General features: G+C 42.0%; 1 protein-coding gene and 2 long non-coding RNA genes across 3 annotated transcripts in view; all 3 read left to right on the top strand.

Moving 5' to 3' along the window:
• The first annotated feature begins 10,844 nt into the window (after nt 1–10,844).
• LOC120720145 lies at nt 10,845–32,575 on the top strand. The gene is made up of 3 exons (XR_005692816.1): nt 10,845–10,888; nt 11,219–11,221; nt 32,018–32,575. It is a non-coding gene; the product is annotated as an uncharacterized LOC120720145 (long non-coding RNA).
• A 13,314-nt stretch (nt 32,576–45,889) lies between these two features.
• sox18 (SRY-box transcription factor 18) lies at nt 45,890–50,604 on the top strand. Its single transcript, XM_040009759.1, has 2 exons — nt 45,890–46,262; nt 47,021–50,604. Exons 1-2 carry the CDS (start codon nt 45,890–45,892, stop codon nt 48,337–48,339), a joined length of 1,692 nt encoding a protein of 563 aa, XP_039865693.1. The 3' UTR covers nt 48,340–50,604.
• Nucleotides 50,605–71,896: 21,292 nt separating this feature from the next.
• Nucleotides 71,897–72,089, top strand: part of LOC120720144 — a 9,076-nt gene continuing 8,883 nt past the window's right edge. The window contains exon 1 of the long non-coding RNA XR_005692815.1: nt 71,897–71,912. This is a non-coding gene — a long non-coding RNA (uncharacterized LOC120720144). The remainder of the gene's footprint in view (nt 71,913–72,089) is intronic.

Below are 72,089 nucleotides of genomic sequence, written 5' to 3' on the forward strand. Positions count from 1 at the left end.
AGTGGCTGACCTGCTCTGCCACCTGAGCTACAGCCAAGAAGCGTGTGGAAAAACCAAGGCGCAAAATAACTGCCCATGAACTGAGAAAAGTCAAGCGTGCAGCTGCCAAGATGCCACTTGCCACCAGTTTGGCCATATTTCAGAGCTGCAACATCACTGGAGTGCCCAAAAGCACAAGGTGTGCAATACTCAGAGACATGGCCAAGGTAAGAAAGGCTGAAAGACGACCACCACTGAACAAGACACACAAGCCGAAATGTCAAGACTGGGCCAAGAAACATCTCAAGACTGATTTTTCTAAGGTTTTATGGACTGATGAAATGAGAGTGAGTCTTGATGGGCCAGACGGATTGGCCCGTGGCTGGATTGGTAATGGGCAGAGAGCTCCAGTCCGACTCAGACGCCAGCAAGGTGGAGGTGGAGTACTGGTTTGGGCTGGTATCATCAAAGATGAGCTTGTGGAACCTTTTCGGGTTGAGGATGGAGTCAAGCTCAACTCCCAGTCCTACTGCCAGTTTCTGGAAGACACCTTCTTCAAGCAGTGGTACAGGAAGAAGTCTGCATCCTTCAAGAAAAACATGATTTTCATGCAGGACAATGCTCCATCACACGCTTCCAAGTACTCCACAGCGTGGCTGGCAAGAAAGGGTATAAAAGAAGAAAAACTAATGACATGGTCACCTTGCTCACCTGATCTGAACCCCATTGAGAACCTGTGGTCCATCATCAAATGTGAGATTTACAAGGAGGGAAAACAGTACACCTCTCTGAACAGCGTCTGGGAGGCTGTGGTTGCTGCTGCACGCAATGTTGATGGTGAACAGATCAAAACACTGACAGAATCCATGGATGGCAGGCTTATTATGCACAGTAATAGTCACCTGCACCCCGAAAAATAGCTAAAACTAAAAACAAACTAAAAACTACTTCCACAAACATTCAGCTTTGATATTAATGAGTTTTTTGGGTTCATTGATAACATGGTTGTTGTTCAATAATAAAATTATTCCTCAAAAATGCAACTTGCTTAATAATTCTGCACTCCCTGTACTGTCTCGCCTGAAACAAAGTATAGGTTTTCATTATGTGAATAATTTTAAAATCTTAGCTCAAACGGCTGCAAAACCTGTTTGCCCAGCACGGGGATATTGAATTCTATAAGATAAAGCCATAAATATGTGTGTCTGAGCCTTCTATCAAAAACTACAGCTGTCTTCATGAAGTTGTACAAAAAGGCTTTATTTCGCCAAGACAGTGCGTTTCTGACGATTGCATGCATTTGAATGGGGAACTCGTCCGAAACAAAGTATAGGTTTTCATTATGTGAATAACTTGAAAATCTTAGCTCAAACAGCTGCAAAACCTGTTTGCCCAGCACGGGGATATTGAATTCTATAAGATAAAGCCATAAATATGTATTTCTGAGTCTTCTATCAAAAGTTACAGCTGTCTTCATGAAGACCATTAAAAACGCTTTATTTCACCACGTTGGTGCGTTTCTGACGATTACATGCATTTGAATGGAGTTCTCGCCCGACACAAAGTATTTTTCATTTTGTGAATAACTTGAAAATCTTAGCTCAAACAGCCATAAATATGTGTGTCTGAGCCTTCTATCAAAAACTACAGCTGTCTTCATGAAGTTGTACAAAAAGGCTTTCTTTCGCCAAGACAGTGCGTTTCTGACGATTACATGCATTTGAATGGGGAACTCGCCTGAAACTATGTGAATAACTTGAAAATCTTAGCTCAAACAGCTGCAAAACCTGTTTGCCCAGCACGGGGATATTGAGGTCTAAAAGATAAAGCCACAAATATGTATATCTGAATCTTCTATCAAAAGTTACAGCTATTTATATGAAGTTGTACAAAAAGGCTTTATTTCGTCAAGACAGTGCGTTTCTCACTATTACATGCATTTGAATGGCGAACTCGCCCAAAACAAAGTATGAGTTTTCATTATGTGAATAACTTGAAAATCTTAGCTCAAACAGCTGCAAAACCTGTTTGCCCAGCACGGGGATATTGAATTCTATAAGATAAAGCCATAAATATGTGAGCCTGCGTCGTCTATCAAAAACTACAGCTGTCTTCATGAAGTTGTACAAAAAGGCTTTATTTCGCCAAGACAGTGCGTTTCTGACGATTACATGCATTTGAATGGGGAACTCGCCTGAAACAAAGTATAGGTTTTCATTATGTGAATAACTTGAAAATCTTAACTCAAACAGCTGCAAAACCTGTTTGCCCAGCACGGGGATATTGAATTCTATAAGATAAAGCCATAAATATGTATTTCTGAGTCTTCTATCAAAAGTTACAGCTGTCTTCATGAAGTTGTACAAAAAGGCTTTATTTCGCCAAGACAGTGCGTTTCTGACGATTACATGCATTTGAATGGAGTTCTCGCCCGACACAAAGTATAGGTTTTCATTATGTGAATAACTTGAAAATCTTAGCTCACACAGCTGCAAAACCTGTTTGCCCAGCACGGGGATATTGAATTTTATAAGAAGAAGCCATAAACATGTGTGTCTGAGTCTTCTATCAAAAGTTACACCGATTTATATGAAGTTGTGCAAAAACGCTTTATTTCGCCAAGACAGTGCGTTTCTGACTATTACATGCATTTGAATGGAGTTCTCGCCCGACACAAAGTAGTTTTCATTTTGTGAATAACTTTAACATCTTAGCTCAAACAGCTGCAAAACCTGTTTGCCCAGCACGGGGAAATTGAATTTTATAAGAAGAAGCCATAAACATGTGTGTCTGAGTCTTCTATCAAAAGTTACACCGATTTATATGAAGTTGTACAAAAACGCTTTATTTCGCCAAGACAGTGCGTTTCTCGCTATTACATGCATTTGAATGGAGTTCTCGCCCGACACAAAGTATAGGTTTTCATTTTGTGAATAACTTGAAAATCTTAGCTCAAACAGCTGCAAAACCTGTTTGCCCAGCACGGGGAAATTGAATTTTATAAGAAGAAGCCATAAACATGTGTGTCTGAGTCTTCTATCAAAAGTTACACCGATTTATATGAAGTTGTGCAAAAACGCTTTATTTCGCCAAGACAGTGCGTTTCTGACTATTACATGCATTTGAATGGAGTTCTCGCCCGACACAAAGTAGTTTTCATTTTGTGAATAACTTTAACATCTTAGCTCAAACAGCTGCAAAACCTGTTTGCCCAGCACGGGGAAATTGAGTTCTAAAAGATAAAGCCATGAATACGTATATCTGAATCTTCTATCAAAAGTTACGGCTATTTATATGAAGTTGTACAAAAAGGCTTTATTTCGCCAAGACAGTGCGTTTCTGACTATTACATGCATTTGAATGGAGTTCTCGCCCGACACAAAGTAGTTTTCATTTTGTGAATAACTTTAACATCTTAGCTCAAACAGCTGCAAAACCTGTTTGCCCAGCACGGGGATATTGAATATTATAAGATAAAGCCATGAATACGTATATCTGAATCTTCTATCAAAAGTTACAGCTATTTATATGAAGTTGTACAAAAAGGCTTTCTTTCGCCAAGACAGTGCGTTTCTCGCTATTACATGCATTTGAATGGAGTTCTCGCCTGACACAAAGTATAGGTTTTCATTATGTGAATAACTTGAAAATCTTAGCTCAAACAGCTGCAAAACCTGTTTGCCCAGCACGGGGATATTGAATTTTATAAGAAGAAGCCATAAAGATGTGTGTCTGAGTCTTCTATCAAAAGTTACACCGATTTATATGAAGTTGTGCAAAAACGCTTTATTTCGCCAAGACAGTGCGTTTCTGACTATTACATGCATTTGAATGGAGTTCTCGCCCGACACAACGTATAGGTTTTCATTATGTGAATAACTTTAACATCTTAGCTCAAACAGCTGCAAAACCTGTTTGCCCAGCACGGGGATATTGAATATTATAAGATAAAGCCATGAATACGTATATCTGAATCTTCTATCAAAAGTTACACCGATTTATATGAAGTTGTGCAACAACGCTTTATTTCGCCAAGACAGTGCGTTTCTGACTATTACATGCATTTGAATGGAGTTCTCGCCCGACACAAAGTAGTTTTCATTTTGTGAATAACTTTAACATCTTAGCTCAAACAGCTGCAAAACCTGTTTGCCCAGCACGGGGAAATTGAATTTTATAAGAAGAAGCCATAAACATGTGTGTCTGAGTCTTCTATCAAAAGTTACACCGATTTATATGAAGTTGTGCAAAAACGCTTTATTTCGCCAAGACAGTGCGTTTCTGACTATTACATGCATTTGAATGGGGAACTCACCCGAAACAAAGGCCTGTGCTACTGGCTGATACCATCTTCATTTCACCAGGGCCTGCGTTGCTGGCTCATGCCATCCACATTTCAAGAGGGCTTGTGTTGATGGCTGATGCGATCCAAAACACAAAAGGGCCTGTGCTACTGGCTGAGGACATTCACATTTCACCAGGACCTGTGGTCATGGCTGACGCCATCCAAATTATACCAGGGCCAGTGCTCCCTGTGATGCCATCTTCACCACACCAGGGCCTGCGTTGCTGGCTGACGACATCCACAATACCCAAGGGCATGTGATACTGGCTGATGCCATCCACATTACACCAGGGCCTGTGCTACTGGCTGAGGCCAACTACATTTCACAAGGGCCTTCATTGCTGGCTCATGCCATCCACATAACAACAGGGCCTGTGCTACTGGCTGAGGCCAACCACATTTCACCAGGGCCTGTGCTAGTCATTGATGCCATTCCCATTATACCAGCGCAAGTGGTGCTGTCCAAAACCATCCACATTTCACCAGGGCCAGTGTTGTTGGATGAGGCCATCCACATTACACCACTGCCAGTGCTTCCATTGAGGCCATCATCAACACACCAGGGCCTGTGCTACTGGCTGATGCCATCCACATTACACCAGGGCCTGTGCTACTTGTTGTTACCATCCACATTTTACCAGGGCCATCCAACAGTGGTGTTGGCCGAGGACATTCACATTACACCAGGGCCTGTGGTGCTGGCCAATACCATCCACATTTCACCAGGGCCAGTGTTGTTGGATGAGGCCATCTACATTACACCAGGGCCTGTGATGCCGGCTTCTACCATCCACATTACACCAGGGACAGTGCTTCCTGTGAGGCCATCTTCACCCAACCTTGGCCTCTGCTGCTCGTTGATGCCATCCACATTACACCTGGGCCTTTGATGCCGGCTTCTACCAGTATCACAGGCCGGTAGAAGCCTGGTGTAATGTATCCTGGTGTAATGTGGATAAGTTACACCAGGGACAGTGCTTCCCTTGAGGCAATCTTCACGCCACCAGGGCCTCTCCTTCTCGTTGATGCCAACCACATTAAATCTGGGCGTGTGGTGCTGGATATCATGCACATTTCACCAGGGCCAGTGGTGTTGGCAAAGGCCATTCACACTACACCAGAGTGTGTGATGCTGACCAATACCATCCATATTTCACCAAGGACATTGTTGTTAGATGAGGCCATCAACATTACAACAGGGCCTTTTCTACTGGCTGAGGCCAACTACATTTGACCAGTGACTGTGCTACTCGTTGATTGCATCAACATCACACCAGGGCCAGTGGTGCTAGCCAATACCATCCATATTTCACCAAGGCCACTGTTGTTGGTTGAGGCCGTACATTTTACACCAGGGAGAGTGCTTCCTGTGAGGCGATCTTCACCACACAAGGTTCTTTGCTGTTCGCTGAGGCCATCCATATTACACCAGGGCCTTTCCTACTGGGTGAGGACATTTACATTTCACCAGGGCCAGTGGTGATGGCTGAGGTCAACTACATTTCACCAGGGCCTGTGTTGGTGGCTGATCCCATCCACAATATAAAAAAAGGCCTGTGCTACTGGCTGATGCCATCCACATTGCAACAGGGCCACTGCTCCCTGTGAGGCCATATTCACAACACCAGGGCCTATGCTGCTTGCTGATACCATCCTCGTTTCACTAGGGCCTGCGTTGCTGGCTCATGACATCCACATTACACCAGATCATGTGCTACTGGCTGATGCCATCCACATTACACCAGGGCCAGTGCTCCCTGTGAGGCCATATTCGCCACACCAGAGCCTGATTTGCTGGCTGAGGCCATCCTCATTTCACCAGGGCATGCGTTGATGGCTGATGCAATCCACAATACACAAGGACCTGTGCTACTGGCTAAGGCCATTCACATTACACCAGGGTGTGTGGTGCTGACCAATACCATCCATATTTCACCAGGGCCACTGTTGTTGGCTGAGGCCATCTACATTAACACCAGGGCCTGTGCTGTACGCTGAGGCCATCTACAGTACACCAGGGCCTGTGCTGCTGTCTTAGGCGATCTACATCTCACCATAGCCTGAACCTCTAATGATGGAGACCATCTACATCACACCAGGGCCTGAGCTTCTGTTGGTAGGGGCCATTTACAGCACACCAGCGCATGTGCTGTTGGCTGAGGTCATGTACAGTACACCAGGGCCTGTGCTGCTTTTGGTTGAAGCAATCTACAGAACACCAGGGCCTGTGCTGCTGGCTAATGCAGTCTACATTACACCAGTTCTGTCAGTGTGCCCCAGGGCAGCTGTGGCTACAACGTAGCTTGCCATTGCCAGTGTGTGAATGTGTGTGTGAATGGGTGAATGACTGAATGTAGTTTAAAGCGCTTTGGGGTCCTTAGGGACTGAGTAAAGCGCTATACAAATGCAGGTCAAAATGCAGGCCATCAGGGCCTGTGCTACTAGCTAAGGCAAACAACATTGCAACAGGGCCTGTGCTGCTGGCTGATAACCAGCATCCACACAATAAATAAAGTATAAAGAAGAAAGAGAAACAGGAACTCAATAGTGTGGATGCTTGATCAGCATCCACACGATTTGTCACATACATATTTGTCACATACACAGTCATACACTTACGCAACTGCTCGTGACCTAAAGAAAAAAAAAGCTATGAATAAGATAGGAAACAAATATGAAAATTAAAAAGGGTAAATTTAATTTTTGTATTTTATTTTATTTCTTTCTAGTTAAAGTTTCAAATGAAATAACTGTACAACAACAAATTAGAATGAAGGGTAAATTTAACTGGGAAAGAATAAGATAAACTAGAAAGCGAAAATTTCTGAAGAAATTTTAAGTGTGCCTATGCCGCCGCTAATCAGTATAGTTTTGCCATTCAAACGGCTACAGAGAGCAAAACTCAGCAGAGCAGCCATTCTCCACCATGAACTATGGTAAAACCAAACACCGCTCGCGCCTCACAGATGACAGCTTACAGTTTTGTGTAAAGATGAGGTGACTTCGTACAGCCCCGATTTGCAGACGCTGTGCGCAGAGGTTCATAAGCAGACCCAACAATGTTTGCATGAACACGCTTTGAAGCATTACGTTATGGACCACTTTTCACACATAGTTGCTGTACCCAAACAGCCGGCTGTAGCTTTTCATCTTACAGCCCGACACATACAAAAAAAAAAAAAAAAAAAAAAAGCAGAGAGAGCACAGACTTTACACCTGAGAGGCGTGATTGCAGATGCCGCTGAGGTGGGTCCACCTCCCCTGCAGCGGCACTGCAGACCACACCCTGCCACACACATCAAACACGTAAAATAAATATTTATGCACTTTTGCATTCACTTTTTGTTTTTTGTTATTTTTACACAGTGTTCTGAATGATTAACAATGGTCTACAGCCAATCTTGTGTATTATTATACAAACTTTGGTTGTAAGATTCAGATAACTATTTAATAAAAGCTAAATATTTTATATGAGAGTAAGAAAGAAAAGTATATCTTTGTGTCCCCCTCTCCCTGTTAATGCCCTACCTGGCCCCAGGTAGTTCAATTCAACCAGGCGTTCAATTTGTGGCTCGGACCGTGCAGTTTATTCAGATGCTGGGGCAAACACCACTCCAACTCTGGCAATATCCATTTTAAAATTAGTGCTTAGCATCTCTTGTTGCTTCTTTACAAGCTCACTTTGTCGGGCTCTGTTAAGCGCTTTCTCTAGCGTTAGTTCTGGATCCATTTGTAGCTGTTCTGACAATCGTTTGTCTTTCAGACCCACGACAAATCTGTCTCGCACCATTTCATCATGCAAAGTCCCGTATCCACAATGTTCTGCCAGACAATGCAGTGCAGTATGGAAGTTTTCAACTGACTCACCCGTCTCTTGTTGGCTGGTTAAACTTCGCTCGCTCAAATATGATGTTTCTTCCGGCTACGAAGTGAGCATCCCAACCCTCTCTTTTAAATTCGTCTCATAACTTCGCTCGATGAAATCCTCATCATGCTCTGTATATATTACCTCCCTCTGTCCTGTCCGGGTCTATCACCAGCATTGGTCCCACACTACTATCCATCATTAATAGTTCACCGAGGCAAGGCTGTGTCCCGTCCTATTTTAAACATGCTGAGGTAACTCCTCTGTTAAAAAAACAGAATCTTGACCCTAGCTCCACTAGTAATTATCGACCTATTTCAAAATTGCCATTTTTAAGTAAATTACTTGAAAAAATTGTTGAAAATCAGTTCAGGTCTCTATTATGTAAATTACACATTCTAGACCCTTTTCAGTCTGGCTTTCAAAAGCAGCACTCTACAGAGACCGCTCTCTTAAGGGTCTATAATGATCTACTAATGGCATCTGATGCAGGGAACTGTTCTGTGATCATTTTCCTTGATCTTAGCGCAGCCTTTGACACCATCAACCACAAAATCCTACTTAACAGGCTCAAGGTTTTGGCTGGTATATCTGGCTTTGCCCTAGACTGGTTTTCTTCCTACTTATCAGATAGGACCTTTTCTGTTAGGACTGACAGGTTCACCTCTGACATTGCTGCCTTGACCTGTGGGGTCCCACAGGGTTCAGTTTTAGGTCCATTATTATTTTCTTTTTATCTGCTTCCTTTAGCTGGTATCATTTAATCTTTTAGCGACCTGTCTTATCATTTTTATGCTGATGACATTCAGCTCCATATGTCCTTTAAGCCTCATCAGCTGGATAGGCTGTCCACCCTAGTCCAGTGCTTAACCGAGGTTTCTGATTGGCTTTCAAGCAACTACCTCGTTCTAAATACTAACAAGACCGAGACCATGATCATAGCTCCTCCTGAGCTACATTCTAAAATCAGTCAGGTTCTTGCCTCTTTCTGTCCATCTGTCAAGTCAAATATTCGAAATCTTGGAGTAATATTTGACTCTTCTCTGGGCCTTGACTCTCATGTAAAATCTTTGTCTCGTTCCTGTTTCCATCATTTAAGAAACATATCTGCGACATATGGTTTCTTCAGCTGAACTGGAAAAACGCATTCATACATTTGTGTGAGTTTCGGTGAGTTTCGGGTGAGTTCTCACCCGAAACTCTGGCTGATTGGGACCCACACCCAGTTTCACACCTTGGCTCAGGCGATTAGAGGATCATCAGGGGGTCCTTTTGTCCCTCTGTGGGGGGAAACTCCCACTAGGTTTATATCTGGGACTCTCCACCATTTAACCTTAGAACTGAAGAAGCTTCTCGGATGAGAGGTGAAACGTCTTCAAGTAACTTAAAGAAGTCCAGACGCTTTTCTTTGCAAGCTCCTTTGACTACGATGACCTGGATGACTGAGAACCTTCACAGACATACATATTTTATATTTTTTACATTATTTACATTTGATCTTTTACATTGTGTATAATGTCTATTGATTGTATTGTTTATTTTAATATTTGTGTACAGCGCTTTGTGACTGTTTGTCTGTGAAAAGCGCTTAATAAATAAAGTTTACTTACTTTTTACTTACTTACTATATCCCACAGGTTCACTTCCATTGTAGATGAGAAGGTTACTGCCCTGTGCTTTGGGTTGTTGTAAAGGTCCTGCCTGTTGTTTGCATTTATAGTACATCTGGAAAATATTCACAAGGCATCCCTTGTTACACATTTTGTCAGCCTTGTTCCAAATTGATTACATTTACTTTTCACTTTACAAGTCTAAGCACAATATCCATTAAAGACAAAGTGAAACATGTCTGAACAAATTTATTAAAACTGAAACCCCAAAATATAACATGTATATAATTATTCCCAGACTTTGCTGAATATGTTTTTGAAGCACCTTTGGCAGCCTCAAGTCGTTGTGAGTGTGATGCTACAAGCTTAGCACAGCTATCTTTGGGCACTTCTCTCCTTCTTCTTTGCAGAACCTCTCAAGCTCCATCAGGTTGGATGGAGTCACAAGGTGGGGACTCTATTGTCCCACCCTACTGTGCTACTGGCAGACTTACACACTCACACGAGCAACGACAGAATCCAAGTGGTGTTCTCTTATTGCACCTGCCAAACACAGAAGTCCAATAACATGTGTTTGGTCCAATAATTTGTTTTGAACAAACCACATTTGTCGAAGCAGAGTCTGTGGACAAGGGTGGTGATTCACCCACAGGGGCAGAACTTTGTGCCATCAGAAACTGAATCTGAATAAGTTAAATTCGAATTTCAATTGCTTGAATTGAATCTGAATTGCAACTTGAATAAATGCTTTTAAAAACTGAATATGAATTATCCTAATTTGAAATTCAGTTTATTGGTTTGAAAATGATCATCACTAAACTGAAATTGAATTTTATATTTTGAAAATGAATTCATTTGCTTTGAAACTGTATTTCAATGACAACTTGAATTCTAGTAGAATTCCTCTCAGAGCTCTGTATACTTGCCTACAGTAGGGAAACATGCAAAACGGTGTCCAAACCTCTGTATTTTAGCTTTATTTATGTCTTACACAGCATCCCAACTCTTTAGCTAACTTAATAACTTTAGCTAAAGTGAATAGTTAGTCTAATTCATTAGTGCAGCATTACTGGATCACCTCTTTTTGAAGTGATATTATATTAAAGCTTTATGAAGTCTGTCTGTACAGGACATTTTCATATGTTCTGTATGTCTCAATGCATGCTCAACCATACAGGTAAAGAAATCCCAAAAGGTTGATTCTGTTCATCTGTGCTGTTTATAAGGTTTCCAATCTTATAAACAGCACATTTGCATAATGACAGAAACTAGCACCCCTGAATGAACAATGGGCTGGGAGGTCTGTTTAAGATCATTAATATGCAAATTGTCATGACCAGTGATCAATGTCCATGAGTACCATTGACAGAGAGTTGGGGAATGGCTGCAATCACAGAATTGTAAGATCTCGTTTGAGAGATGGTTTTTCCCTCCTTGACTTCACGCTCAAACCAGCGTTCCTCCCTGTCCAGGATGTGTACATCCTCATCATCGAAAGTGTGAATAGACTGCAGAGTCCTGGCCCAAAGAAGTCACTTGGAGTCACTGAGTAACGAAAATGTCCAGATGAACGGAACCAAGTGTATGTGATGTGATCCCGTGTATCACTGGCTGCCCTTCATGTCCACAGTTTGCTTCAGTCTCCACTGTTGTTTTAAAAGAGATTTCATATATAAGAAAACTGTTTCTGTCTTCAAAACTTAAAACTTTTTTTGTGTGTAATTTTTTACTGCCACACTGTAACTGCTAATACACTCAGACGTACATGTCAAGTTCAGTCTTACGAGTTAGATGTTCTGAGTTAACACCAGAAAATCAGATAGCAGTGTCAAAACCATGCCAGCAATAGCACCTATAATTATACATGCCCTTAGCCTGTTGGCCTTTTCTGCCACGCTTTAATCACAGATCGTCTGTGCCGATTTAAATTAGGTTGTTTTTTTGTCTCAGAAATTACTAGAATGAACATCATCATTATCCCATTTCACCTCTAAATCACTTTCTCTCCCCCTGACCGCACTCAAAACAGCTGCAGCCTCTGGAAAGTGGTAAAACAGTACTTAGGTTTTAAATTAGTGGCTTTACTGAAGGAATGAGTTTGTGTTATTCTAACAAACAGCCAGGCCAGCACTTTCAGAGGGTCGACGATGTGGAGATGATCTTTTATTTTACAGTAAGTATATGAGAAACTAATGTTGTTCTGTGCATTGACTTAACATTAAATTGTAAAGTGCGAGCACCAGCTAGTGTTTCAGTTTCACTTGTTAAAGACAGATAAAGAAAGACAATGTTTTTGCAGAATGATTTTAAATGCTGGAGCTGTTTCATCCCTGTTAACAATTTTATTTAATTTCTTCCAGCTGAGCAGATCAGTGGGTTCAGCTTTGCAACAAGATGAAAATCAAACAAACTCAGTCTGCACATTAATGTCTGAGTGTTTTTAATTCTGTAACCCTGGCAAGAATTAAAATGTAGAACAAGATCAGTTTTGTAAAAGATTCTGTAAATTATTTTTTTTTTAAATCATCTTTTCCCACTTCTTGTCTAAATCACTTTCTCTGTGAAAAAAGCCACAGCAGAAAATGCTGGACTTTGACTTTTAATTGGAGGTTTGCATGTTTTCACAGCGCTCAGTGCCGTTCAGATCTGTCCATAAATGTGGACCTTGTATTTGGTTGAAGACAGCAACAATGTGTTTGTTGAATAATGATGACAGAAAAGCAACAGGAAAAATACCCCAAATAAATCAAATGTGTAGCGTTACCCCCTGTTACCCCAGGAGCTGAAAGTAGCTTCTTTCTGTTTGTTTCCTAAAGCAAAGCTTGAACATTTGTTTTCATGAAACCATGTTTGAGAGATGCAAAGCTCAATCATAACTTTTCTAACACATCTCCAACACTCTGTCACTGGTTTGTGGTCACCCCTTTTCTAATGATGTTTTCATCAAATCAAATCAAATCAAATCAAATCACTTTTATTGTCACATCACATGTGCAGGCACACTGGCACAGCACATGCGAGTGAAATTCTTGTGTGCGAGCCCCACAAGCAACAGAGATGTGCAAACACAACAACACAAACGAGCAAAATACAAGAATGGCCGACCTGAAACTAATAAATATATGTACAATATATAATAGTGTATGCATTTCTGGATGTGTATACTAAATATTTTCGTGTGTGTGTGTGTATACACATTTTTACAAATTAAATAGTAAAAAAAAACAAAAAAAAAAAACAATAATAATAATAATAAAATATATGAAATATACAGAGTTGAATATGTGCAAAACAAGTGGCATTTATATACAGTGTGGAGTGCATAATGTTGAAGTTCCAGTAGTGAAGCTGAGGTGTCTATGACGTGTTCAGCAGTCTGATGGCCTGGTGGAAGAAGCTGTCTCTCAGTCTGCTGGTACGGGACCGGATGCTGCAGAACCTCCTTCCTGATGGAAGCAGTCTGAACAGTTTATGGCTGGGGTGACTGGAGTCCTTGATGATCCTCCCCGCTTTCCTCAGGCACCGCTTCCTGTAGATGTCTTGGAGGGAGGGAAGCTCACCTCCAATTATCCGTTCAGAGCACCGCACTACTCGCTGGAGAGCTTTGCAGTTGTAGGCGGTGCTGTTGCCATATCAAGCTTGGGCTCCACTGACCATAACAAGGTTAAGTCTTTATACCTGCCCATAGCTGTCTAATCCAATATGTCAACTCTGAAAACAAAGCTGCTGGTTGTGCCCTGTGCCTTTTCTTGCACCCAAAATGGTTGTAACATTCATTTATGTGGAAAGACAGGAAGACTCTATCAGGACAAATGCATGTTTGGCTGCATGAAGCTGTGTGCAGAGTAACTAACTGTTTCGAGCCGGGCCATCAGTGATGCTATTTGAATGAAACAAAGAAGAAACTCACTGAGCTGTTGTTAATCCGATTCACTGGAGCCAAGTGAGAACAGTAAAGTTTTACGGTGAACTGAGTTTGCATCATTTTAGATCTAGTCATATTTTTACACAGAGGTAATCCTAGAGTGAAAATGACATTGTCTACCAAATCTCCAACCATTATGATAGATTATGAGTTTCTACTAGAAGAGTTTGTCATGATATCATTCTGTCTCATTGATCTGGCTTGCAGATCAGAAAAAAACACATTCTGTGACAGTGTTGGTGGCAGATCATTGTGTGAACTGTAAATTTGACCTGATCTGATGATTGCATTATTACTTAATAGGACCTGGGTCTTCGGACCCAGGGTTCTTGAGTAGTTTATAGACTTGTGTTTATGTGCTGCTCTGTCTTAGTCTGGCGGTCCCTGCTGGGTGTGTTTGTCTGGTGCTGCTGTCCCTCCTTTCCATGTTTGTGTGTATAGGTGTGTGTGAGTGTTCGAAGGACCAGTTTACAGGCACCTTTAGGCCTGGTGGGTGGTCACACCTGAAGCGGATGATGACACACACCTGCTGCTGATCAGCCTCGTCTGGAGGGAGCTACTTTAGAGAGTGGCTGAGCTCCCATAAAGGTGGGATTGTTGTGTGTCTTCCTGTTAGTTTCCCCGCAAGCCAGTAAGTGTGAGCCTGCCACAGCTGTGGAGTTTACTGACGACTGCGTCTGTGTTTTCTCACGAGGATTGCGGGAACAAGAGTGCAGTGAGCTTGAGGAGCGGAGTCACGGAGCACTGGAGCGGGAACGCACTGGGGAGTTGTTGTTGGATTATTAGTTACTGCACTGTAAATAAACGCACTCTCTACATCAAAGAGTCCTGCGTTTTGGGTTCTATTTCCCCTTACCCCACGGTCTGCCATCGCTGTCCATGGCATTAGTGGATTAATTTATGAGAAGAACCTTCCACATCCATCTGCCTTTTTTGTGACTGTAGCATCATGAGTGAAGAGTAAATGCGGCCTTTTGTTCTTTCGAAACAGCCCCTTCCCAGAGATCCAGTTAGCAAGACACACAGTGCTTAGCTCATTTTAAGTTAGCGGTTAAAAGTGATGGAGATGGTCTTGTTACAGTTCTTAGCATACAACAGGCATCCCATGGAGCAGGGTGCTACTTATTTTATCATCACAGATGCTCACTGTGCTTTAATTAATGATCATGGTAAACCACAAATGACTAGAAGCAACATTATAATTGTCACTTCACAAGTAAATCATTTCTCTTCTCCCTGAAAACAACTGCAACCCAAAGCAGTGGCTCACTAAGTGGACTGCGGTATGGTGGATAGTACTTAACTTGTAGATGAGTGGCTTTGCTGTAGGACTGAAGATGTTTTTCACTGCTTCATGAGACATATCCTGCAGATTCCTTAAAGCTGCTGTGGCTTCACAGTTGCAAGTGTAACACTCTGTGAATGGAGAAACAAGTGCAAATATCCAATTATTGCATGAAGAATGGGTCTTGAACTCTAAAGAGTGTGAGGTGTGCTAAAAGCTCAGTGCAGTGAACAGTGTTGTTTTTTACAGTTTTTCGTGGTTGAAAGAGTGAAGCTTCTGCTGCTTGCTAACCCTCACCGGAGCTATGGATAGAAACTAAAATATGTGAGTGCAGATACAATTAGCTGAAATTTGTGTCCTTCGATGGAGTTCATCTTAAGGGACAGTTTGAGAAGCAAACACAGAAGAAGGCGCATATTTGAGAATGTTTTTAAGGTACAGAGATGAACAAAAGACTAGGCCACAGGTATAGCCAATCACAACACCTGTGTCCAGTCAAATCTACACATTCAACTCTTTATTATTATCACTGTCTCAAAAAGTTTCCATTGTGTTCTTTATACAGTCATCTTACTGCCAGAAAACCACAACTCGTAATATACCTGTTACTGTAATATGCAGCCAAGAGAAGTGCTCTGTTATAATTGCATCAAACTCAGTTTAGATAGGAAAATGTGTCAGGCTCTGATTCTGCTTCAGTGTCATTCAACCATTGATAGGAAAGATTCAACAGAAAACTGTATACGTATGTAGAATAAATAGTAAAATCATTTAAAAAAAAGCAAAGTACTGAATAAAATAAAAATAATGAACCTTAACAACTAAATATATAATAGTCCACAATGTGTGGCAGCGAATAGCAGCAGCTTAGTGCTCCGTGCACACACACACACACACACACACACACACACACACACACACACACACACACACACACACACACACACACACACACACACACACACACACACAGTGAGACATGTTACAGAGGCGTAAGCTGTTTGATACTGAGAGTTAGCATGAACAGATCGGGCATTAAAATGTTAAGGCTGAGCTCCTATCAGCTGGACAAATTAGGGAATTGGAGGTTTGAACTCAAATCAATAAACGTGGAAACCAAGGGAAAGATCTGGCCTGATTGTTTCTTTTATATTTACATAGTTTGCTATCAAGATCAAAGTTGGTCTCGCTTAGCCATCCATTCCTTATCATTCTCAGGCCATCCCAATCCTTATCACCCCCTCCTCCCCATTACACTCGGCCTGTGTTTGAGTGTGTCACAGGCTGATAGCATTGACTTCAGGAATCACTCCATCTCATTCAGCAGTTCCCACAGGCTCACCACAAAAGAAAAAAAAAACATACACACTTTACACTGACCACAAAAGAAAAAAATAGACTTCACTCACACCACGAAAAGAAAAAAGCCAACTCTTTATCTTCCCTAGCTGAGCCAAACAATCCAAAGTTTGACTTGTTTCACCACCACCTCCCTTTAGTTTGTTTCTTGGGTACAGTGTAGTCCTGGTCTGCCTCTTTCTTTTGTTCAGAAACACATCTTTGATGGGCATATTTGATTGCTGCCGGAAGTGAACACAAGGCAGAAAAATGTGGGGAGTTTACAGAGAGCTGTTGTTAGCACAGTATAACAGAGAAAAATGGGAGAAAAACGATAAGTGGAAATGTACAGACTAAACAGGCCTAGAGTGTGTTGGTGAAACAAAGCTCGAATACGTGAAACATTGCACAGTCTCACTGCTTCTGTTTGCACAAGTACGTGTGAAAGCTATCACAGAGGATTTTCTACCAGCGCATTAAAAAGATTTAAAGGACTAAAAAGCTTGAAAGTGTGTGTCAAACATTCAAGATTTATTTCCAAGTTTGTTTGTGCTGATATAGTGAAAAAAAATCAAGGTTTAAAAAAAGTGTTACCAGTGGTTTTTTAATCTACTAAAAACTCCAAGAGCCAAATTCATTGTTAGCCTGCGACGACTGTTCACGCACTGAAAGCAAAATGTTGTAGGTAAATTAATTTTGGCTTAGGGTTAATGTTCTCTGCTTTTGCAGGGCCCACCATATGTGCTACAGAGGCATCAACCTGACAACAAAGCAGCTCAGTTTTAATTTGTTTGTTTAAAACTATTCTAAACTGAAGCAAACAACAAAGAAAAATCAAACCTAAGTTTAAAATGAATAGAAAAGAAACCCTACATGACGTGTGACCTATAGATGACATGAGAAAAGATTGGCCTTTAAAGTTATGCAATCGCTTTACCCTAAATAATTACCTAGATATCAATTTAGCCTGATACCACCATCAGCTAACTAGTGCTTTGCATCAGTTAAAGCTTCAGCTGCCCTTATCCCATGCAAATGTACCATTTTTAAAATTAGCTTTGTGCTCAGACTCAACATCAAGCAGAGATAGTTGTGCCTTTTGCTTTAGATGGAGTAGACTGTACTGCTTATTTGGAAAATAAAATTTATATAAATGGCCAAATTGACTGTTCATTACTTTGGATGAATGGAGGATATGATCTTTAATTTGTAAAGAATTACCACAGGAATGCCATTTACTTTGAAAATGTAAAAACAGGCTGATAGGTCAGTCTGAATAAATGAATGTGAGGGAAGCCAAAAACATGCAGCTCACAACAATGCAGAGTGGGGTTTCAAAGAATTCCAGTACTGACTCAAAGAATTCTGACTCGTAATTTTAAAGGTTCTTCTTTCTTAAAATAGTTCAGACTTGCTGGGTGTGCAGTGTCAGCAGGCTATGAAATATGACTCATAGTCAGATTGTTTACTGCAAGCTTGACAGCCTTCATATTTTACTAGATAGCCCACTTTTTAATAAAGACCAAGTGCCCTGTAATGTAAATGCAGTCTTTCATTTACACCACAGACACTATGGTATGTAGGTATTTTATTATCTTACAGTCAGTGGTTCATGTTTATAAGTTTAGACTGCTTCTTTCTGTTTGTGACAAACAGTGGTAAAAAAAGAAAATGAAATGAATGGGTCCTCCATTATTTTTATCTGATTATGTTGAATCATGCATCAGTATTTTATCTTTAGTCTTTGCAGTCATCTATTTTGGCTTGTAACATTGTATTGTAACATTGCATCTCTTTAATGCACTCTGAGATGTTAAGAAAAATGGTATCTGCAAGCTGTTTATTAACAATAAATTAGTTTTATCAGTTGAGTGTTTAGATGTTATTGTGTTTTTGACAATTGAGAGAGATTTTGAAATTATTCTAATTATAACAGGAGGCTAATGTAAACCAGTCTTTGTAAACAGGTAACAGCGTGCATATGAATCATGTGTATTTCGGGTCTCAGAACATCAGACACTCTCACCTGGGTGTCACCCTATAAACCTAGGATATATCACTGATGATGTGTCATAGCGCGTCCATCGGATCTTTCAACTTTTTAGTCTGGCTCTACCATTTACTCCCAATGAACAATCTACATGACAACCAAGAACAGTTTGGTGACCACTGGAAAGACAGATGACAGCAGGGAAAAAAATGGTTAGCAGCCGAACTGCATCTTTCGTGAGAAAAACAAAACAAAAAGCAAGCTACATAGGCTTCTGCAGGCTTCTGCATCAAGCAGAAGCCTGCAGAAGCCTAAGATGCAGCACACATGATTTGACTCTGGTCAGACGCAGGAGGTGTCCGGCCTGGTTTGATCCCCACAGACCCCAGCAACTCCAAGAATCAAAGTACTCTGAGTCATATGTCTACTTCTGGGTTCATTCCTGTGCCACTCATGACATGGGCCCAGCAGACTCACTCCAAGCCACGGTAAGATCGCAGGGAGTTTTATTGGGAACTCATGAGCAAGCATTACAATATTTGGATAAACAGTGCCAGGCAATTAGAGGCTCATAGAAAGAAATGTTCTCGGTAGTAAAAGACATTCACACTGTGCTCACCCCTGCCACTTCCCGTGTTCTGACGACCGGGACAGTGCCGGCTGATGCTGCTGAAGTGGTCGTTTCGTACCCAGCACTGGCACCGTCAGCAGCCATTTTTCTGGATGCCATTTTGCACACACAAGAGCTGTATCACGGGGAGTTAGGTGGCTGCAGTGGGTTTCTGATGCAGTGCTCCCAGGTGTTCTCTCGTTCCTCTCCACTCTTTCCCCAAAGACGTTGTTGTAGTGAGCTTATGGGGGGAAAAGCGCTGGCATGGGCCGAGACATTTTTTACTTTCTGACCCATTGAGTTTTGTCCCTATGATGTTTTCCTGGTGGAGCTGAAGAAAACCTTCACTCACCCAGTTTCTAAGGGCAGCACCGCGAAATGTTTTTTGAACCTCCAGCAGGGCAACAGAAGTGTGGCTGAGTTCGTGATCGAGTTTTGTACTGTGGCTGCTGAGACAGGCTGGCCTGAGTAGGCATTGCAAGGAGTATTTTTGCAAGCATTGAACGACAAAATGAAGAATCAGCTCACTTCCTGGGATGAGCCTCCCTCATTTGAGGAGTTAGTGTCACTAGCCTTGCATATCGATAATCGGTTAAGGGAAGCCAAGAAAGGCATCCGGCACCCTCGGTCAGGCCTCCTCATCCTCTAGACCCCGTGTCCTCCCTGTGAGGCTCAACTACCTTCCGACCTCTCATGCTCTCTAAGCATTTGTGGACTCCAGTTGTGAGCAAAATTTAATAGACATGGATCTAGCCCGACAGCTCTGTTTTCCTTTGGTGCCTCTCAAGCCTCCCATTCTTGCCTCTGCTCTCAATAACAAGGTTTTGGCCTATATCACTCACAAAACCGAACCCATGCAGCTAATCACATCCGGCAACCGTTGGGAAACAACTCTCTTCACGTTTCCATCCCCAGACACTGTGCTTATCCTTAGTTTTCCCTGGCTGGAAAAGCACAACCCAAACCTGGAGTGAACTACTGGCAAGGTACTTAACTGGAGTTTAATGTGTCATTCTCTCTGTTTGCACTCAGCTCTACCCTCAGTTTCCAGCTCCTCAAAGCCCTCATCAATGACGTGAAGAGATTTTTCTCAGTCAGATTTTGTTCGTTTGCCTATATGACATTCTCATTTTCTCAAACTTTGTCTGAGCATAAGGTCGATGTGCGCTGTGTCCTCCAACAGCTTCTAGAAAATTGCCTATATGTCAAAGCTGAAAATGTGAATTTCATGCCTCCACAGTCTCTTTCCTGGGTTTTGTGATTTCAGGGGGACAGGTGAAGACGGACCCAGCAGTGCTGGATTCGGGCAGTCGCTGAGTGGCCAGTTCAAGAAACATGGAAACATTACGTTTTCTAGGGTTTGCTAATTTCTACAGGCGGTAGAAACTACAGTAAGGTAGCCACTCCTCTCACCAAACTCACGTCTCCCAAATTACAATTTGTGTGATCCCCAGGAGCCAATGCAGCTTTTTCAAAACTGAAAACTTTGTTCAGAACTGCGCCAGTGTTGGTGCACCCCGATACCACACTGATTTTTGTGGTGGAGGTAGACACTTCCAACGCTGGGGCTCACAACACTCAGGACCAAACGGCATCTCCAACCCTGTTCTTTTTTCTCTTGATGTTTATCTCCATCCTGAGTGCAATTAGGTGCCATGTGTTAGAGGAAGCTGAACATCCGTTCGTCATGAGGACGGATCATAAGAACTTGGTTTACCTTCGTTCAGCTAAGAGGTTAAACTCTCATCAAGCACGCTGGTCTTTAATCAGTTCCCTTTCAATATTTTTTTATCGTCCTGGGTCTAGGAATGTCAAACCTGATGCTCTCTCACGACAGTTTTCTCTGGACTCCAGTTCCCTGACTCCGGCCTGTGTATTGCCAGCCAAGGGAGAGTGGAGGCTGGCTCGTTTTGGCTGCCGCTGCTCTCTCTATATACTTAATATACTTATTGCTTAGTATAGCTATGCAAAGGTTTATTTTATTCCCTGAACCTATATTGTCTGACAGGTAAAGTGTTTCTCTGCCTTACCTGTTTGGCTGGTATTCTTTTGGACATGTTTACTGTCCGCTGTTAACATCAGCTGTCAGCCACTGGTCTGTTTTCGGACAGCCAGATTCTGGACATTATAACATCATGACTGCTAAGGTCTTGTTCTTCCGGGCTCTTCTTGCTGGGTTTGTTCTGCAGTCCATACTCAGGCCTGTCTCCTCCACACTGAGGTACAGGGCATCAGAACTACTGTATCTACGCTTCCAGCAACCCCTCGGCCCTCGGACATCACCTGGCAGACGAAATTATAGGATCGACAGCAGGGACCCAATACCATCCCTGTGGTCATCTCACCACTGCAGTGCTAGGAATCCTGGTGGATGGACTGCTGCCCTTGCCAGGTTGGCTTGCAAACCTAGCAACGACTATCTTGTCTCCGTTGGATTGTTAAATATCCAATCCCTCTCCAGCAAGGGACCTCTTGTCTATGATCTTCTTAATGATCATAAACTTGACTTTCTATGTCTGACGGAGACCTGGCAGCATCCAAATGATTTCGCCGAACCCAATCTGACCACTCTGCCTGGATTTGTTTACACCTGCCAACCCCGTGTGTCAGGACGTGAGGGTGGCCTTGCGATCCTGTACAACAGCAAATATAAGTTATCCTCATATCTGCTCCTGCCTGCTCCTCATTTTAATCCATGATGTTACAAATTATTGGACCAATTCCCACAGTGCTAGTTGCTGTTTAGCGTCCACCTAAACCCAACCCTGACATTTTATCTGATTTTTCTAACTTTCTTGCTGAAATCCTACTCTTATCTCCAAACATACTACTGCTGGGCAATTTTAATATTCACATGGACAGCGCATCAAATTCAGCCACAAGAGATTTTATATCCTGTCTTGATAATTCTAGCTTACACCAATATATGGACGTCTCCACACACTCTAAAGGACATATTTTGGATCTTGTTTGCTGTGCTGGTGTCACCCCAAAGAACTGTGCTATATTGAATGTGCCTTTTTCAGACCATAAATTAGTTTTATTCCGCGTTAGTCTCCCACTGTACAAAAATAAATAAAACCGCTCAATTACTTTTAGAAATATTTGGGGAATTGATCTATCAGCTCTTTCCCATGGCATTAATAATTTACCTACCACTGATGCCTCAGCTTCCATAGAGGACCTGGTATCTCACTATAACAACAGACTTATCAACCTTGTTTCTTTCTCTCGCTCTGCCCCATGCTATTCATCTGCACGTCACCAACTTAAAGCTACTGGATGCTGCCTGGAACGTCTCTTTAGGAAAACAGGACTTACTATTCATAAGGACATGTATCTCAGTCATATGCAACATTATAAAGAAGCTTTAACATTTATCATGCTAAATCTGCTAACTACACTTCTATTATTGAGTCTGCTGAAGGAAACACATTTTGTTTTTACATTACACAATATTGTTGTTAACCTCCAGATACCATACATACTCACTCTGCTGCAGTTTGCAACAAATTTATGGACTTTTTTTATCCCAAGATTGAGAATCTTCACCAACGATTGCCCTCGTCATGTGATATGGTCACTTGTTCTATCTGCATTTTTTGTCCTACTCAACGGTAATAATAATAATGGATTGCATTTATATAGCGCTTTTCGAGACCCTCAAAGTGCTTTATAATTCCACTATTCATTCACACACTGGTGGGGGCAGCTACAGTTGTAGCCACAGCTGCCCTGGGGCCGATCGTGCCATCGGCCCCTCTGGCCAACATCAGTAGGAGGTAGGGTGAAGTGTCTTTCCCAAGGACACAACAACCAGGACAGACAGAGCTAGGGATCGAACTGGCAACCTTCCGGTTACAAGATGAGCTTCCCAACCCCCTGAACCCCTGTCATCGTCTCTATCCAAATTTGAACTTCCTACAATAATTCAGCTCTCTTCCTTAATTACTAAGTTAAAGTCATCATCTTGTAAACTTGATCCACTGCGACTAATCTTGTTAAACTTTCACTCCCCTCTCTTGGTCCCCGGTGTTGAGAAATTATATTTTCCAGAGCTTATTTAGTACTATAGCTTGCTTTATGCATTTTAATAACAGGTCAATTTAGGAGAAGGCCAGCTGTGAGAGAGAACTAGGTCAGAGGGTGACAGGTTGCCTTAGCAACAGAGGCTTAAGTTAGTGGAAGCTTAAAAATACAGGAAACCAGTACAGAGAGAAAAAGCGGAAGTAACACACACACACACACACACACACACACACACACACACACACACACACACACACACACACACACGCATCAAGTCAGGCCAGAAGGAGTTGTTTTTATCAAAACTATGTGTGACGTGTAAAAGACCAACAATAACACCTATATGATACACATTTGGCTTCTAATGCTAGAGATCTGCAAATGGCTTTGGGGTGTGAACGTCTCTCACTTCCGGAAGATGACTGAATAACATAATTCTAAATACTTTGACCAACTGAGTCATGTTCTCTCTTTCCAGTAAAAGAATAAAAAGAACGGGATTCAATACCGGATTGCTAATATCGTACACTCCTCTCTTATATCTGGTTCTGTTCCTTCCCTTAAAACTGCTATAATAACCCCAATACTGAAAAAGAATGGTTCAGACCCTTCCAATTTAAATCATTTCAGGCCAATTTCAAATTTCCTTTCTTAGCCAAATTTCAGGAAAAGATAGTGGCTCCACAGGTTCATCGTCATCTCACTGGAAATAACTTGTACGAAAGTGTTTCAGTCCGGCTTCCGTTCATGTCACAGTACAGAAACTGCTCTAGTAAAAATCACTAATGATCTTCTGCTTGCAGCTGACTCTGGACTCATCTCCATCCTCATTCTCCTTGACCTTACAGCAGCTTTTGATACTATCTCCCACTGCATCTTTTTTCAGTGGTACAGCACTCGCCTGGTTTACCTCTTATCTCTCTGGCCGCTCACAGTTTGTTCAATTACTCCCTCACAGATCAGCATCTACTCCAGTTAATTCCAGTGTACCCCAAGGCTCTGTCCTGGGTCCTTTACTTTTTATCATCTATCTCCTACCCCTAGGTAATATTTTCAGGAAGCATAACATCCAGTTTCACTGCTACGCAGATGACACCCAGCTCTACCTGTCCTCCAAACCCACACCCACCCACATCCATTTCTGACTGTTTAAGTGAAATCAAGGTCTGGTTTACTCACAACTTTCTTAAATTTAATAAAACAGAATTCATTTTAATAGGCACCAAATCAAAACTGACTACAGATCCAACCAGTCTTTTACTATCCATTGATAACTCTCCCCTCAGGTTAAGAGTCTTGGTGTCATCCTCGATAGCACTCTGTCCTTCACAGCACATATAAGTAATATCACTCGGTCTTCCTACTTTCATCTTCGTAATATTAACAGTCTTCGTCCCTCACTCACTCCACACAGTACCGCCATACTTGTAACCGCACTCCTCCATATTTTTCTGATCTTCTCCATACATACTCACCCCTTCGTACACTCCGCTCTTCTCCAGCTTCCTTTCTGTCTGTTCCACCTGCTCGCCTGACTACCATGGGACTCAGAGCCTCTAGTTGTTCTGCCCCGAGACTTTGGATGCACTTCCACCAGATCTCCAGACCACATACTGTCTTACCACTTTTAAATCACATCTCAAAAGTCATCTATTCAGAATTGCACACCCTTGATTCTGTCTTAGTTCATTTTTACCTTGCTTAGCTTTTATACTTTCATGCTTTTTTTCCCCTCATTTGCCTTATGTTAAATTTTATCCATCCATCCATCTTCATCCGCTTTATCCGAGGCCGGGTCGCGGGGGCAGCAGCCTAAGCAAAGAGGCCCAGACCTCCCTCTCCCCAGCCACCTCCTCCAGCTTATCCGGGGGAATACCAAAGCGTTCCCAGGCCAGCCGAGAGATATAATCTCTCCAGCGTGTCCTGGGTCTGCCCCGGGGCCTCCTCCCGGTGGGACATGCCTGGAACACCTCACCCAGGAGGCGCCCAGGGGGCATCCTTGTCAGATGCCCGAACCACCTCAGCTGGCTCCTTTCGATGTGGAGCAGCAGCTGCTCTACTCTGAGCCCCTCCCGGATGGCCAAACTTCTCACCCTATCTCTAAGGGAGAGGCCAGCCACCCTTCGGAGGAAGCTCATTTCTGCCGCTTGTATCCGCGATCTCGTTCTTTTGGTCACTACCCACAGCTCGTGGCCATAGGTGAGGGTAGGGACGTAGATCGACCGGTAAATTGAGAGCTTCGCTTTTACACTCAGCTCCCTCTTCACCACGACGGACCAGTGCAGCGTCCGCATTACTGCAGCTGCAGCCCCAATCCGTCTGTAGATCTCCGGCTCCCTTCTCCCATCACTCGCGAACAAGACCCCAAGATACAGGAACTCGTCCCCAACCCGGAGTGGGCACTCCACCCTTTTCCGGCTGAGAACCATGGCCTCAGATTTGGAGGTGCTGATCCTCATTCCCGCTGCTTCACACTCGGCTGCGAACCGTTCCAGTGCGAGCTGGAGGCCCTCACCCGATGAAGCCAACAGAACCACATCATCCGCAAAAATCAGAGATGAGATTCTGAGGCCACCAAAGCGAAAGCCCTCTGCCACTTGGCTGCACCTAGAAATCCTGTCCATAAAAATTATGAACAGAACCGGAGACAAAGGGCAGCCCTGGCGGAGCCCATCACCCACCGGGAACGAGTCCGACTTATTGCCGGCAATGCGAACCAAGCTCTTGCAATGGTTGTATAGGGATCGAATGGCCCGTAGCAATGGGCCAGACACCCCATACTCCCGCAACACCTCCCACAGGACACCCCGGGGGACACGGTCGAATGCCTTCTCCAAGTCCACAAAACACATGTAGACTGGTTGGGCAAACTCCCATGCACCCTCAAGTATCCTCGAGAGGATAAAGAGCTGGTCCAGTGTTCCGCGACCAGGACGAAAACCGCATTGTTCCTCCTGTATCCGAGGTTCGACTAGCGGACGAACTCTCCTTTCCAGCACCCTGGCATAGACTTTCCCAGGGAGGCTGAGGAGTGTGATCCCCCTATAGTTGGAACACACCCTCCGGTCCCCCTTCTTAAAGATGGGGACCACCACCCCGGTCTGCCAGTCCACAGGTACTGCCCCTGATCTCCACGCAACATTGCAGAGGCGTGTCAACCAGGACAGCCCTACAACGTCCAGAGCCTTCAGGAACTCGGGGCGGACCTCATCAACACCAGGGGCTCTGCCACCAAGGAGTTGTTTAACTGCCTCAGTGACCTCGCCCCCGGAAATTGGCGGGTCATTCTCCTCATCCCCAGACTCTGCTTCCTCCTCGGAAGACGTGTCAGTGAGATTAAGGAGGTCCTCGAAGTATTCCTTCCACCGCCTGACAATTTTCTCAGTCGACGTCAGCAGTGCTCCGCCAGCACTATACACAGTGCAGGTAGAGCACTGCTTTCCCCTCCTGAGACGCCTGACTGTTTGCCAGAATCTCTTCGAGGCAGTCCGAAAGTCTTTTTCCATGGCCTCTCCGAACTCCTCCCACACCTGAGTTTTTGCTTCAGCCACTGCCCGAGCCGCATTCCGCTTGACCTGTCGATACCTGTCAGCTGCCTCCGGAGTCCCACAGGCTAACCAAGCCCGATAGGACTCCTTCTTCAGCCTGGTGGCTCCCTTCACCTCTGGTGTCCACCATTTGGTTCGGGGATTACCACCACGGCAGGCACCAACCACCTTGCGGCCGCAGCTCAATGCAGCAGCTTCGGCAATGGAGACGCTGAACATGGTCCATTCGGACTCAATGTCCCCAGTCTCCCTCGGAATGCTGTTGAAGCTCTGCCGGAGGTGTGCGTTGAAGATCTCGCGGACTGGGGCCTCTGCTAGACGTTCCCAGTACACCCTCACTACGCGTTTAGGTGCACCAGGTCTGTCCAGCGTCCTCCCCCGCCACCCGATCCAACTCACCACCAGGTGGTGATCAGTTGACAGCTCAGCCCCTCTCTTTACCCGAGTGTCCAGAACATATGGTCGCAGGTCTGGTGATACGATTACAAAATCGATCATCGACCTACGGCCTAGAGTGTCCTGGTGCCACGTGCACTTATGGACACTCTTATGTTCGAACAGGGTGTTCGTTATGGCCAAACTGTGATTAGCACAGAAGTCCAATAACAAAGCACCGCTCGGATTCAGATCAGGGAGGCCGTTCCTCCCAATCACGCCCCTCCAGGTCTCGCTGTCGTTACCCACGTGAGCATTGAAGTCTCCCAGCAGGACAACAGAGTCTCCAGGTGGAGCACCTTCCAGCACCCCCCCAGGGACTCTAAGAAGGCTGGGTACTCCGAACTGCCACTCGGCGCATAAGCGCAGATGACAGTCAGGACCCATTCCCCGACCCTAAGGCGCAGGAAACAAACCCTCTCGTCCACCGGGAAAAACCCCATCGTACCAGCAGCAAGCCGAGGGGATACTAGAATACCCACCCCAGCCCGCCGCCTCTCACCAGGGGCAACTCCAGACTGAGACAGAGTCCAGCCCCTCTCCAGGAGACTGGTTCCAGAGCCCAAGCCATGCGTAGAGGTGAGCCCGACTATATCTAGCCGGTACCTCTCAACCTCACGCACTAACTCAGGCTCCTTCCCCACCAGAGAGGTGACTGTTATCCTTATGAAAAGAATATCGAGGGAACAGTTTACCCTGCCCGGGATAGGGTTACCGGGGCCCCGCCCTGGAGCCAGGCCCGGGGAGGGTGCCCGAGGGCGAGCGTCTGGTGACCGGGCCTTAGTCCATGGGGCCCGGCCGGGCACAGCCCGAAGAGGAGACATGGGCCCATCCTCCCGCAGGCCCACCACCCGCAGGAGGCGCCATAGGGGTCGGGTGCATTGTGTGCCGGGTGGCGGCCAGGAGCGGAGGCCCTGGCGGACTGACCCCCGGCTGCCAAGACTGGCAATAGGGACATGTTAAATTTTATTTTTGCTATATTTTACTATATTGTATTGTTGGTCCTGTCTTGTACTATTGTAAGGTGACCTTGAGGCGCTTATAAATAAAATATATTATTATTATTATTATTACCTGTTTCATTGGGAGTCTTTCTTGGGACATGAGCAAATTATCTGGCGGCATCTCCTATGGAACAGGATGGGAAAGAATATGTGGCGGCCTGTACCATCTGCGCACAGTGTCACGGTTCACTAGGGCAAACCGTGGGGATGAGAGGAAGGAGGACCCAAAATGCAGGACTCTATGATGAAGGCAGTGCGTTTATTTACAGTGATGTAACAATCCAAACAACAATAAATCCCCAGTGCGATCCCGACTCCCGTTCCATGTTTTCTCCCTACTCCTGTGCTCCGTGCTCTGTCTCCGCTCCTTGTGTACAGCCTGTTTGCTGCTTCCTTGTTTCCACAAATCCTCCTGGGAAATACAAAGGCAGCTATGAGTACCTTTACATAACGGCAGACTGGCACTTACTTCGCACATTTACTGAAAACTGACGGGAAGTCACTCAGTGATCCAGCATCGCGGAGCTCTCAGCCACACTGCTTTGTAGCTCCCCAGACGATGCTTGATCAGCTGCAGGTGTGTGATCATTTCCTCAGTTGTGGCCAGCCACCAGGCGTACGTACGTTCTTTTAGAGCAGAGCTACAGATTAAAAATGCCCAAGGCGAAGCGGTCAAAAGTCTGGCTGTACTTCACAGCAAAATATGCAAACTCAGCAGCCCGCAACAAGTGCTTTAAGCTGATACTGTGATACTGTCAAAGGAGGTAACACCTCGAATCCGATGAAACACCTGGCGACGCATAGCGTTTTTTTTTTAAAAGCCAAGAAATGCGCTGTATTTGATAGCTTGCTGCGGGACCTCACACCGAGCACATCTACTGCGGGTGTGGTGCCTGTTATCAGACCCGGAGTTAGCAACATCCCCAAAAACACGAAGAATAGAGTCCTGGCCCCTAGCCCTGCCAGTGTAGCAGAAATGATGATGGATGATGATGCAGCAGCAGCCGTTCTTCTCTGCGTGAGTAGCTTAATGTTGTTCATGTGTAATTTACGTTGAGTAGGCTAACCACGTTATTACATTAATGCATGTAAGGTGAACTAGCAAACATCATCATAGCTACATGCAGCTGTCTTCTTGTTTGATGACAGATACTCCCTTCACCCTGGCCAAAAAGGCTAAAATGACCAAAGAAAAAGAGGGAAACGGCTAAGCATGAGAGGTTTTTGGATAAAGTTTGTGTTTTTTCCATTGTTTAAGCACTGCTTCCAGCCAAGAGTGATACCATATATGCCCTATAGCTGCAGAAAAGGCTAACATTGTTATCTTTTTACAAAAACCAGCTGAACATGAGAGGTTTTTGGACCAATTTTGTGTTCTCCATTCTTTAAGCACCGGTTTGAGCACCGTTTGAGCACCGGCACCGTTTCAAAAGTACCGATTTGGCACCGGTATCGGATAAAACCTAAACGATACCCATCCCTACTACCAATCATATGAGCCCAAATGAGCAAGCACTTTGGTGACAGTAGGGAGGCAAAACTCCCCTTTAACAGGAGGAAATCTCAAGTACAACAAGGTTAAGGGAGGAGCGACTATCTGGGACAACCAGTTGGGGGTGAGGGGAGAGACAGGATAAAGATATGCTATGGAAGAGAGCCAGAGATAAATAACAGGTATGATTCAATGCAGAGAGGTCTATTAACACATAGTGAGTGAAGAAGAAACACCCAGTGCATCATGGGAATCCCCCAGCAGCCTACACCTATTGCAGCATAACTAAGGGAGGATTCAGGGTCACCTGGTCCAGCCCTATATGCTTTAGCAAAAAGGAAAGTTTGAAGCCTAATCTTAAAAGTAGAGATAGTGTCTGTCTCCTGAATCCAAACTTGTCATGGTCTGTGTGCAAGCAGGCAGGATGATGGACCCAAATGCAGGACTAGTGTAGACAAACATGAACTCAAAAATCTTAGTTTTTGTTTGAGGGCAGGTTCTAAACAGAAAACTAAACTGGCGAAGCCAGAAACTAACATGGTACAGAACACACAGGCGATGGTGAGGGTATGACGAGCAGAAGCAGACACAGACACTAAATACAAGAGAAAAACAGGGCAAAGGGCAAACGCCTGGGAGACACAGCTGACACCAATTAACAGATGGTACCAGGGAGACGCTAAACTAGAAAGATTAACGTAGGGCACAGACTGTCCAAGTAAAGCAGGAAACAAACTGGCACAGAACAAAACCAATACTAAACACTAGAAATCTCAAACCACAAAGAAATCCTTAAATAGCAATACACAAAACACTGGGTCACCGACCCAGGACCATGACAAAACTGGAATCTGGCTCCACAGAAGAGGGGCCTGAAAACTGAAGGCTCTGCCCGAGTAAGCCTGCAGTGTGAGAGCGAAGTGCTCTAATAGGGTGATATGGTACTACAAGGTCATTAAGATAAGATGGGGCCTGATTATTTAAGACCTTGTATGTGAGGAGCAGGATTTTGAATTCTGGATTTAACAGGAAGCCAATGAAGGGAAGCCAAAACAGGAGAAATCTGCTCTCTCTTTCTAGTCCCTGTCAGCACTCTTGCTGCAGCATTTTGGATTAACTGAAGGCTTTTCAGGGAGTTTTTAGGACTTCCTGATAATAATGAATTACAGTCGTCCAGCCTGGAAGGAATAAATGCATGAACTAGTTTTTCAGCGTCACTCTGAGACACGATATTTCTAACTTTAGAGATGTTGCACAAATGGAAGAAAGCAGTCTTACATATTTGTTTAATATGTGCATTGAAGGACATGTCCTGGTCAAAAATGACTCCAAGGTTCCTCACAGTGTTACTGGTGGAGAGATCAAATCTACGGGTAGTCCAACCCTATGATTGAATCTTCATAGGTCTACCGAGGCTGCAGTTGAGAGAACAAAACCTAAAACGCTCTTCAAACACTAATTTAATGAACTCCTCAATTATAGTCCATCAGATTCTGAGCTGATTGATCTATCAGATGATTGATCTTGATATTGATCAGTTAGCATTTTTGCTTTCTTTCTTGGGTCATAAGATAAAGTTTAATAACATAGGAGCTCTTTTCCAGTCTTATTGTTCAAAGTGCCTAAAGTGCTACACATTTATTAAATGCTTTATGTATTACTGTTGGGTCTGTACCTATAATATATAGTGCCTTGAGGCAACTGTTATGTGATTGGCGAATATATAACTAAATCTGAAATGAATTGCTTTTAAAACAAGACTACTGCTACTTTTTCTACAGTAGTTGTGCCATTTTCAGTCTGTATTCTGTGTTTAACTTCATTATAGTTTTCAATAGTGTAATCTTTCTTTAAATTCACCCACTCTGCTGCCAGCACACTTCAGTTTTTCTGATTCATCTGATCTGAATAACACCAACCTTTCATGTGGAGGTGCAGGGAAACCCTAGCTTAACTCACCTTGGTATGAATACTTATCTGGATTGGGTATGGGAAGGCAAGTGAATCCAGATAACAGAAAGACACCTTGTGTATGTTGAACTCACTAAGCACAGGTCTCTGAAACTCACTGTCACACAATTCTGTGATGATCCATGAGGTGACCCCAGGAAAGATAAGGCCACATATGACTAATGAGAGATGCTGGCAACCTTTTAGAGAAACCCTTCGAACTAAGTGCTGACTGTGCAGCTGCCTTCCTCAAAAAGAGTGTTATTTTTTCCAAATTTTGCAGAGAGTTCATAGGTCTGAACCTTTAGCTTTTAAACTGCTTTGAGGCGGAGTCTGTCTGTCTGTTCCATGTTCAAGTGAATAGTTAGTCTAATTCATTAGTGCAGCATTACTGAATCACCTCTGTTTGAAGTGATAATAATAATAATAATGGATTGGATTTATATAGCGCTTTTCAAGGCACCCAAAGCGCTTTACAATACCACTATTCATTCACTCTCACATTCATACACTGGTGGAGGCAAGCTACAGTTGTAGCCACAGCTGCCCTGGGGCAGACTGACAGAAGCGAGGCTGCCATATCGCGCCATCGGCCCCTCTGGCCAACACCAGATATAATATGATATACAACTATCACTGAAACAGCAAACTTTGTAAATAAACAAACAACACTTCTCATTCTCTAAACGTTTGGCCACAGCTGTAGATTACACTATCAGTGCTTTTTCACTCTTGACAGTAATTACATTTCTAAATTTACTTTGTGTATTTACAGGTAAACAATATCTAATATTTTATCTAAATGACTGCTTTGACTTTGAAAAGGTGAAGAGCCTGAGGCCGGTGACAGTCCAGTTCTACTCTAAGTACAGCCTTACGGTGGCTCACAGGACAAGGCCACATTCCCGTCCCGTCCAGAAGAGAAGAGCAACTTCAGAGTCTTCATGCAGTTCAACCACACCTGTCATGTTCCGTATGACAGGGGTCTCAAACTCCAGTCCTCGAGGGCCGGTGTCATGCAACTTTTCCATGTGTCTCTGGTGCATCACGCCTGAATACAATTAGTAGATCATTAGCAAGAGTATAGAACTTGACTGCATGCTGAGGTGGCAACCCCTAACCCTACTCAAGTAAATTTAAGTAAATGTATGTATTTGGAAACATACACTTCTAAAATACTTTTATTGCACCGTGTTCATTCACTCATGAGCTGCTGTAACATTAATCAAATGGCTGAATTGCCAACTCGGCATGCAGTCAAGTTCTGTAGTCTTGCTAATGACCTACTAGGTGTGTTGCAACAGGGACACATGGAAAAGTTGCAGGACAGCGCCCCTCGAGGACTGGAGTTTGAGACCCCTGCCATATGGTGTTCATGCAGTTTTCTACCCCACAGTTACAGCATGTCTGACTGCCAGTTCATCATATGCAAAAATATATGAGTTTAAGCATGAGATGACAAAGGTCTTCCATTATGGTGTTTGTCATCACATGTCACAGACATCTGGATGATCATTTGGAATAAACAAAAAACTAAAAACTTGTTACTTCATCTTTTATCTTTATTATTATTGTTCTTATTTTACATTTTTCATTGTTAGGCATTAGGTTTATTTGTAGTAGTCCTTTCCAACTTCTTTCCCTCTTCCATGTTACTGTGTCAGCTTGTCAGCATCTATTCGGGGTTGGGAGTGGAACAGAAAGTAAGGAAATCCAAAGTGCCATTAAAACCAGGAGAGGTTCTTTTTTCAGAAGAAGGGATTAATTCAAAAGAAATGACCTCAATGCCATATTTTATTTAGGAACCCTAGAGAGCACTTTGCAAAATAACACATTCTTATAATTTCACCCTCAGATGAGCCAAGCTACGACTGTCAGGGAAGGTGATGTAGGTACAGAGCATGTGAGAGTGGTTAAGTTAATGTCTCTTGTTTTTGATCAAATCCGATTATTTTTTTTGTCTGCTTGTTCACACTACAAATAAAATGTGACAGCAAATGTGCTCTAGTGTGAACCCTCAAAGTGGCCGCATGCGCAAAAGAAGACGTCATACACAACGCGCTCTGTTTAGACCCAGACCAAACAGTATTGTTTGACTGTTTCGGACTTTATGTTTCCCAATTTTGCTTTAAGTTATAAAGTTATTTTGTTATTTACATTTGGCCTAATAATGATCCTTATTGCTGTTTTAGAGGAGCGGAGCTTCAAAGGATAATTGCAGATTTCTGTCAGAATCTGCAGATTATACAGTACAAATAAAATATTCAGGTTTCTCCAACGTTGTCTTCGCAACAGTTTCACTGACATCTACACTGGATGGCCAGGAAGCGTTCACAATGTCTTCTTGGGTGCTTCTCCGGCGCTGATAATTGGCGTCTGTCTTGTGTCAGTGACGTAAAAGACGGATTTAATGCGACATGACCGTTCAAACAGCAGTCGCTTTCTAAAACATCAGATATGTATCGAATTCAGTACCACATACAAAAGTGACCCAGATCGCATTTGGAAATATCGGATTTGTGCCGTTCACATTGTCATACCATGATCGGATATGGGTTGCATAGCGTCAAAAAAGTCGGATTTGATGCGCTTTCGCCTGCAGTGTGAATGTAGCCTAATTAAGCATGCACTCAGTACCCTAAGAATTATTATGGTAGTTAAACACAGTGATAGTCACATATAATATCACTTCAAACAGAGGTGATCCAGTAATGCTGCACTAATAAATTATACTAACTATTCACTTTAGCTAAAGTTATTAAGTTAGCTAAAGAGTTGGGATGCTGTGTAAGACATAAATAAAGCTAAAATACAAAGGTTTGGACACCGTTTTGCATGTTTCCCTACTGTAGGGGTCTCTGCAAGCATACAGAGCTCTGAGAGGGTCCAAGATGACAACTTTGGAATTCTACTAGAAACAGTCGATCATATTTGTTGTCAAAGCTGAATCCAGGGCAAACTACGGTAAATTAGTGTTTTTAGCTAACAGCTACAATAAACATAAAAGTTACTGCACGGCTATCATTTGTTAACATGACGCTTCTTCTTATCAGAATCAGAATCAGAAAGGGTTTTATTGCCAAATGTTGAGCAGGTTTACAACATTAGGAAATTGCTGCGGTGCTTCAGTGCAAACATACTGTCATAAATTGCGCTTAAATAGACATGAAAAAATAAAAGTAAGAATAAGAATTAAAAGTGCTACGTAGAAAGATATATGCATGAGATATACATGAGATATATACATGAGAATAAGAATTAAAAGTGCTACGTAGAAAGATATATACATGAGTGCAGGTGGTGATCAGTGCCAAAACATGGAATGATGCAGTGAACACAGCGTAGGGTCATGTGTTAGTGGTGGGAACAGTCGTACGTTTATTGTTCATGTGTCCAACAGCAGAGGGGAAGAAACTGTTCTTATGGCGAGAGGTTCTGGTGCGAATGGACCGGAGCCTCCTGCTTGAGGGGAGCAGGTCAAACAGACTGTATCCAGGGTGAGAAGGGTCAGCTGAGATCCGAGCTGCACGCCGCAGTGTCCTGGAGGTGTACAGGTCCTGCAGAGATGGGAGTCTACAGCCAATCACCTTCTCAGCAGAGCGCACAACACGCTGCAGTCTCTGTTTGTCCCTGATAGTGGCTCCAGCGTACCACACGGTGATGGAGGAGGTGAGGATGGACTCGATGATTGCGGTGTAGAATTGCATCATCGTCCATGTTGGCAGGTTGAATTTCTTCAGCTGCCTCAGGAAGTACATCCTCTGCTGGGCTTTCTTGATGACGGAGGTGATGGTGGGCTCCCACTTCAGGTCCTGAGTGATGGTGGTACCCAGGAAGCGGAATGAGTCCACAGAGGTGATGGGGGTGTCAGTCAGGATGATGGGGGGGAGTGGAGCTGTGTGCTTCCTGAAGTCCACAATAATCTCCACTGTCTTCTGGGCATTCAGCACCAGGTTGTTGTGGCTGCACCAAGACACCAGACGTTCAACCTCCCTCCTGTAGGCAGACTCATCCCCGTCCGAGATGAGCCCAATAACGGTGGTGTCATCTGCAAACTTGATTAGCTTGACAGACTGGTGGGTGGAGGTGCAGCAGTTGGTGTACAGGGAGAAGAGCAGAGGAGAAAGAACACAGCCCTGAGGGGAGCCGGTACTGATGGTCCGAGAGTCCGAGACATTCTTTCCCAGCCTCACATGCTGCTTCCTGTCCGCCAGGAAGTCAGTGATCCACCGGCAGATGGGATCAGGCACATTCATCTGGGAAAGCTTGCCTCGGAGATGGTCTGGAAGGATGGTGTTGAAGGCAGAGCTGAAGTCCACAATGTATACATTGTCCACAATTATACATGTAATACATTTATTACCAACCTGAGAGTTTATCCGCTGGTCATTCGACATGACTCCTGAAGTCTTAATTCAGCTCAAGATGCTGTAGATTCCCGTCAGTAACACTTTCGGTCTGCTAGTAAAACGCAGTTCTATTAATCTGCGCTTATTACTCTTGAACCGGAACTGAAATTGAATTGTAGAACTGAAACTGAATGGTGAGAAGTGAATCTGAAATTATTCGAGAGCTAAATTTTTAAAGGATAAAATACGGTTTCAAAGCAAATGAATTCATTTTCAAAATATAAAATTCAATTTCAATTTAGTGATGGTCATTTTCAAACCATTAAATTGAATTTCAAATTAGGCTAATTCAAATTCAGTTTTTAAAAGCATTTATTCAAGTTACAATTCAGATTCAATCCGAGCAATTCAAATTCGAATTTAACTTATTCAAATTCAGTTTCTGAGGGCACAGATTTCTGCCCATATGTGTGGGTATTAAAGGAACTGCACTTGAATGGTTCAGATCCTATTTAACTGATGGAAGTTTTTCTGTCAGGTTCAGTGGCTCTTCATCCACACACACCCTCCCCCCCTTTACATGTGGGGTCCCTCAAGGATCTATCCTGGGTCCAGTACTCTTTTCCCTTTACATGCTCCCATTAGGCTCTATTTTCAGGAAACATGGAATCTCAATTCACTGTTATGCCGATCATTCTCAAATTTACTTCCCTCTTAAAAAGAATTCTACGGACTCTCTAAAAGTTTTGCTAGACTACCTTGATGACATTAAATCATGGTTTGCATTAAAGTTTTTGAATGTAAATGACCACAAAACTGAGACTGTAGTATTTGGACTTTCTGACCCGCGCTTTTTTCTTAAGGTTGACCTTGGTCCTCTGGAAAAGTCCAGAAATCCCTTTGCAAAGAATCTTGTAGTGTTCTTTGATTGCAGCTTTTCATTTGAGAAACAAATAAATTCTGTTGTTACAGCCAGCTTCTTCCAGCTCAGGGCACTTGCAAAAACTAAAAACATTTTTGTCATTTACTTTGAGAAAGTGATCCATGCATTTATTTCATCCAGGCTTGACTACTGTAATAGTCTTTATTTTGGTATCAGCCAGGCTCTGCTCTCTCGTCTTCAACTAGTTCAAAATGCTGCAGCCCGACTTTTGACAGGTGCTCGTAAACATGACCACATTTCCCCAGTCTTGGCTCATTTACACTGGCTTCCAGTAGGTTGTAGAATTGATTTTAAGATTTTATCGCTTGTTTTTAAATCTCTAAATGGATTAGCTCTGTCATACCTCTCTGATCTGTTAACTAAAAATACTCCCAACAGAACTCTCAGGTCAGCTGATAAGTTGCTTCTAGTTGTCCCTAGAAGCAGGCTAAAAAACAGAGGAGATCTGGCCTCTGCGATTGCTGCGCCCAAAGTTTGGTAAGGTCTGCCTCTTGAAATTAGGATCTCTCCAACACTTGACATTTTTAAAACACATTTGAAAACACATTTTTACACACTCTCTAGCTTTTAATTTTGACTGAGTTTTGTTTTTACTATGCACAGCACTTTGGTCAACCTGTGTTGTTTTTAAATGTGGTTATAAATAAATTGATTGAATTGAAAAAAATTGATTGACTGACAGCGCACAATGTGCTTTGAGGTAGCTGCCAAGAAGGTGTGTGTATAAGATAAAGGTCTAAATATCTCTTATTCTACTCAGATTTCACAGAGTGTGTATTTGTTAATAATTTGATTTGAATTATTTTGGATGAGGAGATGTAAGATTATGGGGAGCATTTTGTACTTTACAGTTTTGTTTAGTGTAATGTTTACAGTTATATTGTATTTCCTTTCCTTATTTAATTTATTTACACTATTCCTTTAATACATGGTAATTGTGCACAGGGTGAGCGGTCGCGATGGGCACTGTGGAGTAACGGCTTTAACTAGCTGTGGAGTCAGACAGTTTTCTTACAGTGTTTGGCAGTGTACACGAACATTCAGACGGATTACTGTATTTCAAGACTGTGCAAATAAATGTTTGCATGTTTGTTTTCAACTACAAGCGGACTTTGTGGATTATTTTCAACTGCACAAGGACATGCGTACGGCCTGACTTCCACGGTAATAGTGTGGTTTGTGTCTATGAACAGTGTACACCTGTGTGCACACCTGTGTGGATCAGCACGCTTGTATTCAAAAGGTTTCTCCATGTAATGATCTGCTAGAGGGTGTGGGGAGCCATAAACCCCGCCCCCCAGGGGATGAAGCAGGCATGGAGGAGATCCACATCCCAGGCATCCAGAAACCCCAGAGTGCGAGAGCCCAAGGAGGACCACTGGAGGGGCATCCGTGCCACCCTTCTGGGAAGAGCTGAGGAGAGCTGAGCTGTGGAAATATTGTCTGACATTAAACCGGTCTGTGGTGCAAAAAGGGTTGGGGACCGCTGCTCTAGGATGAGCAACAGGTTAGCCATGGCACATAGAAGGTAACAGGAAACAGAAGACTTTGTCAACTTGATGCTTGAAAAATATGATTATTGTTTGTCTGAAGGAGATCTTTGCTTACAAGAAACTGTTTTTCCAACAGACACTCATTTCAATATCAAAGAACACCATCTGAATGAGTGATGGTGGAGGTGATTCAGTGATGACATGTTAAACCCTCTGATGTTATAAATCTAAGCTAAGGGCCTACTGGACAGCTCTGATAAATAAAACAGCCTTAAAATGACTCATATAACCAGATGAGGACATCAGATCAGCCGTCAGGCTCCTGAACACTCAGTGACTGAACTGGACTGTTTTTCTTTTGTTTTGTTTTGTTTTTTTTTATAGTTTTTGCACACTTTATGTCACCCTGTGTTGTCTGTCATATGTAGCACCATGGTCTTGGAGGAACACCGTCTCTCCTCACTGTGTACTGAACCACTGCACATGGTTAAAATGACAATAAAGCCACTTGACTTGACATGATTCACAGGCCCCTTTCACATCATGCATCTTTGTTTTATCTCCTGACCTTTGCTTCTACCTTCCTTTAAGTGTGTGCACACATATCTCTGAGAAAGGGGCTTGGAACTGATTTAAGATGTCAAAATTACAACAGAAGGAAAATTAAAGACTTTTTAAAGGAAGCCGTGCTATGAAAATACTTACATGAGACTCACAGAAAGCAAGGCGATAAATGACAGGGACAAGGACATAAAAAGACAACAGCCCATAAGAGATGAAAGGCAAAAACAAGTGTTCAGTTAGAGAATATATGCATTGTGTTCAGTGGGAAAGGTCCTGCAGTAAATTAATTATAGGAGAGAAAATGATAAGTTCTGCTGCTGCGCTATGAATAGATGGACAGACAGAGAGACAGCTGACAGAGCAACACAAGTTAACCATCTGCACAGTTAAGGAAGGTGGTGTGGGGTTGTTTTTTAGATGTTGTAAGCACACAGTATCAGCATATCTCTTTTTCTTACTATCGTCAGCAATGCAAGTCATTTATGGATGCTTTCCAGAATAATTTACATATTAAAATGTGCTATTTGTTCAGATTTTACAGTGGATTGTTGACCTGTCTATATTTTGAAGTGTACACATTGTTTTCGTCATGAAACTTCAAGCTTAAAGTATTCATGTGATTGTTTTCATATGTCACATGTACCATAGAATATCTGATGCATTCAGAGCACATGGGTGTTTGGAGGACCCAGGTGCGGACACAGACGAAGAAGGCAAAACCTTAACTGAACTCAAAGTGAGCCTTTATTAGGGCCGGTAAACAGTAGAGCAAACAAACTACAGAAATGACCTAAACAACGAGCCTAGACTGGGAAACAACTAAAGACTAAGACAAACTAATACTCTGATTTGGACTGTAACTAAGAGCTATGAACACGACATGAAAAAGCAAAGGACAGACTTCCGGACTGGTACATGAAGGGCTATGAAAACATGACAGGAGCAGATTACTATGAACATGACCAGAACAGAGACTGAAAAACTACGACTCATGACGTGTAGCTAGAATGACAGGAATGATAACAGACAACACGACACAGACTGAATGAAACACAGAGACTAAATACCCACAAGGTTGATTAGGGGAAGTGAAAACACGAGGGACACCAGCTGGCACACATGAAGCTAATAACAGGACAGGGGAAGTGAAACTACATAACAGTGGACTCTTTCAAAGTAAAACAGGAGACATGGAGATTAAACATAACATGAACTTAACATAACCACACAGACATGAAACATGACAGGTAGACGCATGGACCAGGGAGACTGAGTACAGGAGGAGATGACATAAACAACAAAGAAACAAAGGACTAAACAGCAACCTCGAAATTAACTAGATGAACTAAACTAGGGCACAAATGAATACCAAAATATATAAAAAACTCAAACACTGGGTCACACGACCCAGAACCATGACAGCACATTTAAAAACAACAGGAGTTAGCCCATTTGACATGGATATCTAGCAGAAATAGAACAGTATAGAGACAACAAAATATTTGCAGTAATAAAAAAAAATAAATGCACCCTACAAATGAGTGATTTGGAGGATCAGACTTTAGGCAGAGCTGATAAGTTGTCAGACTGTCATTGTCTCCATCATACACAGAGGTGGATCTGCAGTATGGTGAGATGGAGGCTAATGATCTGCTGTGGAGGCCCCTAAAGAAGAAATGACATTTTCATGTTCCTTTGTGAATAAACTACAGTCACTTTGTCCGGGTGTTTGTCTTCCTCCATTATGAAAGAAAAAACATTTTATTTTTCCAGTTATGGTCATGCAGTCTCTGGTGATTTTTTTGGGTGAGGGGCAGGAATAGTTCTGCTCTGTGGTAATAACTTTTAGCATGTGTTAGTCTAGTGTTTCAGTTTATTGTTGGCATATTAATCTAGACCTGCATCGGTTACTAAACGCTGATCTTCACCATCAAGTTTCTGTTTCGATAAGTTTCTGTGAATCTTTGCTCATAAAGTGAGCTGCACACCATAATACACAGTCAGGGGTCATCTAACCGACGTGCGCGACTCTTTTGTTTAGTTATGTGTTGTACACTATGTGACCGTGTGAGTGCGCACGTGTGTGTGTGTGTGTGAGATATAGGTGGGGGATTCCCACAGCAACCCATGTTAATTGTGTGTATGTGTCTCCTATCCATCATCACACACACTTCCCTCCGTTAGCGTGTTCTAAAATAGAATGGTGTGTGAACATGACCTCTCCCACACATAAACACACACACACACACACACACTCTCTAGTAAACACACCCATTACGATGCCATTGTGTCTTGGTTTCTTGTCCAGAATGTGTATGTGTGTGTGTGTGTGTGTGTTATCACGAGTAATAAGGAAAAATGTCCTCCCTCCTTTTTTCTGTCTTTTCTTTCTCGCCACAAAGTCTGGAGTCGCTGCCAAATTTCCTTTGTGGCAAAGGTGTGGTGCCGCGACACACACACACACTCACACACAAGATGGACATCACGTGATAATGACATAAAGACATACAGATGAGATGGAAGTGACTGACCCTTCATACTGTATCGTTTCTTCACTTTATAGCAAATCAACATGATTATATATCAGTCACTTGACACATTTTTAGTAAATAGCCAACAACCCCAACCGGCTGTAGCAGATGGCTGCCTCTCCATGAGCCTGGTTCTGCCTTAGGTTTCTTCCTGTTAAAAAGAGTTATTTCTTCCCACAGTTGCCAAAATGTTCTGTTTTCTCTGTGTGTATCTCTTGTTGTTGGGTCTTTACCTTACAATTTGACTGCTGTGATATGAACCTATATAAATAATATGGGTACACCTCGTGGTGGGCATAGTTAGCATACAGTTACTTTTTTGTGTTCTGACCTGATGGACAGTTGAAACCTTCCCTGTGTTCCTCCCATTGAGATTATCTGTTAAACTGGATGGATAAGATGTCCGTGTGAATAGTTTTCTGTGACCACGAAAAGGACAAGTAGTGAAGGAAATGGATTGGATCCTGTGTCATAAAATTAATTACATTTACATGTTTTTTTTTTTATCTAAAAATACTGAGAACAAATCAAAATCATCTGCTGATTTAAACTCAGAGGTCAGCTGCTATTGTCTCCCAAGTCTTATTCTGAACTCTGTCACTTTCACCAGGGACCTCTGGCATCATCTGCTGTTTCAAACTGACCTGAATGTCACATGAAGGCTCATCACTGCTGATCAGATCCCCTGGATCTGCAGGTAAGGTAAAGTAATACAACCTAGCAGCATAGTGTGTGTTGTGTAGTGCACTGAGGAGTGCTCAGACCTTGGAGACATTGGAGAAACCAAACAGCCACTCATCAACAAATAAACATCGTTCAGATGCCAATGTCCAAATGTTGGATGGAGAAGACAGATGGTTTGAAAGAGGAGTGAAAGAAGCATCTATGTCCACAGTGAACAGGCTTCCAACACCAACTGTCTGCCATCTATAATCCAGACGCCTCAATGCCCACTCACATCCTGGGTCAGGTTCCCTCAATAGGTCCCATGACAGGGTGGGCAAGGTGTCACAATTGATTGACCTGAAATCTCTGGTGGCAATGACCCACCACTTTTTTCCCATCTTGGCTCATGTGATTAGTCACATGATTAATTGTGCTGCAACAACCCGGTTAAGGGACAAGCCACACTAGGGTCCAAGTACCTCTGACTCTCCACCATTTAGTTTTAGAACTGAAGAAGCCTTTTGGATTAGACGTAAAATGTACTCAAAAAAACTTAAGTCTAGTCATGTTCCTCTGAGCTCTTAGGACCAAACAGCAGGTAAGGAGTAGACTTGTAGTCAAGACCACCTAAACCAAAACCAAGACAATACCAAGATCAGAGTGTATCGAGACCAAGACAAGACCAAAACAGACTGAGTCAAGACCGAGACAAAAAAGTCTTTAAGCTGCAGCCAGATGCTGCTTCGTTTACTGGTGTCAGGCATATTTATGTGTCTTTGCTTTCGCACAGCCCTCCTCACTGCTGTCTACTGTCTCACTCATTCACTGAGAGGACAGATGCACGCTCCACTTGACTGTCGCGTCTCTCACCCTCTCCGTTTTTCACATAATGATATTATCCTATATCCTCGCACGTGATTGGCCACAATATGGAGGGATTGGAGCATAGCTGAGCCACTGTGTGAGAGCTGAGCAGCAAAAGGAAATTAAATGAGGAGCCGGCTCTTCTGATTCACTACAAAGCTCTCTCTAAGCACGGCTCTTAGAGCTGACGCTTTTGCGCATGACACTTCATATGGGAAAAAATATACAACACTTATGCAGGACACCTTAAACTAGTTTTTTAATTAAGCAGCAAGGCAGAACAAAGTCAGGGCTGTATCAAGACACACGGACTAAACCCAAATTCAACCAGACCCAGAACTGATCTGGAATTAAAACAGTTTAAAATCAGGACTACTGAGGACTTAACCAAGACAGAACCAGAATCAAAACTAGATGATAGTAGCACTAAAAATCATCATAGACCTACACTACACTCATTTTTTAATTCTACCAAAGTCCACTATTTAGATTCAGAAATGTTTATATAATTATTTATCCTTGTTGTGCAAACAAGCCTGCATAACTTAATGACTATAGAATTTGAAAAGCAACAAACGGTATCTAAAACGATACACTAGGCACTGGATACATGTTCTGATGAGTTTTGACAAACAACCATGTGACTAACATGTGTGTCTCACCTGCTCTTGTTCCTCTCTCTGTTCCTCTCTCTCTCTGTTCCTCTCTCTCCCTCTCTGTTCCTCTCTCTCTCTCTCTCTCTCTGTTCCTCTCTCTCCCTCTCTGCTCCTCTCTCTCTCTCTGCTCCTCTCTCTCCCTCTGTTCCCCTCTGTCTCTCTCTGTTCCTCAACAGGGCATAACATGAATCCCACTGCAAGATAAAATATCTGAAGAAGGTCCTGAGGTGCACGAGAAGATTATCTTGAATGTGATATTGATTTAAATAACAGATTTTCTTTTTAGTTGTGTTTTAGTGAAAACATGAAACAAACTTGTGGTGGTAGTTTTGGTCCTTTACCAACACGTTTAAGGTTTTGTTCTGACCATTTTATACTATTTAACATCTTTCTGACCTTGATGGAGAAGCAAAATTAAAATGGTTAATAAATGCATTCCAGTAATAAACAACAATAAAACTCACAGCCTCTTTGGTACCACTCAGTAAGCCGAGAGTGGATTGCAGCAGCTGCAGGAACCTCTGGATTATTGGCTAGATTAGCACTTTGAGTCAAATGCTGCTGCTTCAAGCCCTCGGCTGAGTATTGCAGGACAAAACTGTAACATTTTACACACGCACACACACACACACACACACACGCACGCACACACACACACACACACACACAGTAGTAAGTGGGAGTAGTTCCTGGTTGGTTGAGCAGGAGGCTCAGAGACGCCACTACAGTCTCCCATGGAGCTGGGCGTGGGGGAGAAAGTGGTGTGTGTGTGTGTGTGTGTGTGTGTGTGTGTGTGTGTGTGTGTGTGTGTGTGTGTGTGTGTGTGTGGGTGGTGGGTGGGTGTGTAGGGGGCCGTTAGATTGTGGTGGGTGGAGGGGAGGGGGTGTCCTTGGCAGACAGACAAACAGAGTTTGATTGGTACGAGCATCGCTCTGTCCATTGTTTGTTCATTCTGTTTCTTCATTAGTTCAAATGTTTCACCCAGCTCAGGACAGAACACAACACGTGTTTAAATAAATGTGCTCATCCTTTTTCGGCTTTGTCAAACTTTCAATTTGTGAAGACAAAGGTGGAGAAAATGTTCCGTGTTTTACAAACCTGACGTTTTAAACTAAATTTTGGCCACATTTCATACATTTTTAAAAGAAAACGTATTATAATTCTGTTCTCTTTAAAATTCCATTCTTTTTATTAAAATATCAAAGTCTATTCTTTTTTCTCAAAATTTCAGCTGAATGCCTTTTCAAAATGTTATAAATTAAACAGCAGTTGCCTCACGGCACTTTATATTATAAGCTAAAAACCTTTCAATAAAACAGAGAAGCTAAATAAATGATGTAATTAATGTCTTTATTGAGTGAGCACTTTAACACCCTGAAATTCACACTGATTTGAAACGTTGCTGCATCCCTAAGACATCAGATTGCTGGGTTACAAAACCTCATGTTAGACCCCCTTCCATAGTGACCCATCCTAGACCTGAGCCCCTTCCTCCTCCTTCTCCTCCTCAGTGAGTTGTTGTTAAGTTCAGCCACTAATCGTTCTGGTTGGGACTGTGGTTGGCTGCCTTGCCGCTGTCCTGCCCTCAAAGAGACACACACACACACACACACACACACACACACACACACACTCTAAATGTGTGTAATCATGTTTTGTCTCCTTTGTTGGCAAACTTAATTATAAATGTGTCATCTCATTTATGGTATTTGTGTTTCACTACTTCTGTGTGTGTGTTTGACAAAGAAGCTTCTCAGTTCTCAGTGAAGAACAATGGAACCTCTCTGATTACATCTCCCTGTACAGACAGACAGGGTGTGTGTGTGTGTGCGTGTGTGTGTGCGTTCAGTGGGAGGAAAGGGTGGCAGTTGTAGAGACTGAAGGGAGGGTGGGGGGTAAAGTTTGGACCTCCCCTCCCCGTGTTGTCTCTCTCAAACAGCCTGGTGGCTCGTCATTGGTTAAATCCTCAAGCCTGTATTTATGCGATTGGTCAGGGCGGGGTATATATACACAGCATGGGTCGGTCAGATCTGGCCACAGGTTTCCAAACTTTCAAAGTGAGCAGACAGCGAGGGAGACGGTGTGTCGGAGGGCCCGAGTGACGGAGTGAAATCAAACTGTGGACAAACCGCAGAAGCAAACAGAAAACCTAGAGTGGACAAAGAAAGCAGCAGAGTCACTGCGGATCGTTTTCAGGGGAAATCCTGCACCACAACGGGTTTGTTTTCTATTCTTGTCTCCCCCTCCTCTCACATCTCGATGCTTTGCTTTGGTATTTGTGCTCTGAGACCAAATTCCTCTCCTGATGCTTCTCTCCTCTGTCGGCTGAAGTATTTTCAGTTTTTGTCCAGAACTTTGCAGACCAACAAACTGAGACAGACATTTGCAGAATTTGACCTGGACTAAACCTTTTCTGGGATGAATTTAACCAAGCCTAGCCTTTCTAGAGTCAGCCAGGTGTCTCTTGGGGGCCCCTGGACTTCAAGGACCCCGAGTCCTGCTTCTGAAATGGGTTTTGAACAGAAGCTCTCTGAGGATTGCAGTTCTCCAGACAGAACTGGGAATATGAGGAGAGGGGAACCAAGGATGTGTTTGACGCACAGTTCAGGGGGACAGAGTCCTGATCTGAACCGGGCTGGAGGCACGTCAGCGGGTGATGGGAAAGCTGCAGGGGCTGAGCAGAGGATTCGCAGGCCAATGAATGCCTTCATGGTCTGGGCTAAAGATGAGAGGAAGCGGCTGGCCCTGCAGAACCCGGACCTACACAACGCTGTGCTCAGCAAGATGCTCGGTAAGACAAACAAAGAGACCAACTCAGTGGAGAGCCAAAGATCTGATCTTTGTAGTAATCAATTTCAGTAAATTTAAATATCTGAGTATTGGAAATTTAAATATCTGACCACTTTCATTTTAGCAGTTTTTAGTGTGACACACCAGAAAGATCATCAAACACAGACCATAAATAGCCTCATTTCTGTTCAAGACAAATTAAAAGTCTGATTCCTCAGCTCTACGTTACCAAGCCAATATGTATGTTGCTGCATCTGGGGTCATTGCACATGCCACGTTTACCTCTAAACTCTTTACTGTCAGTTTACTTCAAATGCTGTTAAAATAACCTCCCAAGGCCATCTTAATATCTCTCATTTGTCATCTGATTCTTTTTTTGTGATGTATCTCAGGTCTTATAGCAGCAGAGCAGTAGCTCTTCACATCAATCAGTGTGTAAGACACATCTCCAAAAACAGGACGAACTGAGAGTCAAAGCACTTCATGCATGTCACGGGACATTAAGGCCCTTCTTTGAATGCCTACACGTAGCTGTAGATGGAGCTGCTCAAGGCTGTCAGTGCTGTAGAGTATTTTGACATGTTATAGGCCGAGCAGTAAATAATAAAATGATCTATCAGACTGATTGTAATCTGCTTGACAGTGAGTTGCAAAATGAATTTGAACAGCAGTGCTGTTCTTATATGCCCCCTTTCTCTCATCTAAGAAGACCAAAATATGGTTGAAATTTTTTTAAATATTTAACTCCTCTTCTTGCAGGTCAGTCGTGGAAGGCCCTGAGCGCTGTAGAGAAGCGACCATTCGTAGAGGAAGCAGAGCGTCTTCGTGTCCAACACCTCCAGGATCACCCAAACTACAAGTACCGACCTCGCCGCAAAAAAACCACCAAGAAGCTTAAACGTGTTGAACCAGGGCTTCTGCTGCACAGCTTAGCCCAGGGTGGGGCACCAGGCTTGGGTTTAGGACCTGGTGTCAGTCCTTTGGGTGCAGAAAATGTTACTGGAGGTTCTGCTTACGGGCATCCAGGTGTCCAGCCTCCACATCATCACTCTCATCACCTGCTTCCATCTCTGGGCCATTTCAGGGACCTCCAGGCCTCAGGACACTCAGAGCTAGAAAGCTATGGCTTGCCCACTCCAGAAATGTCCCCACTGGACATTCTGGAAGATGGAGCTGGGGAATCTGTGTTTTTCCCCCAACATATGCAGGAGGAGGGAGGGATGGGAGTTTGGAGTGGGTACCAACACCACCTTCACCATCATAATCAGCATTACACCCACCACTACAACAACCACAGCCACCACAGCTCCATACACGGCCAGGGTTCAGGAATGACTTTAAGCACCAGAATGACTTCTGCTGAATCGAATATGATGTCGAGCATGAGCTCTGTCACTTCACTCAGCTCCAAGCTAAATCTCACGCATGTTTCTGGTCACCAGGTCACTTTAAGAAGTCCCGTAAAGTGCCCGCCACCACTGCCGGATCCTTCCTCCCCAGTTTCATACCACCAGCCCTGCAACAGCCTCTCTGAGCCAATAAAATGCCACCAGCCCCCACTGAGCTCTGCTCCTGTTGGTTATTTCAGTCAGCTATATGGAAACGGCACCCCTAAAACTCCTCATTTCACTTCTTCTCATCTGGGACAGCTTTCACCTCCTCCTGAAACGACTTCTTCCTGCTCAACCTCATCCATTCCCCCTCCATCCACTTTTCCTCCCTCTGTGAATTTGGATAATTCAAATCTGGATTCCTCTGGCCAGCTGGGGGCTTCGTCTGCTGAATTTTGGGCTGAAGTGGACAGGCATGAATTTGACCAGTATGTAAATGTTCGGAGAAATCGAGATGAGGCTTATGGATTGGGCGGGGAATGTGGTGGTGTGTCCAAGGTTGTGGGTGGCCGTAGTAGCAGTATTGCTGGAAGTAGCAATAATAGTATTGTTAGTAGTGCAGTTAATAGGGATGTTGGTGGTGTGGTGGGTGGCGTTGGTGGGTGTGATGATGGAAGCAGCCCTCTTATATCTGCTCTGTCTGATGCAAGCAGCGCTGTCTATTACAGCACCTGTATCACTGGATAAATACTCTGAAATGTATGATGAGACAACATACAAAGGAAGTATACTGGAAAAACTATTTGGGTCATACTTTATTCAAAGCATTTCAAAGAGCCCTTCGCTAGCTTTCAAATCTTTAGGTTTCAGGAACCCTTATGTGTGTTGACATGCCTTTAAGTACCACATGTTCAATGTTCAGTTATTTTAGTTCTTGGTATGTTGTAGAAAAGAAAGCATTTGAAATCAGGAAAATAATCTCAGTTGGGCTTCACAACAATTTCTGTCATATTTTTTGTTGATTGGGAACATGAAAAATTAGCTCAGTGAAACACTTCCAAGATTCATTTACAGTATTTTTCTTAGTGTTGTTGGGAAAGTTAGGGGCAAACACCAACATGTCAGATATCTGTCTAACCTATCAGAATGTTTCACTTTTCAGGCCGTTGTATGTTCCCTGTTGGGGAACATCCCTGTCAGACTCTACTGACATACATGGGTGTGTGCTGATTCCAAGAACACTCTTTCTAACTAGCTTCTCTGATATATCTTGGGGTTAGTTTAAAACTTTAGCACTGTCTGTTTCAGATCACAGGTCATGATTGTATTCACGGCCTTTGCAAGTAATCAGCTCTATTCATACAAAGCAACCTCACACAAACAGATGTTGGAGATCAGTCGCACAGTCATGAACTTTGGGAACATTGGTTTGATGTAGATGTTTACTGTATACTTTTGAAGATGCTATGCTTCTTGACAGGATGTGAAGGAGAAAGTGAAACTATGAAATGTTCTCTATGCACTGGGTTTGATTTCTTGTTTCATATATAGAAGTAAAAATACTCATAATTTGAAATATGTTTTTGTGACTGTTTGTCTTGTTTTTTTCTGTCTTCTTTACTGAATCTTATTTTTCTTAAAGGAAAAAAAGAAATTATATTTTCTTGCTGAGAGTTTGATGAGTTGATTGATATAATTCTAATATTCATGTGTTCAGTGCTGGAGTTAATTAGCCCAGCTAAGCATAAGAACAAGAAAGCGTTATGTTCGTCAGAAAGTGTGATAAATATATTTATTCTGTTACATGCGTCTGATCTGGGGTTGTTGGTTTTTTTTTATTTAAACTACGAAAAGAACTATAAAATGTTAATGTAATGTATCATAGGGCATCTGCTTGTCATATATTTTCCCCTGTCCCTGCCTGACACCCTCTGTTCCTCTTCCTATCATGTTCTTACCTAGCAGGGCTTGCTCTGTTTTATTTGTGTGTGTTTTTTCTGTTTTGAAGCAAAGAGAAATCTTTGTTATGTAATATTTCATGTATAAATCGAATAATTGCTCATGTAAAGGTGCCGGCAGATCTTTTGGTGAGTTCAGTTTTTGCCCACTCAGAGCCGTTGTAAACCTGACACAAAGAGATGATGCATGTGTGAACTGTGTAACCTTCATTTCAAAAGTGTTGGAGAAGTGCTTTTCCACTGAACTTTGTTTGCCATTCATCTATTATGAACTTATAAAGTGATGATGTCCTATAGATGTTACGTTTTGCTAAATGAGTAACTTATCCTGCCAACATTTAAATGAACATAAATTAGTGGTTTTGTTCATACTGAGAAAATGAAAAATCATCACCCACTCTGTATGTTTACATAGCATCGTTTTGTATACAGTGGAAACAAAAACCAGAAGTCTCTTCTCAAAGGGCTCACATCTGTTCTGCATCAGTCCTAAAGACAATGCCGTTTTTTCTTTTCTCTACATGAAACTGAAGGACAGCGTCAAGGATATGTACAGTGAAAGCAGTTATATTCACCACACTGATCCCTATGGCCTTTTCCAAATATTTTCTATTAGAGGATGAGCCCCAAGGAAGCTAAATATTAAAAAATAAAATAATAAAAGCCGTGTACATCTGCATTTGACATTCTTTCGTGTTGACACCAAACAGAGCTGTGTTTCCATTTTAATTTACTGTGACACACAAAGACATCAGAGAGACGGGCGTTTTTTGGAGCCGTGCAGTAACTCTGGGGCTTTTGGTAATAATTATCTCAAGGAAAAAAAGAAACACCCAAGATTTTTGGGATTAATACAAAACACATTTTCTCAGCAGACACATAACAAAAAATTAAAACCAGGATTTTCCCACAACTGTCACTGTGCCTGACAGCGAGCGTAGAAAAGGGTTTTGTTTGTGTTTATGTATTTGAAAAATGTGCAATGGGTGTAAACGGATCTGTTAAGTCTTTTAATATAATGTCACAAAATAAACACTTCCAAGTTTGCACTCTGGACATTTACAGGTTTTTCTCTGTGGCTAAAGCTGGCTGGATTAATTCTTTGGAAACTTTTAGTATTTTGAATTTTTGGTCAACTTTTTGCTCCTGCATATCAAAAAAGACAAAAAAAACAGCACAATTGGTGCGTCCTCTGTGTTTTCAGTGCATTTACATAGTTTGAGACACAGAGTCACGTCTGTGTTTTTCTGTGTGATCAGCTCTGATTCTGTCCTCTCTAGGTTTCGTTAAGACATTAGAAAATATTGGCTTGGCGCAACAGTTTCCCCTTGAACAAAACCACAAAGAAAACTTTCAGAACAAGGAAAAGCTGTTTTCTTTGTTTCAGACTTCTTTTACCCCCCCCCCCCCCCAGCACCTCACTCACTGTCATTTTCTCTCATTTCTCTTCCTTCACAATAGAAGCGCATTTGTTTCTATTTTCCATCTAGTGTTGCTTTTGTCTATCTTTCTAAACAGTCCCCGTATTTTATCGCTTCTTTTCCTTTTATCCTTACATGTGCATATCCTCGATCATTCCTTAAATTATTTTTACTTTTAGATGTATTTAATATTTAGGTCATACAGTCGAGTAAATGTGCTAAAACTTTGTTCTGATCTATTCTTCCTTTTCCCCCTTTTTTCCCATCCTTCCTTTTTTTGTCGTTTTTCTTCCTTCTCATAATTCTTTCACATAGTCTTTATATTTTGTAAAATAATCATAATATCTTCTTTTATATTTTTTATTAAGTGTTTATTTGGCTGTTCTCCTTTCTTTCTCGCCCTTCAGGCATCCCTGTATGACCCACTATTTGCCCTGTTCTTCTTTCTCCTCACTCTGTTATTAACATTTCCATGAGAGTCATTTATCCTCTGGTTGGAGAGCAGAGAGCTATAATGTAACTGGGCTGTAAAAACCAAAGTTGCATGTGGTAAGTGTGTGCATGTTTTCCTACCCCAGGTCATGTATTCAGTAAATGTGTGTCAGTGGTGCTCGCTGAGGTAACTGACAGGAATGTTAGCAGCAAGAAGGAAACACTACGGAAGTTTGAGATGTTCAGAAAGGGAGTGTGAAGAGAGAGAGAGAGGAAGAGGTGTATATTTTTGTGACAACACCTCACCCGGCAGCGCGATAGGCTGAATGGAAAAGATAATACGAGGCTGAATTCCCTTTTAGACTGCTGGAAAGCGCCACATAGGAGGTGTGTATGTGGTGTGAGTGTGTGTCTGGCTGTAGTTTTTTACATATTACAGATTTGGTGTGCTGAACCAGCACAGAGCGCCAAGATAACTATAAACGTGTTTCACAATTTATAAAATATAAATTAAATAAAGAGAAAGTAAATACATGTTTTAAAAGAAATGGCATATTTGGAGAATACTGTGACAAAGTCTTTGGCAGTAAAAATATTAAAAATGAATAAGAAGGAGGGAGGTGCTGAGGCAAAAAGTGGAAACACAGACACGGGAAAAATCAAAGAATTCGAAAACTGGGAGTAAAAGTAAACGAAAGAAGGAATCTGTGGATTACACACTTCAGAGAGACAAGGCAGAAGAAGAGGGAGAGGGATTTTCCCATCTGTTTCTGTGGTGTTTTATTGGCCACATGTGGTTATACTGTCAGATCAGTCACCACAACTACACACTGCATGTGTGTGTGTGATCTGAAATGACAGTGTGTGTTTGTGAGTTTCTTTGTTCAAACTATGTTGTTGTGAAGAAGTTTGTGCTGTGTTAAATAGGAATTAATAACATAAAATCTGGAGACTCAGTCATGTGTGTCTGTACTTTATGTGCACATGTGTGTTTTTGATCTCTTTAAACTTTTGAATTCATCAAACTTTGGATTTCTCAAAGAGTTATCAAAGAGTTTGTATTTGATGTGTGGAGCTGAAAGCAGCACGCCCCCGTAACAGTAACATGATGTCTGCAGTGCTGAGCTTTGTTAGGGGATCCATTCATCTGTGACAGTCCCTAACTGCCGTATTACAGTTTCACCATCATGACTAAAGTTCTTACTCAGAATTAGGACGATGGCCACCGCTGTTATAGGAATGTATTCACTGCACTGAACTATCATCATCTCACTGTAGCCATCAGATTCTTATCATACAGTAATTTGTAATTTTCTTTTTGAGTTAGAAACAAATACATTAAAAAATTAGTTGCACTTTAGTTTTTTAACTATAATGGATGGTAAAATTCAAACTTGCTTTTGTTCACTCCATAGTAATAATTTGAGATTCCCATCCTTCCGTCTGTTTTCCGCTGCTTTCCCAGGCCAGGCCTCTTTTCTAGCGCTCGCTGGGCTCATGTAATCTCTTCAGCATGTCCTGGTGTCATGGTCCGCGGATCGGTGTCTGAGGAGCGGTGGGGATGCCCACGCCTAAGGGTGTGGCTGTTGCCTTCACACCTGCATCCCATTCCAGGCGATCAGCACGGCCAGCTGCTCCATGCCAGTCCGTTAGTCACCATTCAGTGGTAACTTGGCCCCTCGCGAAGGTTGATGTGGAATTTCTGGTTTCTATGAACTGTGTTAATCCTGTTACTGTGTGCTCAGGTTATTGTCCGGGGTGTTCAAGTCTTCACCTGCCTGCCCTCCCGCCCGCCTGGAGTTCAGATAAACCACCTGTCATCATCCTCTCCGTCTCCCTGGAATCCTCTCCCGCGGACACTCACCCCTCCCTCCTGCTAGGATATGCCCGAAACACCTGAGCTAGTGGGCATCCAGGAGACATCAACTAGCTCCTTTCAGTTTGGAGTAGCAGTGGCTCTACTCTGAGCCTCTCACCCTATGGGGGTGTCCAAATTCATGGGCTGCATCCTCCTGAGGACGCATTTGTAGACCGATTACGTCACAACGACGCGACGAAGGCTGTCCAAATTTGTAGACTCCTCCTAATGCAGCCGACAAATGCGTCCTCCTTTTCCCCTAATTTGAAGGATGGGTTGGATGTATCCTTTGTGGTCCAACATATCCCAGAATTCATAGCGCGGCCCAGCCAACTCCAGTTTCCAACAATGGCGGACGCTACTCAGTTTTAATATTACTCTTATTAATCTTTCTGGGTCACAAAATAAACTTCTAAATAAATATCTGCTCGGTTTATCAAGACATCAGATGTTTGCAAAAGTGCTCCGATGTTTTCAGAGAAGTCTGTTACCCACCAGCTCAATAGCTGACCGGGAGCTCGAGGGTCACTTGAGCCGGCGAGAGCAGCGGACTCCTGGCTTCATTGTTTTCAAACCTCCCCGCGGTCTTTCGCTACTAAACATGATATACAAGTCACTTAGATAACTTAAAAATGTTACTGTTTGGCTTTTTTCAGTGTTTTATTTGTTCCTGAGTAAATCGGTTTGGCTGAGATTAAAGTTATTAGATTAGATTAAATAAAACATTATTAATCCATCGGGTGGGTTCCTCCGGGGTTTTCACGCAGCTGAATAAATGTCAAACAGAAAACTGATTAAACAGAAGTGTGAGATGGTCGAGAATTTACACCAGTATCCTGTTAGATTCTAGATAGCAAAGAGCAGACGGCTGAATTTATTAAATTCCACCGAGACAGCGGTGACGCAGATCTGAAGGTTAGACCGTCCCATTTCACAGCCTCGTACTTCTGACCTTCTCGGTCTTCGAAGGACCCTAACCCACATAGACCACGAAGGACAGGTCCTCAGAAGGACACAGCCTATGAATTTGGACACCCCTTATCTCTAGAGGAGAGCCCCGCGACCATTTCATTTCTTGTTTCTCTCATTTTTTACGCTTGGTATCTTTGATCTTATTTTTTCAGTCACCAATTCCAACCCCAAACTCACCTGTGAAAACACAGAGACAGATCCATACTTTTTATGGTAGTGTTCACAGGGACACAAAAACTGCAGTTGTAGAATCACCAGGTTTGAAAAGTTTCATTAATTCATTTACGATAAAGAGTAGATTCGTCTGTCACCACACACACTCGAACTTTTTTTTTTTTGAAAATATTTTTATTGAAAAAAGAAAACAACAGTACTTGCAGTTACCGAAATACAATCAATCTTTCTTCATTTTCCTAAGTAAATAAACATATATATACATATATATGAAAAAAACACAACGCCCCCCCAGTCCCACACAGATCAACACAACCATCAAACATATTAGAGGAATATAACAGTAACAAAAGTAGATTTAAACAGGCAATACCTCTAGACTAGCAAAATAAGAGATAAAGGGTTGCCACTTGTGAAAAAATTTGGCTGTGCAACCTCTCAACGTATATTTAATTTTTTCAAGTTTTAAAAAAAAACATGACATCTTTAAGCCACCGGGAAATAGTAGGATACTTAACAGACTTCCAATGCAACAATATTAGACGTCTCGCTAATAGGGATGTGAAGGCTATGATATCCTTTTGTGTGGAATCAAGTGTAAGTGAGCGAACAGGAATCCCAAATACAGCAATCAGAGGACAAGGATGAAGAGTTACCCCAAGAACAGTTGACATAATAGCAAAATACCCTGTCCAGAAACCTTGTAGCTCAGGACACAGAAAAAACATGTGGCTTAGGTGACAAGGAGAACCATGGCATTTATCACATTTATTTTCCACTTCTGGATACAATTCAGAAAGTCTAGACTTAGAGAAATGCACCCTGTGTATGACCTTAAATTGAATAAGTCCAAGACGAGCACAGGAGGTGGAAGATCGTACCCTCGCTATAGCCTGTTCCCAGGACTCCTCATGTATTCGAATTCCCAGTTCTCCTTCCCATGTACACTTAAGCTTAACATTAGAGTGGTTACTAAAAGACAGAATAGCATCATAGAGTTTCGAAATGGTTCCTCTGTGATGAGGAACAAATGATAACGTAGTTTCCCACTGCTGTTCTGGAGGTAAAGAGGGGAAATTTGGGAAACACTTGGCAACAAAATTTCGAATTTGAAAATAGCGAAACAAACGGGTAATAGGGAGATTATAACGAGAAGACAAGTTGGGAAAACTATCGAAAACACCATCCACATATAAATGTTTGAACTGTTTTATACCCTTGTCACACCACACTGAAAATGTCGAGTCCAAAAGTGAAGGGGGAAACAAATGGTTGTCGCTTAGAGGACCTGAGGAAGACGGCATTACAAAATTAAAGTGACGTCTAAACTGAAACCAGATTTTGAGTGTGTTAAGAACCACCTGATTATCAGTGTACAGAGAGGGTCTTACAGGTAAAGAGGAATAGAGCAAAGCCGGTAAAGAAGAGCCCTTACATGATGATAGCTCCAATTTACACCACGAGGAACCAGAAGATTTTAGCCAGTAGCAAAGTTTATGGATGTGAGCGGCCCAGTAGTAGGCTAAAAAATTAGGTAATGCAAGTCCTCCACTAAATCTGCATCGCTGCAGCAAAGTTTTAGAGACCCTAGGTGGCTTCCCTCCCCAAATGAAAGAACCAATAATTTTGTCCAGTGAAACAAAAAAATGTTTCGGCAAAAATAAGGGAATTGACTGAAATAAAAATAAAAATTTTGGTAAGATGTTCATTTTAACAACATTAATCTTACCGATTAAAGAAAGGGGGAGATTACCCCATCTTTGAATATCAGATGTGATCCTTGATATAAGAGGAGACAAATTTGCTGATTTAAGGCCAGCTAGAGAGCGAGTCACGTTAATCCCTAAGTACTTAAACCCAGATGGACTGAGACGAAAGGGTAGATCGGATTGTTGAAGTTGACGTGCTGCCGTATTAACAGGAAAACACTCACTTTTCCCCAAATTTAATTTATAACCTGAAAACGAACTGAAGTTCTCCAGAATACTTAAAACAGCAGGGATGGAGCATGTGGGGTCAGTCTTATATAATAACAAGTCATCCGCATACAATGATACTTTATGTGTAATTCCATTACGGATGATTCCCCTGAATACAGAAGAAGATCTCAATGTAATAGACAGAGGCTCAATGGCAATGGCAAAGAGTAAGGGACACAAGGGGCAACCTTGACGACAACCACGACCCAGCGCAAAATAATCAGAGTAAACATCATTAGTATGAACACTGGCTTTAGGGGACGAATAAAGAAGCCGAATCCAGGAAATAAATTTATCGCCAAAACCAAATTTCTCTAAAACTGCAAACAAGTACTCCTACTCCACCCTATCGAAAGCCTTTTCAGCATCTAAAGAAATCACAAGTTCAGGAAGTTCAGATAGACGCTTTGAGTAAATAACATTAAAGAGTGTACGGGTATTAAAAAACAATTGCCGTCCCTTTATAAAGCCATTCTGCTCTTCAGATATAATTCGAGGAAGCACATCCTCAAGGCGAGATGCAATTACTTGAGCCAATAGCTTTGCATCGGCATTAAGCAGAGATAATGGCCTGTAGGAACCACAGGAGGTTGGGTCCTTGTCATTTTTGAGAAGGAGCGCTATGGTTGCTTGTGTGAAAGTAGGTGGTAATGAACCCGTTTCCAAGGATTCGTTAAACACAGACAAAAGCAATGGTGCCAATTTACCAATAAATGTTTTATAAAATTCAAATTGGAAACCCATCCGGGCCCGGGGCTTTATTAGACTGCATAACTGTAATAGCTTTTAATACTTCTTCAACAGATAATGGGGAGTCCAATTGCCCCGCATCATTAGCACCAATAACAGGGTTTGAAAGATTATGAAGAAATGCATTCATTTTAGCTTTATCCGTGGGAAATTCGGACCTGTACAACAAAGAGTAAAATGTTTTAAAGGTAGAATTCATTTCCAAGGGATCTGTAGTAATATTGTCATAAGAGTGTTTAATACTGGGTATCACACGCGAGGAGGACTGACATCGTAACTGATGTGCCAACAAGCGACTAGCCTTGTCACCATATTCGTAATATGAGCCACGACTGCGTAGTAATAAGTGCTCAGCCTCTTTGGTTGACATAAGATCAAATTCTGCTTGCAAATCAAGGCGCTGCTTCAGTAATTCTGGAGAAGGGTTCAGTGTATAACTTTGATCAAGGTTACTAATTGCAGCTATAAGTTCTTTAAGCCTGGCATTAATCTTTTTATTAGCACGGACAGAGTAAGAAATAATTTGACCTCTCAGGTAGCATTTAAGAGTCTCCCATAGCAGAGAATATGAAACAGAATCATCCTGATTGAAGGACAAGAACTCCTCAATAGAACACACTCAAACTTAACATGAACGTCGTTTCTCCACACCTTTGGTGCTGCAGGAGCTCCCACATTTCTTTATTGAGAGAACAAAGGTGGTTTCTGAACAATACAATACAAACAGCCTGCTGCACTGAGCCTAACATCACTGTAATGATGTCATGATGAGGTGTGTGCGTATGTGCTTTCTCTCTGCTGCAGGATATCAGGCTCTCTCTTAAAGACCCCACAACTTCCTGTTTCCTGCTTCTGCAGGAAGTAGCCCTGCAGTCACGTCCTGTGTGAGGAACTGCTGGAGAAGCAGTTTTCTGCAGGAACAGCTTTCCGAGGCTATGAGGACACAAACAGTCTATGTCCAACAGGAGCAGTGAAAGAAACCTTCAAGCACTTTTACAGATTGAGGAGAAAGAAAGCTTTTAAAGTTCAGAACATGGAAGAAGTTCATGAGTGAGATCCCAAGAACAGTAAGGATCACTCTAGCGTCTGTGTCAAACATTTTCCTATTAGGGAGGAAACTGAATTGTTTTTGTGTGCTGTAACCTGGTGACAGCTCTTCTATTTCCACAGCTCACAGGAAACAAAGCATAACCTTTGACACCAGGGTCTAACTGACAGGGATTTATTTAGTATTTTTCTGTGCACCTCTTCCTCATCTTGGATTCCCTTTAATCTTTATTTTCATATCTTACTCTTCTTACCCTTTCTGCTTGTCCTTTGTCTTCTTCATCTATTCTCTCCAGGCTCATTTGTTATTCTCTTGTTTTTGCAGTAATCGCTCACTCCCTTTCTGCTACCTTATTAAAGTGCAAAGACACAACATGATGGTTGAGGAGAGATGGCTAGTATGCAGTCTCTGCTCAGAAGCATCTTTAGTGTTTAGTTTAGTTAGACATGTGAAAAGGTTTTTTTCCCCTCCTCCTTCTCCTCCCTCAGTGGGAGCCAAGGTGTGGGTGTCAAACCTCTGAGGTCAGCTGGTTTGGTGGCCTTGGCTTTGAACGCCTTGTGGGTTCAGATCCTGGACAGGCTTAACCGCTAAACTGGACTGAACCTATTTATCACCATGGAAACGGTCACAGCAGCCAATCATAAAGCCAGAATATGAGTCAGCATAAAATCTAGAGAAAAGCTTGTGTTTTATTCTATTCTGGTCATTTATCTAAATCTGTTTCTGTTCTTGTGTAAACATCTGTGGCTCGTCTGAGATCAGCATTTTATTTTGAAACAGAAAAACAGCAAAACTCCCTGTAACCTATAACCTGATGTGAAAGTAACAGGCAAATAAAAGCGTGGAAAAGGTGTGTGTTCCTTCCATCAGTGATGTGCTAGTTTATGTAACGTAGGAATTTAATTTAATTCAATTCCGTTTTATTCATACAGCGCCAAATCACAACAACAGTTGCCTCAAGGTGCTTTATATTGTAAGGTAGACCCTACAATAATACATACAGAGAAAACCAAACAGTCATATGACCCCCTATGAGCAAGCACTTTGGTGACAGTGGGAAGGAAAAACTCCCTTTTAACAGGAAGAAACCTCCGGCAGAACTAGGCTCAGGGAGGGGCGGGGCCATCTGCTGCGACCGGTTGGGGTGAGAGAAGGAAGACAGGATAGAAGATGTGCTGTGGAAGAGAGACAGAGGTTAACCCTTTCATGCATGAATTAGGACAACCTCAATCTGGAATCTGAAATATTTTTAATTCATGTTTAGGCATGAAAAAAAGATTTTTGAACTTAATTTCTTTAAACATGTACTTTTCAAAGAGTTTTTTACATGTCCACTTAGGTAGACAATTGATGTGTATGGAGTGACACAAGTATACCTCTGACACTGACACAAATACAAGAAAACAGCCAGTGAATGGCTGTCCACTATAGTGACCACTATGCGTAATAACAAGTATGATCCAATGCAGAGAGGTGTGTTAACACATAGTGAGTGAGAAAAGTGACTGAAGAAGAATGGGAACAATTTTAAATGACAGTCTCACAAGGATGATCACAAAAATTCATGTCCAGTGGAAAACATCAACAACATTACGCAAGACGTCTGCATAAAAATACAAATCTGGTTACATTTGAACAATATGCCACATAAATGTTATTTAATGTTATCTGTCATTGTTGATATGAAAAACCTTTATTTACAAAATAATACTTTTGCTGACTTACAATTGGTGTAAGAAAGGTCATATTAATTTAATTATTGTACCAAAAATCTATTATTGAAACCGCACTGAGGTATTTTTCTTCTTCTTCTTCTTCTTATTATTATTTTGTTATTTCAATTCAAGGCCATTGTTTGCTTTCATTTGCTTATTGTCCTCGTCTTCTTCTGTGCCTACTTAGAAAACTGTTAACACTGAAGACTGAACAGTTAAAGAGCCAAACGATGAAAAGACAGTGGGAAAAGCTACATGAAGCAGAAAATGGCCGAAATGAAAGAGCATGTGTGAGAACAGATGAAGACATTTTTAGGGACTGAAGGCTCTCATACATCTATTTTTTTTTCACCCATGACAAAAGTAGCCAGGCTATTTGGGGATAAATGTCTCCAAAACTTTCAGTTATAATTGAGCCTATTTATCTTTCTGGCTCCCCTGGTTTTCCTAAACCTAGATGCATGTCTAAACACCGGGTTTATGAAAGCAGCGTTGATGTGGAAATCTCCTAAAATTAAATGGAATTTCAGCCCATTTTTATATATTTGTCTGTTGTTGGTTTTGTCCGCAGTGCTGTCACTATAACAGGCACTGACGCCGCGTGGGAGTGTGTGTGTGTGTGTGTGTGTGTGTCGTGGTGACCCAGTGTGACGCCGTAGTAAGCACTGCACATGGCTGCCAGCAGACAGACAGAAAAGAAGTGTGGGAAAGAAAAGACAAAATTATGTAGGGAAAGTATTGGAGAAAATGGGCTGAGAGGAGAAAGATGTTTATTACTTCCAAGCTTGGACTACTGTAATTCATTATTATCACTGTTGCCTAAAACCTCCTGTTTTGGCTTCCTGTTGAATCCAGAATTCAAAATCCTGCTCCTCACATACAAGGTCTTAAATAATCAGGCCCCATCTTATCTTAATGACCTTGTAGCATTATATCAGCCTATTATAGCACTTCACTCTCACACTGCAGGCCTACTTGTTGTTCCTAGAGTATTTAAAAGTAGAATGGGAGGCAGAGCCTTTAGTTTTCAGGCCCCTCTTCTGTGGAGCCAGATTACAGTTTTGTCATGGTCCTGGGTCGGTGTCCCAGTGTTTATGTATTGCTATTTAATGATTTCTTTGTGGTTTGAGATTTCTAGTGTTTATCTCTACTTTTAAGATTAGGCTTCAAACTTTCATATAATGAGGCCTGGGTTAAGGATGCCTTGTTGATGCCAAAGATCAGCAGAGAATGGCCACTGCTTCAAGTGATAGCAAAGCTAAACTTAAATAATCAATCAGTACAACTAAAGTATGAGAAAAAGCATCTGTGAACACAGAACATGTCAAACACTGAAGTGGATATTCAACAGCAGCAGACGACCAAAAGCAAGTGCACTGAGGTACAAAGATGAGTCCACTGTCAGAGGCCATAAGAAGATCATTTGTAACCTTCACTAAAGCTGTTTCTGTGCTGTGATGAGCTCTGAAACCTGACTGAAACTCTTCAAATAAGCCATTCCTCTGCAGATGATCTGTTAGCTGTTTGACAACTACTCTTTCAAGGATGTTTGATATGAAAGGAAGGTTGGAGATTGGCCTATAATTAGCTAAGACTGCTGGGTCTAGAGATGCTTTTTGAGTAAAGGTTTAACTACAGCCAGCTTGAAGGCCTGTGGTACATAGCTGATTATTAGAGATAGGTTGATCATATTTAAGATCGAAGCATTAATTAATGGCAGGACTTCTTTGAGCAGTTTTGTAGGAATGGGGTCTAAAAGTCTGATTTGAGGCCCTAGTTTTCACCGGAGCTACAGTATCCAGAGTCGTACATAGTGAGGAGGTAAAATTATTAACAAGATGATCGACCTCTGTTGGAGCAGCGTTCAGATAGCTGCTCTGCTCTGTGTTGGTACAGGGCATTGAAGATGATAACAGTGGGTGGATTATATCTTAGTTACATCGCTTTCAGAAAGACATCTACTGTGATAAAGTCTACTCTCCACTGCTGTGTAATCAATTATTGTAAATGTAAATGTTATCAGGAAATGATCAGACAGGAGAGGGTTTTCAGGAAACACTGTTAAATGTTCAGTTTCTATGCCATATGTTAACACAGTGGTTCCCGCACGCACACGCACGCACGAACACATCCTCCAACCACACACGCCCATATTTTGCTCCATTGCGGTTTATTTCACACCTCAAACATTTAGTAAACAATTAAGCAAATACAAGTAATCTGCAATAAATTGCAGGTAGTAATAAAATAAACTACTAACTCTTTTACGCTACGTCCGCACCTACATGGGTATTTTTGAAAACGCAGCTGTTTCGTCCACACGTAAACGGCGTTTCGAATCACCGAGAACGGAGATTTTTTAAAACTCATTTTTTGCGTTTACGTGTGGACGAGGAATACAGAGTTCATCACGCAACGTCAAAGGTATGTGGCTTTTTTCACGTCACGCTGTGTGCCCGTTATTGTTTACATGAAATGAATTGCAGAATGGCAGATAGAGACGAAATACTGTTAATCTGACTATCTGCAGGTTTTACACGCTTGCATATACACACGCAGTTACTGTCCCTCCATTTAGAAAGGCAGAGGCGTCACGGTGTAATTATTTTACATGTAGTTGTTTTTTTTTCCTGTGTAATAATATTCAACATTGCTATCAATACATTTTTCAAAAAATCCCTCTGCAAAATGGGTTCAAAAACATAAACAACTGTTGGATCCTGTTTGTCCGTGATTTGAACCGGGGGAACAAATTGTGGCAGGATCGGCCTGATGTTATTTGTATCCCACTGTAACTTTACTGTATAAAGAGCTAACATCTCCAAAATGTCAGGAGTAGTTAGTCATTACAACAAGTGTTTTTGAACTACAAATCAAGAATGTGGGATACTGTTTGTCCGTGATTTGAACAGCCCAGCGCTGCTCCCGACGAAGGGAAAACCAATTCTGCAGGGAGACCTACCTCGGCACCCGTGCAGGTGAAGCCAAAGGGAAGATTTGCTTCACCATATTTTCTAGTCTTTGGCTTAGAATGAAGTTGGTTTGGAAACATATTCAGCGATGCTTCATCTCCTGCTTTGCGTTTGTGTGGGCGCCCATGCTAGCAGTGTCCAAGCGTTGTTGTTGTTTTTTTCCCTTTTCATGCCGCGCCCCCCCCCCCTGCAATGGCTCTGCTCCCCCGTAGGGGGAGGGCCCCACACTTTGGGAAGGTCTGTGTTAACACAACATCTAGAGTGTGATTAAAGTAGTGGGTGGGTTCTTTTACATTTTGAGAGTAGCGAATTGAGTCTAATGAAGGATTAAATGACACGTTGAGGCTGTCATTTTTAGCATCTACATGAATGTTAAAATCACCCACAATAATTATTTTATCTGAGCTCAGAACTAAATTAGATAAAAAGTCTGAGAAATCAGAGAGAAACTGTGTAAGGGTCAGGTGGACGATAGATGATAACAAGTAAGACTGCACTGAAAAAAGTCTAACATGCAGTCATTCATTCAATCTAATAAGTGCCATTCAAAACAGAATAAAATCATTGATTTGATTGTGAAACCCTTTCTTTTTGCATTTTAAAATACCACTTTTGATTTGGATGAAACTAAATATCTGTACAAAGGACACAAGGCAAAGTTTTTGATTTCTCTCAAAACATATTTCTTTTCATGTTGAACAGATAATATCTTTAATTTGAGTCAAAGTGATTTGCACTTGAACACGCCCACCAGAAATAGACCGGGACCCATTTTTATTCTGCATGGCTGCTGGAAACATCGTGTCACATCTTTGATTAATTTCATCTGAAAATAAACGTAAGTAAAGCCAAGTGTGTTACAAAAGCTTTTATAATTTGTATTGCCAAAATTGCAGAAAATAACCCCATTTAAGCTGGGTCGACAGCCACCCCTAATTTTTGCATGATTGTAGCTGCTAGCTATAAGCTAGCTAGCTATCCTGCGCAACGTTAGAACTGGTTACCAGAAACCGACCATCACAGTCGGGAATGCAAGTTAGGCAAAAAGCCGTTTTTTACCAGTATACTAACTAGCTAGCGTTACCACGATGCATCGGTGGTGGATACAGCTAGCTAGCACAAGTTCATAGTTCATAACATTCATAGTATAACTCCATGCTCCGCTTCGTTTGAATTTTTCTGGTGAGCTCGCGGTTTCTAGACACAAGCTTGTGTTTGTGCGCGCACGTTTGTCTCTCTTCATATAAATATCTGTGTGTTATGTGTGTGTACACCGAGCGCAAAAGATAATTATTAATGTGCATGATTTAGAGACAGAAATAACACGCCAGCATATAAGATCAATGACATAAGACTAATTCCTTCAATTGACTTTCAGGCGCGGCTCGGAAAAATGTGCATTTTCTGAAGAAATTGTAATTTTAACAGCAAAAAATTGACCCTATGCCAAACTTAGTCGCTAATGGCTGGTCTGTAGACTGTTTGGTATGTCATGTTACGTATTTCTTGGTTTTTCTATGTAATGTGTTTTATAGAGAAGTAACATTATTCTTTTTTTTCTGTATGCTTTCAGAACCACAGATCGCTCCATCCATTCCATGGCTGAAGCATACATTTTCATTTAATCTGAACAGGTATCATTTTGCATTTACACTGCACATCCTTTTTAAACATTTCATATTAATCTAGACTCTCCCTCATTATCCTCTCATTCACCTTGCTGATGTGTTGAGGACTTGATAAAAGAATACATGGTATGTCCATATCTGTTCTGTCTCTACATGAGATGCAGTCTCTTGATGTAAATTTGACAACTCTGCTATTAAATGCAGTGATTAATGTAGGACAGCAACGATTAATCAACTCATCAAGTTAATATCTTAGGGTTCTGTATTGTTTTCTTTTTTTTTTCCTTGGGCTTTGTGGAACATTTATGAAAATGTTCCACCATTGATTTAATTTAATGATTATGCAATTCACAATCTGATTAGTCAAATAATTGTTCTAATAGTCTGTGACCAAACAACTATCAAAATAGTAGTTTATTATGGTCAAAGATTTATCAGGTGTGCCAGACTTCAGTTCTTCACTTGTACATTTTGTTCCATATTTTACCTCAAGATATCTCAGAAAGATGAAGCTGAGGAAGAGCTGCAGAGTACCACCATGGCACTCTTCGTCTTCAGGGACAACTCAAGCCTCCTACATCAGCCTCGAGACATCGGGATAATCATTGATGGTGTGGAAGTCCTGAATGAGTTGCCTTCTGTGGCAGCTGGAGTGGCAATGGTCTTTGGACTCTGTTATGCTCTTAATATGGAATATCCACGAGGATTCAGGTTCACCTTTGAGGCTCTTCAAAAGATTATGATGGAGCTTGACTTTAACAAGATGACCTCTAAGATTCGCAAACTTAATTGTGAACTTAACACTGCACAGTAGTGTGTTTGCATGCATGTGAGCATGTGTATGTGCACATGCATGTGCATGTGTGCTTGGTTATTTTGCTTGGTTGGCCTGCAGTGGTATTCTACATTCAAAATTTATAAGAACACCCATTTGAAAGGGAGATTTAAGTTGATTTCATTGATACATGTGTAGATTTTTTTTTTTTTTTTTTTTTTTTTTACATTGTACAGGCACAGTGCACATATAAACATTTTTGAGTACTTGCAAATTGGTTTAAAAATAGTTTTTATAATGGTTTTATGCCAGTTTAGACAGGTTGCAGGTTTTATACTGGTTTTCAAAAGATTGCAGGTTTTATAAAACAAACATTTCTCTAATCATTTCTGCCGTAGCACTAAATCTGTATATTACTAATCCTCTCTATTGATTATAGTTAAAATGGTTTGGAACAATAAATAATTTTGAAATAATTGGTTGGCCAACTGTCTTGTTTTTTATAGGAAATGCAGAGCATTTTTGAACTGAAATAAAATGAAATGTAAAAAATATAGTTTGAATATATGTAAATCAATTACCTGGCTTCAACACAAACATATTAGTTCATGTTAATTTGGTTCGATGTGAATACATTAGGTTGGTTAAATTTCAATATATTAGCTTGGTTCAATAATTAAAATATGGTTCCATGTAAAAAAATCAATTTGGATCAATGCAAAATTTAAAGTTTCAGTCAAGTCTAGTAATATTGTTTATATCAACATAAAAGTATCAGGTCATATCAAGTGACTCAATTTGGATTCTATAAAGCCAAATATTTTGGATGTGACAACTGGACATCATTTTTTTTTTTATTTGAATAGGGTTATTCTTTTTACAGTGTGGTTTCTGACTTTCACAGCTGGGGTGAACAAGGCTAAGCATCAGGCTTTCAAATGAATTAAAAGTCTGTCTTGGTCTTTCGTTAATTAATAGGCTGGTGTGAAAAATTGCTGCCACACCGCCCCCTCGGCCTGTGCTTCGAGGTTTCTGGTAGTTAGAATGACTCGGGGGTGTTGGTTCATTTAAACTAACATAATCATCCTGCTGCAACCAGGTTTCTGTAAGGCAGAGTAAATCGATTTGTTGATCAATTATTAAGTCATGTACTAACAGAGACTTGGAGGAGAGAGACCTAATATTTAATAATCCACATTCACTGTTTTACTCTTTAGTTCAGATGTGGATACTGTATTGTTCTTTAAGATTGCAATTCAATTCAATTCAATTCAATTTTATTTATATAGTGCCAAATCACAACAAAAGTCGCCTCAAGGCGCTTCATAGATACAGAGAAAAACCCAACAATCATATGACCCCCTATGAGCAAGCACTTTGGCGACAGTGGGAAGGAAAAACTCCCTTTTAACAGGAAGAAACCTCCGGCAGAACTAGGCTCAGGGAGGGGCGGGGCCATCTGCTGCGACCGGTTTGGGTGAGAGAAGGAAGACAGGATAAAGACATGCTGTGGAAGAGAGACAGAAGTTAATAACAGATATGATTCAATGCAGAGAGGTCTATTAATACATAGTGAGTGAGAAGGGTGACTGGAAAGGAAGAACTCAATGCATCATGGGAATCCCCCGGCAGCCTACGTCTATTGCAGCATAACTAAGGGAGGATTCAGGGTCACCTGGTCCAGCCCTAACTACATGCTTTAGCAATTGCAGCGGTCCCAGATCCAGCTGTACACACTGGAATACTCTCCCATGTTGCTTGTCTGTGTTTTATTGTGTTATGGTGTGGTATCTGTGCATTCCTGGATTATCCTTTTGTGTTACACATTTCACTGTTTTTTTGTCCCTTGCTACCTAGCCTGACATGTCGCCCCAATGTGATGTTTGTGTATTGTATGTACGGTCGCCAAGGTCTGTCATCTCGGTTGTGGGCAACTGCAACTGACAAATAAAGGCTCTCTCATCTCATCATCTTTTTGCTGGTTTTTAGTTTGTTTTTTCTCTATGGCTAAATTACCTCCTCAGCATATCTTGAAGTTCTCCAGAGGCCTGGTAATGAACTAATCATTTGATTCAGGTGTGTTTACCCAGGGTGATATCTAAAACCTGCAGGACACTGGCCCTCAAGTCCTGGAGTTGGACACCCCTGCCGTAGGTTATATACAGAGCTGTTAGTGTTGTAGTGTTGTCATTATGTTGAAGATTGTATTAACTTGTAAAGTGAAATCATGATGCATTTAAGGTAACCCCTTTTCATTTTTATTTAAGAAGAGAATTTGTTCCACTGTGCAATGACTGAGTCTCTTTGTTTTCTTGGAGATAATTTCTCATGCCTTTTAAGAAAATCCCCTCACATGGAACAGAAGAGGCTGGAGCGCACAGAAACTGGTAGAGATGCAAGTATATGGCCTTCCTGGGTCAGCTAAAAAGAATAAACAAATTAAATTGCTGCACATTTTGTAGAATAACATTTTAAGATTTTAAAAATACATATTTTTATTATATTACATTTAAGTCAAATGGAACTCTTTCTTAAGTTCTTATATGTATATTATGAAAAGCAGATTTTTCTTTTGTTCAGACATTTTAAGTTTTTCACATTTTCAGATAAATTAAACACACAAAGCAAAAGCAAACAACAAAAACAGTAAGCTGAAAACCCCACTGGATTGACCAAAACTCAAAATACACCCACACGACAGAACCTCCTCTCTTCCTCGCTGGCTCCATATCTCCCAGTAGAATGATCATTGGTTTGCTGTCTCTCACCATCAAAGCTCTCTATAAATCCCGGGAATGATTCACTTCCTTATAAACCACTGAATCAGTTGCATTGCAAATGAAGCTTGGAACATCACTGATCACGTGACTCAGGCCAAATGAATCAAGCCTCAACACAGTACTTCTGAAGCAATGTTTTGGGTTTTTTGACACACGTGCCGAAGCCTCAGCTTCAAGCGGGCCATCACTATAAATCACTAATATTTAGCAGATTTAAATTTCCCATCTGAAATGATTATTTCCTTTTTTGTGGTTTTCAATGTTTTCTTTTCTAATTCCTGTGTGGTGAAATATCATCCACCTAGGAAGTGAGTTGTCAGGGTCCTGGGTCTGAGCGACCCAGGGTCCCTGAGCAGTTATGGACTTGTATTATATTATATGTGTATTCTTGGTGTTGCTGTCCCTCATTCCCTCTGCAGGGGTGTGTGTGTGTGTGTGTGTGCAGATGCAGGTATATCTGGGAGCACCTGTTTACAGGCACCTTCAGGCCTGGTGAGTGTGGCCCTGCCAGGTGGTCGGCCACACCTGAAGACCATCACACAGCTGATCAAGCCTCGTAGGAGGAGCTACTTAAGAGTGTGGTGGAGGGTTAGTTTAGGGTTATAGTTTACATTTGGGTGTGGAGTTAGATTATTCTTATGCTACATGTTTCATGTAACTTATTCAAACATTACTGCCCTATCGTCGTACCCTTTCAGAAATCAAATCAGCCCTCAAAGCTCTCACACATTCAAATCCACAGCCTCCAATGGTGACCACACTGAAGAGAGCAGCTGACTGAAAGCAGTGATATGAATGAAGACTGTGTGGAGTCCATTCCTCTGTCCATCAGCCAGGTCATGCTCAAGTTGAGCATCAGAAGAGCAAAAAGTGCAAACAAAAGCATTTGAAACTCCAACACCTGAAAAGGAAATGGAAATAAATGAAATCCTTGAAGGATAAACCTGCCCATAAACCTCTCAGACTCCCAAAGCACTAGAAATGTGAAAGACGTAAACCCGACCACACAACCAGGATTCATAAATTTGGTATGAATTCTTTGGCAAAAATGTTTTTTCTTGTGTAGTGTATTGTGAATTTTGATAACTGATTGTTCTATCCAGGAACTCACATCTGGCCAATTAAAGAGATACTACTAATAGCAATATTTTGCTAATATCCTTGTCAACCAATTGAATTAGAAGAATACTTTCTAACACTGTACCTCATCAATATGTCACATTTTTAATTGTTGCTGTGTTTTTACTAAACTTTATTTTATACAGAGAATGTCCTGAATGCTTGGTTTGAGCACATTTGTGGGAGAATTAAAAAAAGATGTGGAAAATGCCAAACAATGGGTCCATCAAGTCCGCTCCTTGCATATATCATGACTCAAGTCCCTGCCATGAAGTTTGCCTTTCTGGACAACAGAGAGACTGACAGAGTACATTTTTAGGATGTCTGTGATATATTAATACAGTACTCTCAATAACTTAATTTCCTTAGGCATTATTAAAATATCTTGATTCAATAATATTTAAAAATTGATTATTGATTTGTGTTTGTGGTATTTTTTAGCTTGACAACTGATCTGAATAAACATGCTGTTACAACCAAACAGGTTTGGACTGGAAATGTGAGATGCTGCTTGTTTGCAGGGCAAGAATGAGTGAGTTCTTGCTGTTCCTCTTATATAACCACTGTTTCTTGAAAATGGACTAAACAGCTTTGTATATTTAGCCTGTTCAAGGTTTTGCAAAGCAATGCCTTTTGTACTGATGAATTGAACAAGAGGGATTTTTTTTTAATTGTAACTGTAATGTTTTTAATCATTTTTAATATTTTCTACTTGATTAAATTACAATCTTTGATGTGTTTTTTAAGATGTTTTTCAATTTTTGTCAATTCTGAATAGCGATAGTTTAGTGCCAACCAGGAGAGGTTCAGATTTATTGGTGTTGAGTTTAAGGAAGTTGGAGGAGAACCATGAATTGAGTTCAGCTAAGAAAAGGGTGAAGGAGGGTGGAGGAAGAGTAGAATTGGGTTTGGTAGAGAGGTAAAGCTGGGTGTCACTGGCATAGCAGTGGAACTGAATGTTATATTTACGAAAAATGTGTCAGAGTGGAAGACGATAAATAATGAAAAGGAGGAGCCCAAGGACAGATCCCTGGGGCACCCCAGTAGATAGAGGAGAAGGCTGAGAAGTGAAGGATTTCAATGGAATAAACTGAGTGCGGTCAGACAGGTATGATTTAAACCAGGCTAATGGAGTATGAGAGAGGCAAATAGAAGCTAATCTGCTAAGAAGGATGGGGTGAGAGATGGTGTCAAAGGCTGCACTCAGATCAAGGAGAATAAGGATGGAGAGGAGACCAGAATCAGCTGCCATAAGAAGATCGTTTGTATTTTTATAAGACCTATCTGCAACTCAGATATCTGCAAGATATCTCACTATTTTTGACTTTTCTGAGCCTGTCAAGTCCTTCTTTTGACCCATTTTGCCAAAGGAAAGGACGTTGCCTAATAATTATGCACACCTGATATAGGGTGTTGATATCATTAGACCACACCCCTTCTCATTACAGAGATGCACATCACCTAATATGCTTAATTGGTAGTAGGCTTTCGAGCCTATACAGCTTGGAGTAAGACAACATGCATGAAGAGGATGATGTGGACAAAATACTCATTTGCCTAATAATTCTGCACTCCCTGTATGAGGGGAAGGAGAGGAGGTAGACAGGCTTTGACAAGGACTGTGGGAATAGGATCCAGCTGGCAGGTAGAAGGCTTTGATTTGCGAATGAGATCAACAATATCCCTTAGAGATGGAAGTTGAAAAGCAGAAAGGAAGTGAGAAAAGGGTGGAATTAAGATGGAGGAACTACATTGAATATTAGGAACCACGTCTAGGTGTATTTTATAATTTTTTTCAGTGAAGAATAGCATTAGAGTCGCACAAGTTGGATGAATAGAGATGAGCGGGCAGAGAATCGGGTGGCCTGTAAAAGGAGTTGAATAATGAGAATAGGGTCTTGGTGGAGTCCAAATGTGAGATGCTGCTTGTTTGCAGGGCAAGAATGAGTGAGTTCTTGCTGCTCCTCTTATATAACCACTGTTTTTTTTTTTTGTTTTTTTTTGTTTTTTTTTTTTGGTGGGAAAATGAGACCAAATTGAACAGATCACTACAAGATTATTTACATAACATGACCCACAGAGGCTTCCAAAAAGTGAAACTAATTAACTCAAACACTCCTATCAACACTCCTGCAGTATAAATAGCTTTATTCTCACATCAAAAGCAAGAGATAGCAAATCGACATTACATTAATATGATCTAAAGTTTAGCCCCCAAGGAGTTCTGATGTTCATTTCTTGATTCACAGGTCCTTATGTCTCCTCCTCTGTCCCTCCGTCCACGCTCCACAGGGTTGTAGTTCCAGGCTGCCCATAAGATTCAGTGAATGTGTTATTCAATCTGTCTTACCCAATGCTGTATATATGTTGTTTTAACCTGTCTACATTAGTCTAGCCTGTTTCTACCATATACATCAGAGAGCACCTTTCACAGATGATAGAATACACAACATAACTACTGTTAAGTGCAGTCTTCTCTGAGATTGGGGTTCTGGCTCCCTCGTGTGGCTCAAAAAGGGTTAGGGGAAAACAAGTTGGGAGTCCGGTCCCCGAAGGGGGCCGGGCTCCAATGCACTGTCCATACCTGTTCCCATCCCGGGCGTTCAGGTCCCCCACAGTACGCCCCAAAGGGGTATGATCGTCCAAGGGGCCGGTGATGATGTCCCCATCCCGGTTCCAAAAATTAACCATGATTAGGTTTTTATTGTGATTTTGCTTTGTCTTTAGGGTTAGGGTTAGGTATTTAGAGACTATGGCTTAGATATTTTGTCTTAAACTTTATTGCACGGTCCTAGGTATCGGCTGAATCATCCTGTTTCCCCTTTTCGGCTCTTCTCCTTCTCCACGGCATCGTCCTCCTCTTCTTGGGCTTCTTCTGTACATCCTTTCATGTGTTGTTAATTATTAGTCCTTCCC

This window comes from Simochromis diagramma, unplaced genomic scaffold (genome assembly GCF_900408965.1).
Source record: "Simochromis diagramma unplaced genomic scaffold, fSimDia1.1 OVJJ01000561.1, whole genome shotgun sequence".
NCBI classification, from domain to species: Eukaryota; Metazoa; Chordata; class Actinopteri; order Cichliformes; family Cichlidae; genus Simochromis; species Simochromis diagramma.

Coding starts and splice junctions, on each gene's coding strand:
- sox18 (XM_040009759.1), top strand. CDS start 45,890: ATGAATTTAACCAAGCCTAGCCTTTCTAGAGTCAGCCAGGTGTCTCTT. Junction 46,263..47,020: donor TGTGCTCAGCAAGATGCTCG/GTAAGACAAACA, acceptor CTCTTCTTGCAG/GTCAGTCGTGGAAGGCCCTG.